This window comes from Corylus avellana, chromosome ca4, assembly GCF_901000735.1.
Source record: "Corylus avellana chromosome ca4, CavTom2PMs-1.0".
Classification (NCBI taxonomy): domain Eukaryota; kingdom Viridiplantae; phylum Streptophyta; class Magnoliopsida; order Fagales; family Betulaceae; genus Corylus; species Corylus avellana.
The window spans coordinates 20,105,947-20,177,504 of NC_081544.1; the positions used below are offsets into that span (position 1 = coordinate 20,105,947).

Genomic DNA, 71,558 nt, shown 5'->3' on the forward strand with positions numbered 1-71,558 from the left:
TTACAGAACGTTGCCTTCTTCAACAGCTTTCTTTGGCGGTATCAATTATTTTGATGAGCCGGGTCATTTATTTGATTCATTCCCGATTGTTCTAAGAAAGGCTTGTCACCTTTGTTGTTTTTATTTTCATGTAATTCTCTTTCCCTCCCTCCCCACATTGAATAAAAAAGAAAATGCTATTTCATTCAACATTCTTTTATTTTTCAATAAAAACTATTATTTTCTTAATAAAAAATTATTTTGCGTACCAAACGTAACCTAATATAACAGTACTCGTTTAAAACATTGCTACCATACTGGCTAAACTATGACTATTTTTGCTACATCGGAGCTATTTTTATTGGAACTTTACTGACATTTTTAAAACGTTGCTATTTTTTTTTTTTTTTGTTTGACATGTCCACACAATAGGAGATAAAATGGAAATGATGATTCGATCTAGTGACTTCTGCTTCATAAAACATAGTTTCTAACCGATTGAGCTACCCATTGAAAATAAAATACTACTATTTTGAACATAATAGCGACAAAGCAAAATGCCACTGGAAACTTTTTTAGCGGACGCTGAAAAATAAATAAATAAATCTGTATTTTGGTAGTTACTACCATCAATCATTATCCACCGTCTTATGGGCCGGGAGAAAATTTATATGGATGTTGGGGCCCGGCTGAGTCAGCTTAATGAAATTGACTAGACCCTTGAGATGCAGTCCATTGTTTTCCTCTCAAATGAGGGAACCGGAGGTTTCTTCTCATATAACGGGCCTAGAGTGGGCTTAGCACGAATTAATAAAGGCAGGACACTAGGCTTGATAAAAGAAACAAACAAACATTACTATAAAGGGCTCTGGAGCCACATTGAACGAATCCAACTCTAGCCTCAAGTCCTGGCCCATATTACGCTTCGGGACAACTATGTGGGTATGTGTCGCAGCCCATCTCTGCCGAAAAGCATAAAGAGACGAATAGTTATAATTGATTTCTCTCGTCTGCCTTAAAAAAAAAAAAAAAAAAAAGGTCGATAATTTTTTATTTTTGAAAAGAGAAATGATAGAAAGGAAATGGTCACTTGTATTGGGATCTCTTGCACTTGAGAGTTTGAGTTGCTAATAAACCAGATAGTCCTATAAAAAAGATAAATGTAAGTTTCACCTATCCAAAACGGATAAGTGAATTGTTTGTACAACACCTCTATCTTAAATTACTAACATTTCGGACTTGAAGGGTGATTCTAATTCATGGTCACATAGGGCTCTTAGGCATTCCATAGTGGTATGTAACTGTAGCAAGATTTAATTAATGTAAGAAAAAAGTAAGAATGTTTTGTATAGAAAATTGAAAAAAAATAATAATAAATTTACTTTGTAGTGATTTTTTTATTTGAATAATAGTAAAAAGTGATTGATGTGATGTAAAAAATAAAAATGTTGGGAGTTAATTTTTTTTGCCTTTGGCAAACAGTCCCCTATTCACATCATATGTCTACCCATGCACCTATAAAAAGGTATAATTAAAGGAAAAACCTATTATGCCGTCGGGCTACAAAACCCCACTTTTGCAGCACCCAAGCAACTACTGCCACCTAAGCTAAGTGTACAAACTTAACTTACAACCAAATAGACCACATAAAATTAAAAATTAAAAAAGTTAAAAATAAAAAATAAAGAGAGAGAAAGAAGAAATGGCTGTGGGTCTAGCAAAGATAGAAGAAATAGCGTTAGGTCTTCTGAAACGGCACTAGGGGTGTCTAGGTCACCCTCTCCGACGCCGAGAGTCATCTTCTTTGGTCTTTAGGATGATAAAATTCTTAAAGGGTTAAACTTCTCCCTCTAAGATTTAGTATTGAATCAAAAACAAAGTTTTGAGGCAATAAAATTGAGTTTTGAGACATTAGAATCCGATTTTGAGGCTAGGTTTCGCAGAAAAATTGGCCGGAGATGGTTGGGTTTGGCCGGCGATGAAGAAGGATTTGAGGCGAGACCCATGGCATCGTGGGGTGGGTTTGAGGCGGGTTTGATGTGAGACCCACGCCGTGGTTCTCACCGACCTAGGTCTCGAGGGTCTGGCATTGCCACTAGCTACAATTTTTTTTTTTTTTTTTTGATCTTTCTCATTTTGATTTGGTGTAGATGTTCTCATTTTTATTTTTTGCATTCTTCTTAAACGGATGATGTGTCACAAGGAAATTGGATGCTGCAAAACACCACTTTTAAGGTCTGATGCATAGTAGGGACTCTCATAATTAAACAAATTATGTATTTATTAAATAATACATTATATTTAAAAGGCAACCGACAATTAATGACCCCCGTAGGTGATCATCACACAAAATTTGTCTAATTCTCTTATTGGGACCAAACGTTTACAAATATAGGTGTGGACGTAATTTTTAGCAAGAGAATATGAGGTGGAAGTGGAAAGTGAGAAATTAGGAAAAAATGGGGAGGGTTGAGAGCAGGAAACAAAGGAGGTTGAATTCGGGTTAGCCACGGCGTCTATTGGATGGGATGGGAGCAGGAATATGCGCTCATTCTATGTGGAAGATTCGTGACTCATGCGCATCTTCCTCTCTCTTATTCTCTTTTCTCTTCTCTTTCTTGTCCGAATATGACTTCCGCCTTCCATATAACTGAACAACCACCACCACCTTCTTCTTCTCTTATACAATAACCCAAACTCCTCTTCTCTGCTCCGACGCTCCGCCACATCTTCCCAGGTTCTCTCTCTCTCTCTCTCTCTCTCTCTCGTGGATGGTATAAATGAATATGTATGAGTGCGTGGCAGTTGATACTTTAATATAATATTGGTGCTTTTATATTCCCTCCTACTCGTCTTTTGATTCGTTGGCGTCTTCGTGAGATAGACGAGTTTAAGGATTGACTGGGTTTTAAGAAGAACCAGATTAATGGGTTTGGTCTTGAATCCGGGTTTATGATACACATGGGGATGGGGTGGGATATGGTAATGCTGACAACATGTTCGGCAAAATGCGGCTTTATAATCTGGACTGGTTCTGGTTTGTCAAATCACGTGGCAAGAAATAGTTGGGTTTTCTTGAGCACCTGGGAATTGTTGAAATTTCTGTTTGGGCATGTAGGTGTTCAAAAAAGTCGAATTTTGAATTAATATTTGCAGATTGACTGGATAGGCTGAAGGTTAAGGCTACCTCTTTCCTGTCAATATCTTGTTCTCTGCTTTATTCCCTTACAAACATGGCATGCTAATCGAAGCATGCACTTCCTCGGAATGTAAAGGCCCGTTTCAAGGGTCACACATTCAGATTTGAGCTCAAAAGTCAATCTGATCAGTTATTTGCTTTAGTAAAATTTTTAATTTTTTCTCTGCCTTGAATGATTTTGCCTCCTTTGAATAGTATATTGTTAATTACGATAGTATGCTTGTGTCATATATTGTTAGTTAGGCCTTAAATGTAAATGCTAACGTTACACATTGAAGTCAAGAAAACAAATGGTTTGACGTTCACAAAATCACAAACGTCACAAACGTTCACAATACGCCCCTGCAATCTCAATGTCGGTGACCAGACATTGAGATTGGACCGAAGATGAACAAACCGATGAGAAACCAATGGTTTGGTCATCGCTTTCACAATCTGATCTTTACTCAACAAAAACCTCACAATAAGAGATTTGGAGGCTATAAGATCACGAACAAAATGATAGTCAATATCGATGTGCTTTGTGTGAGCATGAAAAGCAGGACTATATTGTCACAATAAAGAATAGGAGCTGTAGAGAGAAAGACACCAAGTTCCTTAAATAAAGATTGAATCCAAATAAACTCAGCAGCAGCATTATCAACAACCTTATATACTCAGCTTCTGTAGAGGAACGTGACATTGTTGGTTGGAACCCAAAAACACACAATAGCCAGAAGTTGATTTGTGGTCATCACTACACCCAGCCTAATCAGCATCAGAATAGGCATATAATTGAGTTGAAGAGCAATGCTTGATGAGTAAACCATGATTAATGGTAGATTTAAGATACTGCAAAATTCTTTTAACCGCATACCAATGGGTATCTTGTGGATCATGAATAAATCACATTAAAGTAATGTGAACATTTACACCTTTGTAGTAAATTCTAACGATACACATTGAAGTCAAGAAAACAAATGGTTTGACATTAGCAAAATCACAAACGTCACAAAAGTTTAGATGTCTTTTGAGGATCCACAATAGACCCCATACAACTCGGTGGTGCTTGTGGCTCTTTAGTCATGCTATAAGAGGGCCAAAGAATACGCGAACCATGGCTAGCTTTTCCAATGGTCTTACTATTAGAGTTGAAATTTTGAACACTAAAGCAACTGTATCGTACTTGTTCTTCCAATAGCAAAACAATTGAAACCATGTTACAATTTATTACAATTATGTAATATTGCAACTACAGTACTTTTTCCTTGCACTGTTTGGTTGAAGCTTCTCTAGTGCTGATTTCTTCATTTTCCTTGTGTTCATACCTGAAGTAATATCACCTGCTGCTTTGCTGTTACAGAATCAAGCAACATATTCAGTTGCTGAGGGCACGCTCATTTCAATTAATGCCAGCAAATTCATGCTGGCAATCAACTTGATTGAATTTATTTCTGAAAAGCTTATGAGTCCCCAGACTATATTGAACCGAAGCAGAACCCTCGAGGGTGTCCATGGGGTGCATGTGGTGCCTCATTCACCATTTGCATTGGAGGCAACTACCGAAAATGGGGACTTTCCTCAGTCATTCAGTAGAAGCTCAGCTATTGAAGCAAATCAGCGTTTATTGATGCAGTGAGTGAAAAATATTGGTCAAAAATTGCTCATTGACATATGCTTTTAGTTATTCAGAGATTGTTAAGTAATTAGCATAATTTATCAAAGACAAGAAAAGTAATTAGTATATATTTATGTAATTCTTGTTATATTAACTCATTACTCCATCTTTGAAGTCTAATTACTATCTACATTTGCCTGTACATAGTAGAATAGAAGCAAATGATATTTAGCACAAGCCACAATAACTTTTTGTTTACATTTTCTCCAGATGGGTATGGCACCATAGACCAGCCTGTTTGAGGCCCATCCAAGGGTGTTGTATTCAAGGTATTAACAAAGAGATACCTTTTACTTTTCTCTTATTTTCCTGTCATGCAACCCATTCTCTTGCAAAACAATTAATGTATTTGGCACCCTTTTGCCAGGTGATCAGAATCTTGCAGAAACGGTGGCTAATGTGCTTACTTCACTTCCTTTTATAGCTCTTGGAATCCAGGCCCCAAGGTGATATTTTGCTGTAATTTACTCTGTATTCATAGAAAAAAAAAAGAAGAAAAACCCTTAATATATTTGTTATATCTGTTTATTTGCTTTACTGGGAATGTAGGAAGAACCTCCATACTAAGCTGTATGCTAATTCGTTAATTGGAGTTGGAATTGTCTCAAGTTTGTACCACTCTTCAAGAGGAAAACTGAGGCACTTTTTGAGATGGACGGATTATACAATGATAGCCACAGCAACAGTAGTAAGTTAGAGCTAATTTATTATTTCAAAGACAAATATAGTTGGCTAATCAATCTGGATTTATTGCCATGCATAAACATGTTGCTCATTGATGCCATCGCATGATTCTATAACTATCTGCTAGGTGGAAATTTTCGACAGGACTGCTATGCAGAAACAGTATTGTGCATGACCTCTAATATATCAGGATTAGCAGACCTGATGTGCATATCAGCTAGCATATGCTCAAATATTCGGTCTTGATATAGTATATTCCATTGACTGATCCAGTTTAGTTTTTGCTAATCCACGTACAAGATTCTTGTGTGGGGTTTCAAACTACTGAGAAACATTATCTATATGCTAATCATGGTGTCATATCAGCTTATTTAAATTACTCACTGAAACTCAGCTTTACCCTGGAATAGTTCAAGTTAACTTGGATTATGCCTTGATCATTTTCTGTATCTTAATCCTATGCTCATAATGTTCATAAAAAAGATGACTTGCATGATTAACTGCTCCTAAAATTATTCATTATGATAAACAAGCAAATGGCTTAACTTGTCAATGTAGATAATTTTTTTGTTCTTTTAATAATTGATAAGTGACACAACGAACCATTGGATCTTGAACCATGACTCACCCTTCAATCCATTCTCAATTTGTCTCATATTTATATATCAATATAAGAGAATAGATATGTTATCAGCTTTTCTTTTCTTTGCAAACAATGGTTCCATCTACTTAGATTTTTCTTCAAGTTTTTTCAGCTGCTCACTTAGTTATAAAACTGAAAAATTAAAAAACTTTTGTCAGTGTCTATCAAGAGCTCTCAGAGATGACAACCCAAAGTTACTGATGGCTGCATCCGCATTTCTTCTACCTGTCCAACCTCTAATGGTTTCTGCAGTTCATACTGGGATGATGGAGGTAACTCGCTTTTCTGGACCTCTGGCTTTCATTGATTTATTACATGTTTCTTTTACTTTTCCCATTACAAATTGTTTGTTGCTTTAGAAAATCATGTTTAGTGGGATGTAAATATAACTCCATGTGTTCCTTTGTTAAATATTTTAGTGTTTGTTACTGGATTCATCCTTCATTGCTTTCATATATGAGACCATATATATTTTTTATTTCTGTGGTGTACTTGATAAATAAAACTACAGAAGAGTTTGTTAGTCCTCTCAATAGATAAAGCATCTTGGATTTGAACATACTGTACTGCTGGCAAAGTGATTCTTTGGAGGGTTACTTATCAAAAAGTAAAAGATGATTACTCTCGGTGAATTTCTTCTTTCTTTTTCATTTATTTTTTGAGCTTATTCTCGTTTGTATTCAAGTAAAAACTATATTTTATGACGGTCAAAATCCATCTATAATTTTAGTATTTAGAGCTTGTTTGAAATTGCATTGGGAAATTGAGTTTTTGTCTGTAAAAAATAAAAAATAAAAGCATAATTTTCAAGTTTTCCCCAAAACGCAGTTTTAGGCTTTTTTTGAGCAAAAAAGTGTTTTGTAAGTTTTTCACCAAACATATCCATTTTTGCTTGGCACAACTTTTATATACTAACAGCACTTTTTAAGCTCCTTAACACCATCTCAAACTGGCTCTTAAAGCCGCAATCTACTATTTCGGAACCAAATTTTATATTGAGTTAAATTTCTATATATACATTGACTTCCTATGACCTTACCAGTTATAAATTATTATTGCAGTCTACAGTCAATGATAGGCTTGTATTGCTACGGCTGAGCATGATTAATATTTGGGAACAACATCAAATGTCACACTGTCCGCTAATGATCATTTGGCCAGTTTATGACTCCTTGTTGTAAACTACATTGCATGCTAGGCTAGTCTAGTCATTACTAGACTTAAGATTATTAAAATTTCAGGGAAAATTACATATTTAGTCTAGAGGTTTACAGTTGAACCAAAGTGATCTCTGGGTCTGGGGTATCAAAAGTACCCTGAAGATCCCTCGGGTAAGCTATTTATACCTTAAGCTGAGTCATCAACCATGCGACATGTTAATTGGCGATAATCAACGTGTACATCTAATGGTTTTTTTAAGTATATTTAGTATTGGTGTTGAAAATAACCCCCTTATGCTTTTTTGGGTTCATACAACTAGAATAATTTTCCATTTCCATGGCCAGGTAGTATTCGCTAAAAGAGCATCAAAAGATCCAGATCTGAGGATGGCACACAACGTGCATAAGATGTCATCATTGTTGAGTGGTGTACTCTTTGTTGCAGATGATGTTTTTCCTAGGACTCCATTCATTCATGCTGCCTGGCATCTCGCCGCAGCTGTTGGTGTTGGCACCTGTAATAAGCTTCTTGAGTAGTAGTATATATATGTATATATATTTGGAATCAATTCCTTGTAATCAATTCACCCAGCGATTAAAGCTAGATCACATAGATCTTCAAACTTCACATATCATTGGAGGGATTTGTTCTCTTGGATCGGGTGGGTGGCTGCAGTTCATGGGTTCAACCTGCATTGGTCCTGAAACTTTCTATGTACTTTCTCCAACTGTCCTTTTTGTTCTCTAGAATAGCTATGTAATTTTACTGGGGATGGAATATTTCCTGCAGAACACTGGCAACTATTGTACATTTGGGATCAATAGTGAGCACTGTCAAAGAGAAGAAATATTTCATGTACTTCTAAATTCTATTATTTCTTGCAAATGGGATGATCATTATAAGTGCTAAATGGAGGCACGCTTATAAATCTTTCAAGGATTTACATTGAACTCTCTATATTTGGTTTTTAACATTTAACAAGCTCTTTAGCCAATGTTAAATATAACTTTTTCTCATAATTCCTCTCCAAATGTAAAGAGCTCAAAAAGTGAGTTTTTATTTTTTTTAATATTATTTCCTTCATTGGTAGTATTACGTTTGCCAAAAGGCCCAAAACGGTTGGTTAATTGCGTTCAATATGCAAGGCTAGACAATGGCGTGGGCTTCAGTTGACAACGATGGAAGAGTGGAAGAAGAAGGTGGGTACGTAAGACCTGAGAGTGTATTCTGTCTGTGACTGCAGAAACTGAACTATGAACGGCAAGAGACTATTGAGTATGCGAGTGGTTTTCTTTTTGGTCTTAGGCTTTAGAGATTTTTTTTAATTATATATATATATATACACAAAGGAAGATCATTGTCATTCTTGATCCGAAAGAAAGAGAGAATGAGAGATCTCAAGAAAAAACAAATATAAACTGAAAAAGGGGTAGGCTCTCCAACTATAGATCCAAAACGAACAATACAGTACGAAAATAAAAACAAATAGTAAGAAATGGGGCAAACAAGTGTCACGGTCCTCTCAAATTGGCCGCATAAAGCGGTAACATAAGCTAAACATAAATAGATTAAGGTGAATTTATCTAAACCCCAACTTGAAAACTGCAACAACCACTAAAAGGAGGCTGAAGCGATAAAAGCATTGTTAAAGTCTGATGCAAGAATTGTAGAATAGAGAGACACCAACACAGATCCGGCTACAATTTATGCAGGTCACCCCATGACTTAAGCAGATTGACCCAACATTTACTCAATTATTAATCAACATTTACCCAACATTTTACCTGTATTTAATTATACTAAACAGTAATTTGCTAATTTTGTATTAATATTAAGTTTGTATTGAATTTTCATGTGGATTGCAAACATGTTGAATGAGTGGATCGGTTGTTGGTAATGAATGAATAGGATCAAATTCCTCCATTATCAGGTTTGTAAACAAATGTAGGCTACCCAGCTGGCTAGCTGGACTGTCTATTCCATTAATGTAACCTTCACGTCCACACGCCCGCAGAATTATAATGGTTTTCATCATTTATTTCCCATCTCCCATCTCTTTATGCCTTGAGGCCGGCTAGCTAGAGCCCAATTAAGCTAGCCTTCAGTGAACCTTTTGACCAACCCTTGCCATGCACTAATTCAAAGTAAAAATATTATACGAAAATACAATATTTTTAATTCAAATCAATTGTTTTAATCCAATAGCCACCACTGAACACTTTATTCACTTTCGAGCCTTCAATATCGGAGTTTTTAAAACTAACCAAGGTAGTAGTTCCGGTGGTTTTATTAATGGATATTTTGTCTATAAGGTATTTTGTCAAGATAAGAAATATTATTTGGTGTAAATGGTTATATTATTTTCTGGTGTTTCAATTGATGTATCTGCTTCCTATTCGATGGTGCAAAATACCCAATTTACACAACGACCTAATTGAAGTTATTCTCCTGATAAGTATGATGAGAAATGTTATTTAGTATTTTCAAGTGTTCATCTTATTTTATTTTTTTTTTTAATTTTTTTTTTTAAAGAAGTGAATATAAATGTGTTATATAGACAAAAATACCAACAAATAAAGACTTAAAAATGCGGAGCAACATTTCCTGATAATTTGTTTTGTGTGCGACGCCGATCTCCTTCGCGCCCGCTCTGCCGCCCACCGTCCGCTGTCGGGTCTTTCCTCGTGTCCCCCCATGATGAGCTCCAATGCCACCTTCCGCGTCGGTTTCCAGCCAGCACGCGATCAGCTTCCTTCCGGCTGCGGTTTCCCGCTTAGTGTGATTCTCCGGTTTTTTCCTTGTTCTGTTGGTTTCCATTTGTTGTTTGTCCGATTTTTTCTATTCTGTTTGTATTTTTGTTTTAGCCCCTTTATCTCCCTGTACACTTTTATTTCATTTTTGTGCTTGTAATAAGGCTCTTTTCCCTCTTAATTTGCATGCGTGATGCCCTCTAGGTTATTTGCTATAGTCCAGACCTTTGAGTTGTGAATGTGAATGTTATCTTAATTTTTGGGTCGAAAAGGAAGAGTTTCGGTTGGGGGTTTGTCTACCCTCAGTTCCGAGGAATAAGCACTACCTATGCATTAGTTTGAGTCTGTTTAACACATATCAATTTTTTAATATGTAGCTTAGTCATGGGTTAGTGGATTGGTTTTAGGTTTGGAATGTAATACATCATCTATGACACTTGTAACCTCGTAGCTTTGGCTATGGTTGCTTGTAAGAACTTTATGCTCATGATGATTTCTATGAATAAGACTGATATGGATTCCCTTTCAAATATATATATATATATATCATCTCCAGTCTATTTTAGACTGAAGAACATCCAGTTAACGGCTAAGATGTCTATAAAGAGATTCTAGGGCCATAAATAGGACATCTGTCCAGTCTGGGGTGGCTTTATGGCCCAATGAGGATGGTCCGGCCAACCTCAAGGGCCAAACGAAAAAAAAAAAATCGTTTGACCATTGGGAGTGGCCGGACCACCCCATGGGCCATGGGTGGTCCGGCCACCCCTGGCCGGCCATTGGGGTGGCTTGAGAGCCACCCCCAGCTAAAATGGGGTGGTCAAGCCACCCCCTATGCCAAGATGGGTGACAAGTCACCCTTTATTTTTTTTTTATTATTTTTTGTTAGTAGGACATGTGTTCTATTTGTGACTTTAAGATTTTCTGAAAAGAAATTTCAATTATAAACTGATATACCCTCCGGTCCATTATCCTATTCCATTATTATTGAAGTAAGTACTAATAGTAATAATTCAACAATTATGACAAAGCCAACTTTTTACAGTTCTGGCATCAGAGATGGTCGATGGAGACCAAGACACATGCAAAATCATTTTGCCATATTTATGAGTTGAAACCTAAGTTGGTGTTGGTGTTGGGAAATAGATAAATGCGAAATGAATATATTTGCACGGATTACAGGGAATAATGGAAAGCCCCGAAATGGACTTAAGACACGACATCCTTGTCTGATGAGTAGGGCCCCCTCGATATACTTTTGAGGCTTTTTAACCTGAAAAGTTTGAGTGAACTTTTTTTAAAAAAATAATATTTATTTTAATATTAATTAAATAATATATATTTTAATATTAATATTATATTTTTATTTAAAAATCATTATTTTCACATTTTAAGATGCAAAATTCATTATTGGAGAATATCTATCGATTCACAGCCTTCAAGAGTGGAACGTTTAAAATTAGATTTTTTTTAATAATATCATTATTATTATCTGATATATTATCTTATTTATAGCTATCCAATTTTTAAGCATTATTTATTTTCTAATGTTATAGATGCCTTTTTTTTTTTGGGCCTAAACTAAAGCATATATATTGACGGAAAGTAGGTCTTTAATTTCTTTATTTATTTTATGGAAATTGTTTTATTATGATCCATTAATTGAGGCTTTTTTAAAATTGCATATTTAGCATAAGTAGGGGGTCTTAATTAAATAATATAGACAATAATAAGGGCTTTAATTATTTTTTTTTTATTAATTTGAAACCTTTTATTAAATAGAGGATGGTAGGCGGCCGCCTAATTAATAGGCCTATGGGTTGAGTCGGAACTGCTGATGAGCACCCAGCCTCCCATTAATTACCAGTACGTTATTATTGCATGCATGGTTGTAAAAGTTGGATTTATAATATGATTTATTAATTACCCCTTCCCAGAAATCCTCCATGGACACAAAGATACCTTCATCGAGGTTCCTTTTAGACAACCCTACGTATAACTTCAGATATATGGCATAAACATCACATTTCCTGCATATATAGATATAAAAGTTAAGAAATTTATATATTTTTTTTTTGTTTATCATTAAATATGTAGAACTCACATATAATCAGTCTCTTATATTCAACGGTGAATTTACGTATCTCTCACATGAAAATTGACAAGAGATGCGTGTATAAGAGAATGAAAACAAACATTTCTCAAAAATTAATAATAATAATAATAATAATAATAATGGAAGTTTGTCATAATGATGATATTGAAGTATGGCATGAAATAGTAGTAGCTCACATTTTTTAATGGCTCTCTAAATTTAGTCTATATTTAATTAACTAAAAAAATGCATTTCCTTATTTTAACTACTTTTACTCTTTCAATTTAAATATTAATTTTTAAGAATTATTTATGTCAAATTTTTAGTGGAACTTTGAAAGAAATTTCTTTCATAACAATGATACTAAAGTAGGGCAATACTAGTCATGAGTAAGAGTACTAGTAGTAGACTGTCTAAACCCACATAAAAAATATAAGAAAAGCCCCCAAAAAACTCATGTGCAGCAAATTCTCACTCTCTTCCCTAAACTAACGAAAAAATACAGCATACCCAAAATTTAGAGAAGCACTTTAGCTTTCTATATCTTTATTTATTTTTTTTAATTTTTTTTTAAAAACAAAAATTAAAAAAGTTATCATAGAGTATATTTGAATAAAGACGGAAAAAGATATATAGTAATTGGTTCCAAAAATTAAGCTGTTGGGAAAGAAAAATAGGTCCAAAAATTATAACATGTGTTGTGAGTGTATTTGTTAGTGTTGAGTTCCACATTGAGAAAATATAAAAGAAAATAGTAGTTAATATACCTAAGTGAACCTTAACCCATTAGCTTAGGCTTTTGGGTTAGAGTTATGTTCAACTATATATATTAATGTATTCTTGATAAAAACTTCATAACTGCTTTATCGCCCAAAAAGTGCTATCTCAAAGCCATGGTTAGCTTTTTGGGATGGGTGTTTGGGGAGGCGTCGAGTTTAGAATTGTGTCCGCTTTCACAACTCTTAACGCGAGACATTCTTGAAAATGTAAAAAGACTCACAAGTGATGATGAGTTTAATGGAAAGATTGTTATAACTGTTGAGTTCCACAATGAGAAAATATATATAAAAAAAAAATAGTAGTTAATATATACCTAAGTGGACCTTAACCTATTAACTTAGACTTTTGAGCTAAAACAATGTTCAATTATGTATATTAATGTTGTTCGTAAAATCTTCATACCCGTATAACCTCCCAAGGTCCCATCAACATCAAATTATTCAGGGCTAGAATCCAACATTTTGTTGTTTGGTCCATGGACGTATATAGGCCCATGACGACATTGTAATTAATGGAACAATAATGAGGTGAGTCGTGTCTTCCCCTTTATATACTTTGCCTCCCACAATTAATCCACGATTCAGTTTTTGAATCTCATTTGAGAGCTAACGTGGTCTTCAAGCTATACCTTTGATCTTTCTCCCCCAATTATGCGCATATATATATAGGGTTTTTGCTACTTCATCATTTGTATAATGGCTTGTGCTGATGATCATCATGAAGTCTCACACTCATCTCTCACTTCCACAAAGACTCTCATCTCTCCAACATTCACCCCTCATTACACAAATCTTTTCCCACCCAATCACAACCCTGCAGGTATATACATATAAACATATACATGCCACTTTTTTAAAAAATTAAAAATTAAACATATATATATGTATATATATGTTTGATGTCCTTAGCTGTACGTATTTCATAATTAATTCACGTGATATATATAAATTATATCCTGCAGGTAATGTAAGGCATGAAGAAAGAAGGAGAATTTTGAAAAAGAAACCATTAATGGGAAGTAGTTCACGGTGGAATCCAACGACGGAGCAGCTGCTAGCCCTTGAGGAGTTGTATCGTCGTGGAACACGAACTCCAACGGCAGAGCAAATCCAGCAGATTGCAGCATATCTTCGACGCTTCGGTAGGATTGAAGAGAAGAATGTTTTCTACTGGTTTCAAAATCACAAAGCTAGAGAGCGCCAGAAACGCCGCCGTACTGAAATGGCATCACTACACTTCCCAGATCAGCAACAACATCATAGCATTAATAAAAGTCTACATAAACAAGAATCAGGTACCAAATTAATATTACATGGTCCTATCTAGCTAATATTTTCACCCTTGTGTTTTTTCTTTTTTTTTTAAAAAAAAAAAAATTGTTTTATTTCATGATCCATCCGAGCCATGCACCTTTAATTTTTTGTTGTTTAATTTGTTTTTTGGGATGCAAAAACTATTAATGAATTTGCTTTGTTTTGGATTTTGTCGACAGTGATGATCAGGAGGACAGGTTCAGAAGTTAAACACATGACAAAGAAGTGGGCACCTCTTTTAGACTGCTGTATTCTTATGGAGGTCTGCATATAATTTTGTCTTTCTACTTTGTGTAATACTCTTCAGCTTATCGAAGTATGCCCTAACCAAAAATTAGATGCAAGAAGACAAAAACTAAAGGGATAAATGTATTATTTGTTTCCGTGTTTGGAGTTTTGACAAATAGTTTCTTTGAGTTTTAAAACGTGATTAATCATTGCTTGGGGTAAGTGAAAAACAAAAAATTAATCATTGTTGGTAAAAAAGTTAACATAATCTATTAATATGTTAAATGGGGGTTTGTTCCGAGCACCCCTTCAGTCTCCGGTCCCTTTGAGTATATATATATCTAGGGGTGGCCAAACTACTGACAATGGCCATTAATAAGGATGGTTGGGCCACCTCCAAATAGCCAAAAAAATAAAAATTAAGGGAGTGATTGAACCACCCTAAATAGTTATGGTCTGATCGGCCTGATTCATGTTAATGTGTTATATATATTAATATATTCTGTCAACTTTTTCTCAAAACCCCAAACCACGTTCACCAAACATGCATTTATCTTATAAAAAAGTGCCATAAAGACCAAAAAAAAAAAAATGAAATGAAGAAAGCAACAAGACCTTTTGAATGTTTGGGAAAATTTAGGAGCTCCAAAGAAAAGCTGCATTCCTTACTTTCAGTAGGGGTACTTGTGCAAGATTTAAGAAACTTTTGGAGGTGTAAACTTAATTAATTCCATTGATTACTTGCTCAACATTTTATATATGTTCTTTGTAAATTTCAGGAATCTGCTAATTCGATGCATAGAGCAGCAATAACAGAAAGAGAGACAAAGAGCACAGTTGGAAGGCATCATGGTACGTGGCAAAGCATACAGATGCCTTGTCCTCGGCCTCCTCCTTCCATCCAGACATTGACCTCAACCTTATCAGACACAAAGCTCTCAAACACTTGTCATTATGGTATGTTATTCACACCCACTAAAGAGGATCAAATTAGAAGAGAATCTATAACTCTTAACCTCTTTCCGGCGCCCCATGGTTATGATTCTGATGGCAATTGTATCACCGGAGAGGACACAAAAGAGCTGCCTATCCCAATCACTAGGGACCAATTTTTTGAGTTTCTTCCTCTCAAGAACTGAAGAAAACAGCCAACCATATATATATATATATATATATATATATATATAAACGTTGCAAATAACACTACTGTAATGTATTAACCAGAAAAAAGAAAAAGTTTAATGTATTACCATCGAACTTGATTCTTTTATAGTGAGTTGATCATTAAAGTAAACATGCTCTTATGCGCAAGAGAGAATAGACAAGGGAAAACTCAGAGCGTTTTTGTTTGCTGTTTTGAAAATAGAAAAGCTATTTTCAAAACAGCAAACATGTTTCATTACTATTCATATGTATTTTATTTTATTTTTTATGTACTATTCATATGCATTTGGTTTCATGTTTTTAAAACAAAAACGGGGAGAGACCAAAAAAAAAAAAAAAAAAAAAAAAACGTGAAATTTAGAAACATCTTCATTCTCCCAATGGGCAAATAAATGAGCATCGCCCACATTTATTCGAATGAAGTTATGCACGACACAACAAGTTGTAACAATTGTTAGTTTCCTATAAAACATTCTCCAAGATATGCATCTTCATTCTCTAAGATATGGTCTTATAAAACATTTGGCCTTCGAATAGCCCAAATCCATCAAATAGTAATAACATGCACGATGGTTAATATATAAGATACAAGTGTTTTAGACCATCTATGTATGTAGAGAAATTAATTCAATGGGTATAGCAGTCAATTAAATTAGGTAAGGATAAATATACAATTACCTTGAACCACTAGTAATACTTACTCGAGTTCCAAACAAATGGATGCACTCTGATAGTCTGGGTTGGCCGTATGGTATGTTTTCCCAGGTTTAGAGCAAAGAAACAATGCATATAAGAAGACAAAGCAAGACTATATTAAACATTTACACATAAAACAAAAACTATCAATTGAATGCCAACAGTTACTTTAACTAAAAAGCTTCAATGGGGAATCCTACCATTTAACTGAAAAGCTTCAATTGTTTTCGTTCAACAAAGGACTTCATTTATATTAGTGTTTGTGATTTACAAACTTTTGCTAAACAGTTCACTATATGATAACATGTACACCATGTGTATTATTACTAACTAATTCGTCAACTTCCACTTGTATTTTTTCCACTTGTAAAACATGTGTTGTTTTATAGCTGAACTATCTTTAGATGTCAGATTCAAGAAGAACCTCAGCTTGAGGCAATTGTAGTCGTTTGACGTAGTGATATTGATTTGATTTATGCTTAAGGACTCATTACAAGAATTCAGAGGCTGCTTATGGTAATTAATATTTCTTGGTGATGTTTTAGACTAAGTTTTGAGGCTTGTTGTGTATTAAGGTTTAGTTTGAAATCGAGAGTATCTATTAATTAGTGCATTTAAGAGGACAAATTTGTCCAAAAAATTTGCTCCTAAGAAAATAAGGACAATATTACCCTCCTAAATGCACTAAATGGATATTGTCCATTTCAAATGAAATGGAGAGCATCATTTTTCATGAAAATCATGAAATATTAAAGTAGAAGCACTTACTGGAAATATGGAACACCCAAAAAGAAAAAATAAATGGGTAATTACTTTTTTTCCCCATCAACTACAAAGCATTGTCAATTTCCCCCCATGAATGCCAACATTGCTGCCCGACCCTATCAGACTACCATTTTCTTCCCAAAACCCACATTTTGTCAGTCAAACTTGTTAAAAACTTTGAAATCACCTTGGGGGTGGCCGAAAGCCATCACATAAGGCCCTAGGGGGTAGTTTGGCCCTAGGGGGTGACTTCGGGCTCAACTGGGGTGGCCGGCTACCCCATGGCAAAAATGGATTGGATATATTTTTATTAGTTTATTTTATTTTATTTTAATTTTTTAATTATTTTATTTTATATTTTCTTTTTAAAATTTAAATAATATTTTATTATTAGCGGGACACGTGGTGACTTGTAGACCCTAGAATGACATTGAAGAGATAAGAGAAATTTTTTTCTGAACAATTTTTTGCCCATTGCCAAGGATCCCAGTCCAACAAACTGCACTCTGTGTACTACTAGTCTGTTACTGTATATTGTGTGAGAGAGAGAGAGATTTACGACATCTAAAAGCTTTTCATTGCTGACTCTCTGCTGCGTTAATGGTGAAATAGCAGGTGAGAGAGAGAGAGGACCGACCGGGAGGTAAATGAAAATCTTAAGCATTGCATCGTCATAAAAGGCTGCCCACAAGTAGGGAGGCTGGGCTGTTTCCTCTATTTAACGCATTGTCGTGCCCTGTCTCAATCCGACAAACAAATTTCACACATACAAATTTCTGACGACAGTTTCACTTGCTCACGTACAAAAATCACACTGTTCACACGTTCACTTCTCTGTTAGACTGTTTCAAATCTCACTCCATGCAACCTGTTTTCTGTTTTCCTTGCTCAATTATTTAACCATTTCTCTTGCCCCTAAAAGATCCACATATACAATAATCATTTTTCAACTTCTTTTTTTCTTTTTTGTCTCTTTTTGGTGACAGACAAATCCATCAAGGATGATAATTTTTGTAATTTGTTAGTGTTTTTTAAAAAAAAAACAAAAAAAAAAAAACAAAACATGCAAATAAGAGTAATAACACTTTTCACACTCATTTCACACTAGCTGACGTGACATGTTTTAAGTCACTTTCATGTCAGCTATTTTAAGAGCAAAAAAAAAAAAAAAACTTCAAATATATCACGTAACCCGATGTAAAATAAGTGTGAATAGTAATATTACTATTTTTTTTTTTTTTTGACATGTCCGCACAAGAAGGAGAGAGAAATTCGAACTAATGACCTTCGCTTTATTAGGTGTGATCCCAGCCGATTGAGCTAGCTCTTGGGGACAAGAGTAAATGCCCTATACACTCATCTCATTAATTTTTGAGCTCTAGAAAACTACCCTAAAATATCAAAGGAATCTACCAGTTAGAATATGCTGACCATATAGAATAGATGGCCTAGCGTATTATGTATTGACGACCACTTTTCTAATCTAGCTATCCTCGTGGATCTTGAGTTCGGCTTAGTTCTTGTCTTCTCTCACTCTCTTAACAAGTAAAACTACTAACACCAATATAATTAAAAACGATCAGCAAATAAAGATCAGCACAAGACAACCAAAATACTGCAGGGTTCAACTTAAAAGGTTGGTCCACAAATCTCAAGACCAGATAGCATTAATAGAGACAAAAGGTACTTCTTTGGGAAGGAAATACTTATTTGAATAATACATTGCATGATAGTAAGTGGCAAGCTATGCAGGACAAATTTATTCTGACTACATCTTCAGGCAGATACAGTATCTCTTTTAAAAGGGAAACATAAATAAAAGACGAAACAGTTGTCTATGGCCACCAAAGGCAAAAGCATAAATCCTAATAGTAAGTACCACATACCCATTACAAAGTTATATACAACGGACTGAACGGAGGGTAAATAATTCAGCATGAGATGCAAAAGTCCACCATTTGTAGAAAAGACCGTTGATGGATTGGACAGATATATTAAGGTACATAGAGGGGCTCAGGCTCCACTTTTCTTCTGATCCTGACAGAAATTTAAGATAAACAACAATCAGTATTTAGAATAAAGAAGTTGTAGATAGGGGAGAGCGGAAGCGGAAGTGGAGAATTCAGAATCCATCTTGATAAACAGGTCCGTTGAGGAGAAAAAGGAAAAAAGAGGGATTGGGGGGCATAACTGACATCTTTTCTCTTTGGACAGTTTGAGGAAAGCATATCAGTAACAAAGCCATAATTTTCTCCATCATCATTCCATAAAATGAATAGTGAGCTCTGTGTACAAAGGTTTCTACCTCCACTAACTCTGAGGTGGTAAGGACTACCCACCAATAGAATATCTGTCACAAGGTGACAAACCAATAGTCCTTTAACCTAATACCAGGCCATGACGCTGTTTAAAGATTCTTCGTGAGTGTCATATTAAAAGAAATCAAACTGAAGGCAGGAAAATTAGCAACTGTTAAAGTGTTGATTAAATGAATAAATTTATATCTTCCTATCAATTTAAGCTTTTAGGACGAGTGGTTTAACATAATAGTATCAGAGCCTTAGAGTTTAAATCCTTTGTCTAACCGTTTTATTTGTAGTTTTGTGTTTTCTTCCTTTAGTTAAACTTTTACTGCTAAGTGTTGGTGAGTGACCCTCTGGTGGCAGCACTGCCCGTGTGGGCACTAAGCCCATTTAGTGCCCCTCGGTTCCTTGTGAGATTCCAGTGAAAAAAAAAAAAAGTTTTGTCTTAGATGTGCTGTGGTTGTGTTGTTGGGTGTGCCAGGTTCGTTCGAGTTGGTTGTCCTTATTGTCATTGTGCCGTGCGCAGTGGTACTTGGTCACTAATCCAGTAAAATCTGGTGATTCTGGTGGTTTTCATGGCTACTCCGGCAGCTTTTGTGGTGTTTCCTAGTGGTTTTTTGTGCTCTCCGGTGATTTTTGAGGTGTTCTAAGGTGTACAAAGGTCAGCGTTGATGTTGCTGGCCTGTTCTAACCGGTTTTGGTTGTCGCTGGCAAGTTTTTGGAGAAGACGATCCCTGTTTGGTTTTTGGTGATTGCAATTCTTCTCAGGAATAAGGATTACCTTGGTTTAATGTTTCTAATCCGGTTCACACCCGTTTTCTAGTTGTTTTCAAGTTCAGGCCAATTTCCCTTGATTATTGTCCAGTTCAGTCCGGTTTGTGTTGTTTTACCAGCGGTTCAGCAGCCTTCTAGACCGGTTCAGTGGTTCTCTGTCTGGTTCAGTTTGATTTATAACCGGTTCAGTAGTTTTCTTCCCAGTTCAAAGGGTTCAAAGACCAGTTCGAACTGGTTCAATGGGATTTAATCAGGTTCAATGCAATTCAGGTCCAGTTCAATGTGTTTTCTGACCTGTTCAGTGGTATTCTGACGGGTTCAGTATGTTTTCAGACCAGTTCAGCAATGTTTTGTCGAATTTCATGCACTTCCTTGCTGGTTCAGTGGTGTTTTAGCTCGGTTCATGTTGGTTTGGGCTACATGGAGCCACCATCGGGCTTGTTGCTGAGGGGTAGTAGTTCTCATTCAAGTTGCCATTGTTGTTGATTGATCACGGTCCACATGATTGTTGTTGGTTGTCGAGATCCGACCGGCCTTGGAGTTTTGTGGTGGGATCCAACCAACCTTGGTATTTTGCGGAGAGATCCGACCGGCCTTAGTGTTTTGCAGTGGGTTCCAACCGGTCCTTAGTGTTTTCCGGCGAGATCCTACCAACCTTGGTGTTCTGTAGCGAGATTCAACCGTCCATTGCAGTTTCTAGCGAGTTTTTGACCGGCGTTGAAGCTTTTAACGAATTTTCTTGTTATTTTTATTTCTATTAGTCTTTGTATTATGTACTCCAAGTTGTTCTAGCTTGAGGGAGAGTGTTAGAGTATATTTTTCTATGTGTTTTTCCTTTGCATGTTCCTTACAAGCTGGATTTATATGATATATATGCTCCAGCTTGAGAGGAAGTGTTAGAAGAGTTATTAGAGTTTGTGAGTCATTAGGGTTTGAGGATATTTTGATCATTGTGATATTTCCCTAAACCTATATAATAAGATGTGTGTGGTAGGCTACAAAACAAGTTGAATAGCCTCCACCTTTTGTGTCTAAACCGTTCATGTAAACTACAACATGGTATCAGAACCAAAGGTCCTGAATTCAAACATTAACTTTGTCTTCACCCCCATTTAAATTAAAATATTCTACTTGTTGGGTTTCACTTATTAAAAAGGAATTTGAACCCACACATGAGAAGTAGTATTAAAGTGTTGATTAAATAATTAAATTTACATCTTCCTATCAACTTAAACTTTTAAAACATGTAGTGATTTAACAGCAATAAAGGTTGCTACTATAGTAGAACAATTCTAAAATCCTACAATAAAAGATACCAAGAAAAACTGGATACTCACTCAACACCATGGACACTTGCTACTTTAGTAGAACAATAGGAACAATACCAAAATCCTACAACAAAGACGTCAAGAGAAACTTGATACTCGCTTAGCATCATGTAAACTTGCTACTTCTACAAAGTAATAATTTGATACTCTTTAAACTAAATATCTTCCCAAAAGAATAACGGGAGAGAGAGAGAGAGAGAAGAAATACGATAAAATTTGTTTAGTAATTACAGGCTATTAAATCCTCCCCTCCCCTCTTAAGCATAAAAGAAAGAACGAACTCAAAAATCCCAATACAGCTTTGAGAGTAATAAAATCAGTTCTTTTTCTAATCAACAGAGCAAATGGAAGTTATACACAATAATATATTCTTCAGATAACTACGCTTAAAAGGGAAAACTCATAAGTATATTTTGTACAGTCAAATCTAGATTATATATACTCTAGCAATTGGTGATGTGTGGATTGGAAAAGCTACTGATTAATAAGGCATACCGTGTAGAAATTCTCATGTGCTTACCAATTATCAGGGGCCCATTTGCAGCCATCAGTATCCACCACATGCCAGCTGTAGGCATGCCTTGATTTTGAGGACTGGTTCTCAAAACTGTAGTGCAAGCAAATGAAAAGAAAGAAGGAAAAAGAGAGTTTTGAGACTATCCTGCTATGGAGAAAAATATTCTTTATTACAGAGGAGAATTATTTGAACCAACCTTTGATGAATAAGATCACCATGAATCATAACCAAAGACCCAGCTTTCACTTCAATAGGCAAAAAATCTTTTTGGTCATATGTTGGGGAAGGCCGGTCAAAGGAAACCCCCCCCTCTTCCCCTCTAATCATCCTTCTAACAAGCCCATCTGGAAACAAGATGAAGTACAAGAACATTAGATCACACCAAACATTTTCCAGATTTTTATGTTCAAAAGGAGGGGGAAAAGGCTAAATGAAGCAAGCATTTACTTTTTTGAGATCCAGGAAAGGCCCAAAGGCAACCATTGGTTATTGTGGCATCTTCAAGAGCGAGCCACAGCCCCGTACAAGTTGGTGGTTCAGTATAAAGAAATGAGTTATCCTGGTGTGGCACTACTTCACCTCCGATACCAGGTTGCTGCCAATAAAATACCAAAGTACTTTTCACATGAAAATTTTGAGCAAGAAGAATGTTTGAACAAAAGTAACCAGGTTGAGCATAGTAGATACAGTATCAGAATGATGAATAATACTCTCTGCACCTATTTGCTATAAATCAGTATAGTAAAGTATAGAGAACTAGAAAAAATAGCCTCAGTTTATTGTGGTGTTAGTCTTCAAAAAGACATCCTAATAAACATATCCGGCTAAGTTTACATGCCATAGTCAAACACATTTATTTATTATTTTTGATAACGTGGGACCCCTTCAAGGCAGGGCCACTTCATATATCCACCATTGTCAAGTAAACCTCAAACCAATATAAAGCGCCCCCCCATGGATCAGGTGATACTCCAGCTTCACCGGTAGGTTGGCCCCAAAGAATTGTTTGCACCAAAGGGGATTTGAACCTTAGACTTGATGGAAATGCCACCAAGACCAAGGCCCTTACCACTTGAGTTAACCCCTTGAAGTTAGTCAAACACATTTATTAAAAGGTAATGAAGCCTAAAAATATCAATTAGGCTACCCAATGAAAAAAGAATCTAAAAGTGAAAGGGAACCTATCCTTCACATCTTATAATCTCGCGGCAGGTAATCGAGGCAGCTCATCTATGCATGTCCTTTGTACACCAGTCTACAAGATTAGCAAAATTGTAGAACCAGAAATATAATGACCTGGCAAAAATAGATTTATTACCTTTTTGAAATAAAGGAAAATCCCAAGAAATCGAGCAATTAGTTCAAAGTGGACGCTCAGTGAAATGATATGTTTTTCTTTTTTTTTTTGGGGGTGTTTTCTAGATCAGATAATCAATGTAATCAGTCCTTTCTTTCCTGGGATGATAACACGTTATAGTTTATAAGAATTGGGCTTTCCCGTTTTGAAATGTTTGAGCTATATTGCCGTTGCCTTCTAGGAATAAAATGACAATTCAGTGGGAAAAAATGTGGAACCAAAAACCAGCCCACTCTAATTGCAATTATGGAAATTACAAGGAACAAGGTAACCAACACATACATATTTAGAATTCATATCATATAGATTGAGGGAGGAATAGAAAGTGTCATTGCATACACGCACAGTTTATGGTTAAGACAGTGAAACAAAGGCTAACTACGATAAACCCATCCCTGCTATAAGCACTCCATGATCTAAAAGGGTTTGTTATATAAACTTGAAATACTGAAACTAGATAAGAAAGAATGGCCAAGGATTAAACATTTATATACAAGGAATGAGCAATGAGAATATCAATACCTATCAAATTTTGGTCACTGAGAGTGTTTTCATAAAAAAAGGTCAGTAGGCAGGGGTGAGGGAGCGTGGGCGGCGTGTGTGGTGGTTATGTAGGCAGGGGTGGTGGTATTATGGCGGGAGGGAGAACTTGGTCAATATAGGCGAAGGAGTTTGAACTGGTGGTGAAGATAGGGGCTTCAGGGGTAAGGCTTTTCGAGAGGAGCAAAGGGAAACAAAGGTCCATCTTCATCAAGAAAGACGAGTTAGAGTGGTTGATTCGAAACGTGGAGGTGCTGGTGGCAGTGGAAACTTCAGAGGTATTCTGGGATCAGTCCAGAGCAGGTTATCCACGGTTTATTGCGCAACAACGATCAAATAGGCATGGGTACTTTCTGACGTTGGAGGAATTTGAAGGGAGGTGGAGAAGCGGTTCGGTCCTCATTCCAAAAGGGCATTACGGGCAAGGCTGGAAACGTTTTATTTCGGAGCTTCATATAGCAAGATCGTCCCTTCGAGATACCAAGGAAGAAAAGAAAGATTATGAGGGGAAGGAAAGGAGGAGTTACGCAGAGGTCTTAGGTCTGTCAGGAAACATGGCGGAGGAGTGCTTTGGTTCTTTTCCAGAGCCAGTGGCGAGAGTGCCCAATTGGTTGAAGGATTCCTCATTAGCAAAGGAAAAGCTTGTTTTAGGCTCGGTGAAATCAGGTATGCTACAAAGGTCGCCTGTGACGAAGAGAACCCAGATTCCAGCGAGGTCTCTGAAGCCGGCGAGGCACCCAAGCGAAGATAGAAGTCAGCTGGAGGGGAAGAACAGTAAGGAGAAAGAAGAGCAAGCAGTCAAGGCACCGGCGAGTGGTATTCAAGCGCGGAAGAGGTCGCCTATGACGAAGGAATGTATTGTGCAAGCGCTGACGGGACGGGGAGTGGTTGAGTGTCAGAATCAGTCCCACACCGGTATAAGCCTTGAGCTCCGTAACTGCAGGGAGACGTTGGAATGGCTGAAAAAAGAAGTTGACATGGGATTGCAACGTCTGGAGATGGCTCTTTTAAGGGCAGAGGCAAGTGGGCTAAGGCAGATGGCAGAGGATAGGGGAGACCCGGTCCTTGCGGTCAAGCATAGGGAGAAGTTGGTGGGGAATGGCCCAAGGCCCGAGAGTGGCCCTCTTTTGGTTCCATTGGGTAGTTTAGGAATGGGGAAGGGATGGGCCATTAAAGTAGGCTCACGGCCCATGAGACTCTTCAAGTCTAAAAAGGTCTCGGTGATTAAGTCTAAACAGTGTGTGGATTCGGGCACGGGTCAGAATGGCCGAGGGGAGGCGGGTTCAAAGGGGAAAAAGAAGCTTGTTGTCCACACGGTGTCCACGAGCGGGTCGTCAATGGTCCGGAAGGGGGGTCATACCGGAGATCCAGGGGCGTCGTCATCGGTGTCTTTGGTGGCGAGGTCGCCGATAGCCGTGATTGGTCCGGTCGATGACTCTGTTAAGTGGGTGGAGTCCCGGAGAACATTCTAATAGGGAGGTCGTGTTGGGTACCACCAGTGAATCACAGAATACTTCGGTGAAGACTCTGTTGGCCCTGGGTCCGACAGGTTTGTCCCAATCGCTAAAAGTAAAGGCATCGCCGGTGGCTCACATTGCTGGGACAGTGGGGACAGGGTCGATTCTAGGTTCTGGAGGGGCGGGGACGCGAGTTTTGGCCGGTGTACCTATGCTCCCGCCGGCGTTATCGCCGGTAGCCCCGAGTGGCCCTGTCGACGTCTTTGATAACCGCGTGGAGCGTTCCGGAGACCATTCTAACGGGGAGAAGTCTCAGAACACGCCGGTGATCCCCAGAGTTCGCCGGTGAAGGGTATGTTGGTCCAAGGATCGGCAAGCCCGGTCCAGTCTTTGAAGGAGAAGTCTTCGCCGATGGTTCAGATCGCAGATTCAATGGGGGCAGTGTCGGGATTGGGTTCTAGCGGTGTGGGGATGCGTGTTTTGCCAAGTGAGTCCCTTATTCAGCTAGAGAATGTGTCGCAGGTCAATGGGGAGGAAGCTCTGGTATCTTCACTGATTGAGGTTAATGATTTGGTGCCATGGTCGCATGGAGATGGGTATCAGTTAGGTTTGGAGGCTTGTGAGGGGCTGGGCATTTTGCAGGACACTAGAGACATAGTTGGTCAATCTGCTGGGAAGATGGGCAGGGAGGTTAAGGCTCAAGATGCAGTCCTGGGTTCTTGTGAGGTCAGTATGCCTTCTTCCCTAAATCCGTATGGGCCTAATGCTGGGGGTGTGAAGGGTTACTCGGATTGGGTAATCCAATGTGCTAATGAGATTTATCTGATTGTGGGGATCTCGTATATGGGTCACAAGTTACAATTGTTAGCGCTTTTGACTTTCTTGGAAGAGGAACGTAGGAATAATGAGATGATCTTGAATACAAGCAGTGGCACTAAGGGTAAGAGGGAGATTAGGAATTTGGAGTGTTCAGTGAACTATGACACTAAAGGGGCGAGCTCAAGCCGCGGCAGTAGAAAGGGGAGGGGGCAAGTGGTGACATTATGAAGTTAAATATTCTTTCTTGGAATGTGAGAGGGCTAAACAGGAAGGATAAACGTTTGAGGGTGAGTAATATGCTCGGGGATTGGAAGGTTGATATTGTCTGTCTCCAAGAAACCAAGATTCAGGAGATGTCTCACAGTATAGTCCATAGTTTATGGGGGAGGAGTCATGTGGATTGGTGTTGTTTGAATTCTAGTGGGTTTTCGGGTCATATTTTAATTATGTGGGATAATAGGGTGGCGAACAAGGTCGATGTTTGCGTGGGGTCTTACACTCTGGCGGTATCTTTCAGAAACAGTGGGGACCATTCTGTTTGGGCTTTTGCTGGGGTTTATGGTTCAAATCTCAATAGGGACAAGAGGCTTCTATGGGAGGAGTTAGCAGGTGTTATTAGCTGGTGGGACATGCCTTGGTGTATTGGGGGTGATTTCAATGTCACTTGCTTTCCCAGCAAAAGATCAAGTGAAGCTCATTTGGACTCGCCCATGATGGAATTCTCAGATTTCATTTCAGATCAAGGGCTCATGGATCTTCCCCTGACTGGGGGTTTGTTTACATGGTCAATTTCTAATGACCCCCCCTGTGGTCAAGGATTGATCGGTTTCTTATATCCCCGGAGTTAGAGGCCTGATTTCCAGGGGTTAAGCAGAAGAGGCTCTCCCGCCTGTGCTCGGATCATTTCCCAATCATCCTTGAGATGGGGGAGGTGTCAAGAGGGAAGAGGCCGTTTAAGTTCGAGAATATGTGCCTTAAAGCAAATGGTTTTGTGGCCCAAGTGAAACAATGGTGGGATTCATCTGTGTTTCATGGTTCGCCAAGTTTTGTTTTTGCTTGCAAGCTAAAGGCCTTGAAGCTGAATTTGAAGACTTGGAATGAGGAGGTATTTGGTAACCTAGATAGGAATAAGAGGATGCTTCTTGAAGAGCTTCGGTTGTTGGACGTGCATGAAGAAAGCAGGGCTTTGGAGGAAGGGGAGGTTAGGAGGAAGGCGGAAGTGGTTCGAGAGCTAGAGAATTGCACGCTTATGGAGGAGGTGAGTTGGAGGCAGAAATCTAGGGTGCTGTGGTTGAAGGAAGGAGATAAATGTACTAAATTTTTTCACTCCAGAGCCAATTCTAATAGAAGACACAATTCTATGGATTCTCTCATGATTGGGGATAGCATCTCTTCAAATCCGACCAAGATTAGTGAGTATGTGGTTGAGTTTTATCAAAAACTTTTCTCGGAGCAATGTCCCTGGAGGCCTATGGTAGATGGTATTTTCTTTGATTCCATTTCGGAGGTGGAGGCTAGTTGGTTGGAGAGAGACTTCGAAGAGGAAGAGGTTAGAAAGGTAGTGTTTAAAATGAATGGCAATAAGGCGTTGGGCCCTGATGGGTTTTCTATGGCATTCTTCCAAGTTTGTTGGGAGGTGGTGAGAGAGGATGTCATGAAGGTGTTCAGTGCTTTTCATGCTGGGGGGAGGTTTGAGAAGAGCCTCAATGCCTCTTTCATTTCACTAATTCCGAAGGTTCCCGGAGCTACCAATCTCAAAGATTTTCAGCCTATTAGCCTTGTGGGAGGAATCTACAAAATTATAGCAAAGGTGCTAGCTAATAGATTGAAGACAGTTCTGGATAAGATTATTTCTCAATCCCAAAGTGCCTTTATTAAAGGTAGGCAGATTCTTGATCCTGTCTTGATTTCTAACGAATGCTTAGACAGTCGGCTGCGATCTGGGGAGCCAGGTGTTATTTGCAAAATGAATCTAGAAAAAGCTTATGACCATGTGAATTGGGGTTTCTTGTTATACATGCTTAAGAGATGTGGTTTTGGGGATTTGGTGCTCTTGGATTGAACATTGCATTTTGTCAGTGCGGTTCTCGATACTGATTAATGGTTCGCCTAATGGATTCTTTAGTAGCTCCAGGGGCTTGAGACAAGGGAACCATCTGTCCCCTCTGTTGTTCGTTTTTGTTATGGAAGCTCTAAGCAGAATGATTTCAGTGGCAGTGAATGGGGGACTAATAGAGGGGTTCCAGGTCGATAATATTACTATCTCCCATCTTTTGTTTGCGGACGATACTTTGATTTTTTGCAATGCTATGCCCACCCAGCTTCGGTATTTGCGGAGTGTGTTTCTGCTGTTTGAAGCTATATCCGGTTTGAAAGTTAACTTGGCCAAGTCGGAGATAATTCCAATGGGGAATGTGGTACAAGTGGACAGGATAGCTGGTATTCTGGGGTGTGGGGTTGCTTCATTGCCTGTAAGGTACCTTGGTTTGCAGCTGGGGCCTCTTGCAAGGCTAAACATATTTGGGATGGAGTTATCGAGAAGATAGAACGTCAGTTGGCCGGGTGGAAAAGATCTTATCTATCAAAGGGGGGGAGAGTCACGCTTATTAAGAGTACTCTCGTCAACTTGCCTACGTACTATTTGTCTCTTTTCCCCATTCCGGGTAGTGTTGCCAAGAGGATTGAGAAATTGCAGCGGGATTTTTTATTGGGGGGTCTAGGCGATGAGTTCAAGTACCACCTGGTGGAGTGGGTGAAGGTTTGCACTCCGATTAAGGAGGGAGGATTGGGTATCAGGAACCTTAGGGTCTTCAATCGTGCCCTGTTAGGGAAGTGGTTGTGGCGCTATGGAATAGAGAGAGATAATTGGCGGAGGGCTATGGTGGATGCGAAATTTGGAAGTCTTTGGGGAGGGTGGTGTTCTTTGGAGCCGGGTGGTCCTATGGGGGTGGGGTTATGGAAGAACATTAGGAAAGGGCGGGACACTTTCCAAAGGTTTCACTCGATTTGAGGTAGGGGAGGGGTCTAAGGTGCACTTTTGGCACGATTTGTGGTGTGGTGATACGGCTCTCAAGAATGCTTTTTTAGGTTTATTCAGCATTGCCTGTGCTAAGGATACTTCAGTGGCGGAGCATTTTTTTTTTTTTTTTTTGATAAGTAAAGATATATAGATTATGAGCGCAGAGGGGCGCAACCCTAGTACCCCGGGAGTATACAAGAGAGCGACTAAGAGGAAGAGAAAGAAAAAGAGAACATAAAAAGAAAATCTTGGAAGCTGATCACTATAGGCGCTAGCCAACCAACAGTCCAAGAGAAAAGGGTGTACACGAAAAAATTAATAAGGTCCTCTATATTCCTAGAAGAGTCATCAAAACATCTAGCATTTCTCTCGTTCCAAATGCACCACATAAGGCATAGAGAAACCATCTTCCACACAACGGCGCTGCTAGTTTTACCACCCGTCCACCAAGAAGCAAACAACTCCTTAACGTTACCCGGCATTTGGAGGTGCTGGGTGGCACTAACCAGTGGAATGTGAGCTTTTTTAGAGGAGCTCATGATTGGGAGGTGGAGGTGTTGGCCTCGTTTTTTCAGGTGTTACTTTCTGCTCAAGTGAGGCGAGGGTGTGAAGATAGGTTGTGGTGGAATTCTTTCAAAAGAGGCCGTTTCAAGGTTAAGCTCCTTTACGCTTCCTTGGTGAGTCCTGTTGGGGGAGGATTTCCGTGGAAGAGTGTGTGGCATACCCAAGCTCCTCCAAGGGTGAGTTTTTTCGTGTGGTCGGCGGCTTTGGGCAAAATTTTGACCTTGGACAACCTCAGAAAGAGACGGGTGATTGTGACGAACAGGTGTTGTATGTGCAAGAAGACCGAGGAGACGGTGGACCATCTTCTCATTCATTGCGAGGTAGCTTATGCTTTGTGGAGTACCTTTTTTGGTCGGCTTGGGTTGTCTTGGGTGATGCCGAATCGGGTCTCGGATTTGCTCGCTTGTTGGTGGTCTTCGGGGAGGAGGGGAGTGCCGCGGTATGGAAAATGGTGCCTACGTGCTTTTTTGGTGTCTGTGGAGGGAAAGGAATAATAGGTGCTTTGAGGATTTGGAGGGGACTTGGGAAGACATACTAGCCTCTTGCTTTCATACTCTGTATCTTTGGACCGTTGTGCATGTCTTTCCAGTATCGATTAGCTATGATGATTTTCTTCTTCGTTTTTCTCCTTCAAATTAGGTGATCCTGTTGTATACGCCCAGTGTACCTTAGGGCGCCTTTATGCTTTTTAATAAAACATTTTATTACTTATCAAAAAAAAAAAAAAGAATATCAATACCTAAAGCCATCTAGGTATTAAATCCCAAATCCAATTGATGAAACCCAAATCATGGAAATGAAAAGAGTAGGTTACTCCATCAACCCTGGATGCTCCATCTATAGCATATTTAGAACTGAACATCCTCTGAAGCCTAAGAATAAGGCAAAACGAAGAAAGTAACAATATTGGTCCGAGAACAAGTGCTTACGGTAGTCAAGTAGGTCCTTTTACTTCATGACTCATTTAATTTTTCTAATGTCAACAGTATTTACACAATTCTGTATCTGTTGGTTATGGGCCATAGTTATGCAAGGAATTAGTGACTTGTATTTAGTTTGCATGTTTTACTGTGGGCTTTGCTCCAATCCATTGTTTACTGGTAAAAGTAGGAATTTTAGTCTATTTGGAGAAGTTAAGATCAAGAGTATATATGTCCCCATGGGGTAGCTCAATCGGCTGGGGACTACGCCTCGTGAAGCGGAAGTCACTAGTTCGAATCTCCCTCCCCCTGCTTGTGCGGGCATGTTAAAAAAAAAAAAAAAAAAAAAAAAAAGGAAAAGAAAAAGATCAAGAGTATATATAAGTTTGCCTGTGTGCTAAACAAATTAAAGATGAACAACAAAAATCTCACCACTTTGTTTTATGAAAGGCTTGTCTGCCTCAGTTGTTTTAGTTTTCTTCTAATTCTTTGTATGTTCACTTCACTATTCACAAGTACTGTTCATTCCCTGGACAGATTCAAGTTACAGGCCTGTTTTCAACTCTTTGCAACTTCAAATCAAATCCTTTTCTTTACCATATCAATAATCCTAAAAGCCTATAATGTTCTAGAGCCTTTAGCCACCAAATAGACCGTTGAAACAAACTTAGAAATACCAACTCTTACTGCTGACAGAAAGTTCCTGCAACCTATTTGCTTCAAGATACAGCCCATCTTGGCCCTTTATCATGAATTTTGAACTTAAATTCAAAACCCTAAATGCACAAATTCTCCTAATCCTAAGTCCACCACAAGCATGCATAGAAAGATTAACCAAATTTTTCCTACATGAAACCACTCACCCCTTCTTTCCCAAGGCATAAAGAGACACATATACAAGTACATATGTACATGTATAGATATGTATATCAATGTATATTTCCAATTTGGCCCATGCTAATTAATAGCATAACATGATTCATGTATTGAATATCTTATTTTCAACAGGCAGAGAAAAAATTTGTTTGTGCAAAGAGGGCACATCTACTTTTTCCTAAAAAGGGAAATGGAATCAACTATCCAGAGAGCACATCTCTCCTCTCCCCGCTCCTCTGTGAGTTTCTCCATTTTCTTCCCTTGATTTTCACCTCAGTTAAAAGAAGCCCAGAGAGGAGAGAGGAGCTCTGCTCCTCCCTCTTTCCTCCTCTCTTTCCTTTTTTTCATTTTGTTTCGCCTAAGATTTTTCTTTCTCTGTCTTTTTTTTTTTTCTGCAATTTGGGAGTCAGACGTACCGCGTTCCGCTCCATTCCTCCATGCATGTGCCTCACTGCCCTCTTCTTTAGCCTACTCCACCCCTCCACAGTGTCTCTGCCTTCACTCATGTTTCACCGCGCGCCGCTCCGAAGCGCATGTCGAACACACCACCTCCCCTGCGTATTTGTGGTCCATGCACTCGATCTTTGGCTTCCTGCTCTCTCCCACACCAGATCTCCATAATTGGGCTACTATTTTTCCTATGGTGAACTCATTTCCAGTTGCAGATGGTTTTGAAGTGTCCTCCGGACACCGGGCTGGTGTCTTTCACCGATGGTTTTGTTCAAACCTCTATCAATGTTATTCCTACTGTGGCGATTCACTTTCAAGTATGTTGCAGCAGTGGTTTCACAGAGAAAATTCGAGACAAGTTGAGGGATCATTTGTGGTTTGTGCCTCTTGGAAGTGTTGAGGAATCTTCTGAGATTCGAGCCCCTTCTCTTGCCCAATTTTCTTGGTGTTTGTGGTTGTGTCATTCATTTGGCACAATCCCTTTTATTTTATGCTTATTCGCACCAATATGGTTGTATTAGGGCTTATTGTTGGGTTGCCCAACCCTTTTGCGTTTGCTAAGTTGTATTTTCCCCTCCCCTTTTTCCCTGATGTTTGCTTGGAAAACAAAAAGGGGGAGGGGGGGTGGGGGGGGCACATTTTTCTCATGCTCAATTTAAGCGCATTTCTTTTTAGACATCACATAAATTCAAAAGAACATATAAAGAAAATAGAACTAAATTTTTTTCATCTAATTTTCATATACACATAAACCATTGCAAGAGTTAATAGTGGACTTTAATATGGAAATATCTTTCTACAAAACGTTTTCAATATCTCACCTAAGAAGAAAGAGAGCTGTCATTATGACATTATGTCAAAGAAACTCCAAAACATTTAATAAGAAATGGGATACCTTAAAAATGTACATGGACTGAATGATCACTGGCCTTTTGTAACCCAAAGAGAACATCATATTTGAAACTTTCTCAGAGCAGGAGAATTTTTTAAATACTGGGTCAATCTCATGTAACGCTGCACACATATACCTCATTTGTTACAAGATAGTTTTGATGAAAACGTGTAGGCAACTAAATATAGAAAATATGTCTAAAATCCATCCCAGAAAGCAATTCATAATATTGGAAACTAATGGCAGTTATGAAGTCTTCACAACTTACCATGGCCAACTTTGTTGATGGAAAGTTGTTTTGGTTGCTTTAACTTTCCATCAGCCCCAAAAGCTTTCTCTGCCAAAAGTAACAAGTATCAATCAGCACAGAAATGTAACAATGCCCATCCCTAAGCACCAAAAGTTACCAAAAGCTCTTACATAATTAAAATAGTAAAACGGACTAATTTTGTGAATAAAACAAAAATTAGTTTAGGAATAAAAAAAGGTCTCTAATTTTGCCAACATCAGGACCTACTCTTTGATGGGAAACTCTACCCTTCACGATTTTATGGTGGATACATCTATACTAGAAAAAGTACCCAAAAATAAAAATTGATTCACAATTCCACAAAAAGGAATGTGAAAGGCTTTCACCATGGCAGGACACCATACATCCACAAACCGCACTAGCAAACTTTTATTGCAATATTCTTACATAAACAAAAGCAAATCAATAAAAGGAAGTTGGAAAAACACCTATTTGGTCCCTAATCCTTAAAAAAACACAATCATACACCTCTGAATTATTGAAAGTGTTGCAACTAAGTCCTTTATGCCCCACCAACGCCAATAGATAATCCATTGAATTAAATAGTTGATATGGCACGACTTAATGATAATTTTTTAAGTCCGCATTAAAGGACATGAAGAGGAGCAAGAGAGGTAGAAAGAGGAAGAGGAGGAGCAGGCAAAGGCAATCTTTCTCAAAGAAACATCACTAAGTTGTGTCATGTCAGCTAATCAATATGATAATGTCAGCAGTTAACAAGGCAAACAGAAGGACTTAATTGCAACAATTTAAATAATTCAAGAGTTGATTGCAACTTTTAACTGCTAAGGACCAAATTAGAACTTCTTTTGAACTTCAAGGACCCACAGAGGAAGTATCAAAATGGTCTTTACAGATTAATAACAAAGGCAAGAAAAAGAGAATTGTAATAAATAGCTAAAGATTCACAAATCAATACATACCCTCGAAGAAAAAGGAGATTTTCTCGGCGCTTTCGTAGAAGTAATTGTCGCTCAACTCTTGCTGAAAGACCCAAAAGAAAGGGTTTGATTTAGATTTCATACCAAGTTGAAACTCTGAATTTGATTCACTTTTGAATAAAAACCTGATTCTTGCTAGAGAAAACTGAGGAGGTGGAGCAGTCAAACTCATCCAGCAACTGGCCCATTCTCTTCATCATAGCGTCAATTTCTTCGGTGCTCGCAAACGATTCAATCACAATAAAACCTGCACGATGAAGGCATCATAAGTTGTAAAGCAAAATGAAAGCAGAAAGCAGAAAAGATTGAAGAAAACAGATGTTAGGGTTTGAGGAAGTGGTTTCGGTTACCTTGAGAGTCGAAGGAATGGAGCTGGTCGGGACTGAGATTTCCGACGATTCCCATGGTGGGTGTCCCGTGTCTGTCTCTAAGGTCAAACTGTGTATATGAATTTCTACTTCTATCGCATGTGCTTATCCAATTCCAAAGAAGAAAACGGATATCCAAATATACCTTTATGATTTGTCAGCTTTGTCAAACACAAAGCCTGACTAGTCATCGTGTTGTAATTGTTATTTTGTAGCATGTATTGAGGTCAAACGCGTAAATATCATGTTTGGATGCTCAGAAAATGTGAGGGAAAGAAACGAATTTATAACACGTACTATTAGAAAGGGTAAATTCCGATGAAATTTTTTTTTTTTCTAAAATAAATGGTAGTATTTTGGAAAAAATTAATGGATGAGTGAGATTACAAACAATGAAAGATAGATACACTAAATTGAGAAAAATTTAACTTTAGGAATACATTGTAAAAATGATGACAATCCAAGAGTAAAGTGAAGTTTTCCCTAATACTTAAGTTCTGTTTAGTTTGTGGAATAGACCACCAGAATGAAATGGTTATTCTTATCAATTAAATAATAGAATACATTTTCCACAACCACCTATATATATATATATATATATCATTTTAAACTTTTAAACTTTAAAAAAATAAAATAAAATAAAATAAATAAATGAAAATTAAAGTGGCAAGTCAACCACCCACAGAAGAGGCAGGGGAGAGGCGGGGGGTGGTGCGACCACCCCGATGGCATCTCAGGGTGGTCGTAGCCACTCCCAGATTTACTCCAAGGGTGGCCATTGATTTTCGGGGGTAGCCGCGCCCACCCTTAATGGCACTACACCACCCCCAGCCGCATCTGTGGGTGGCCGACCACCCCATCATTTTTAGGTTTTTTAATATTTTTTATTTTCTAATATGAGTTGAAAAATAATAATAATAATAATGTGAGTTTTTTAGTAATTTTAATTCAATTCCAGTTAGAGCATGTGTTGTTACCAAACTAAAAGAATGTGAATAACTATAACATTCCACTTTTCTCTATTCCTAGTAATAACTATCCCATTTTCTAACAGAATAAGCATTCCGCAAACCAAACGTGGCATTACTATTAGAAGGGTAAATTACACTTTTAAGGATAAAGTATAACCCTATTTACACTTGCTCTCAGCTACTATCCTTAGACAATAAATAAATAAAAATTTACAATTAAAAGATGTTATTGAAGAAGAAATAAGTTGCACCTTCGTCCTCAAGGGGTAGCTCAAACGGCTGTGAACCACGCCTAATGAAGCGAAGGTTACTAGTTCAAATCCTCCCTCCCCCTTTCCTTGTGTGGACATGTCAAAAAAAAAAAGTTGCACTTCTGAACACATTGAAAAATTAAAAAAGAAACAAGAAACAAATAAAGAAGAAGTATATAAATTATCAAAGTTTAAAATTTTGAAAGAAAAAGTTTTTGAACAATGCAGTGGAAACACCACAGTAAAATTATCAAGTGAAGGTAAGATAGATCTCACCTTATTTGATAAAACCAAAGTAGCTAGATAGGAAAAGAAATAACCTGAAATTAGATATATCCATAACAATGGTCTTAGACAAAAGGCTTAATGACCCCACCTCTTAAAGCAATTATTGGTGAATTTCATCATAATCTTGTTAATGGAGTAGTTTGGTTTAATACTAAGCCAAATTATTTTATTTCAATTAATGATCCTAATATAGAAGACACTATTAGGATAAGAATAAAAACCAAGGGTACGTATAGACATGAAAGAAAACTCTCATGATCTATCAATTCATTGGAAAACAATCTAATGAATTAACAAAACTACCCAAACATCTATAAAATATTTAGACAAAATTTTTGTAGAAATCTTTGAACATAGACCCTTTAATACATAAATTAGCTCTAGACTAATATCTTGGAAGGACTTAGAAGGCGTTAAGCAATGGCTTCTAAGAGCATCTCCACCAGATGCTCTAAATGACCATTTATAGTTAAATATAGTTATTATGGAGTATTTTTCTTCTCCAACTGACACTTCAAAAATAAAATTTTTGCTAAAATTTGCTACACTGAACTTTCATTAATATGAAAATTCTTGTAGGCCCTTTTTTTTTTCAACTTTTTCTCTCATTTCTCTCTCTCTCTCTCTCTCTCAAAGTTAGGATAAAAAATAATAAAAACAATATTTAAAAAAAGTAGAGAGTTTAATAGGTGTTTCTATTGGAGATTGTAGTAAAAAACTAGTAACTAAAATACAAAAAAGTTGTATTTTGAATAGCTAAATTGAATATCATTGCTAAAGATGCTCTTATGATCTAGCTAACTAAAGCTGCAAGTTAGATATCCCTTCAAGCTTTAGAAAAAACCCTTTATTTCCTAGATAATAGAATTCATAAGTGGATCAAAGATTTTTCTCGTCAAGAAAACGATGATTGGGATAAATTTACAAAAATAAACTTAATACTCCTAGAAAAGTTGAAGCAGCTAAACCATAAAGCATAGTTCTAACAAAGAACCTATTGCAATGAAAATGTTCAAATTCCAATTATGCCAGAAACGAAATCACCTCAAAAATAAACAAGAAGAGGTAAAAAAAAAGCTAAAATCTATGATTTTCAAACACGAAATGAAGAAATTATTTTCTCTCATAGTCAATGAAAGAAAAGATAAATGCATGTATGTCTTAGGAAACTTTAACTTCTTTAGAGCATATTTGAGATTGCGTTGGAAAGTGAGCTTTTAAAGTCAAAAAGAGATTTAGAAAGATTTTAAAAATAAAAAATAAATAAATAACTTTAATTTTAAGCTTTTTTCAAAAGTGCGTTTTAACTATTTTTATAATAAAAAAATCAGAGAAGTACTTTTGTAATTTTTACCAAACATGCCAGCTTTTTGTTTGGCACAACTTTTTAGGTATTAAAAGTACTTTTTACCCTGAATAACGCAATCTCAACTTTTTGAGATTGTGTTTTAAAAATAGAGTTTTTAAGCCACTGTTTGGTTTGCAAAATAGACCATTGGAATGGACTAGCTAATCATAGGTATAAATATTCCTTTGTTTGGTAACATATTATTCTTAGGAATAGTTTATTCCCATGGAATTACTAATCTCATACACACAGGATTAGGTAAGCCACTCAAAAGTGAGTGGCTTATCTAATTCTTAAATAATGAAATACATTTTTCAAAAATACTCATATAATTTTTTTGTTATTTTAAACTTTAAACAACCATTGGGGTAATCAGCCACCATAGAAGAGGTTAGGGGTGGTGTGACTACCCCCTCGCATTAGCCACCCCAGATTTGCTTCAGGGGTGGCCGCGACCACACCGCGGGTTGTTGAGGGTGGCAGCAGCCACCCCAAGGGTTGTAAGTGGTGGTCGCAGCCACCCCTGGCCACTTCTGCCATTTTATTTTAGGTTTTTTTTTTTTTTTTTTTTTTGAAAAAAAAAATGAGGTTTTTCGTAATTTTGATTCAATTCCAATTTTTGCAGGTGTGCTATTACCAAGCTAAGGAAAATGAATAGCTATTCTATTCCACACTATTCTATTCCTAGTAATAGCTATTACTTTTTCAATAGACTAGACATTCCGCAAACCAAACGAAGCCAATTCAAAGTATTTTTTGGAAAAAGCTTAAAAATGAAATTTTTGCCAAAAATGAGTTTTTGTCATTTTTAGAGTTAAAAAAGTACTTTTATAATTTTTTATCAAACATGCCATATTTTGGTTTGACACAATTTTTTAGGTATTAAAAGTACTTTTTATCCTTCATAATGTAACCACAAACATGTTCTTAGTGTATTTATAGATACTGGAGCTATAAAGCAAAAAAAGTGTTGCAATTTGGATGAGCAATAATAAATTTGTTACTCCAAACATAATCTATTTTCCAAATATGCATGGCCATTTTTTGCTAGGTAATAATTTCATTAATAATTATTTGCCTATGCAAATTCATCATAAATTTGTTGCATTAACACTATAAAAAAATGTTGGTTAATATTCCAACACTTGAACAACACAACTATAAATGCATGTAAAACTTCACGCCAACAAAGCGCGGTAAGTCTCATATTTAAACAATCAATACTTTAGATTCATCACATTATGTGATGTCCCACATTGCCTAGGTGTAAGAGGGGTGATATGCTTATATAAAGTATGTTATCTTTAAATGGTATGATGCATTTTACATCGCCTGAGTGTGAGAAATAGGTTGTACTTATATAGAGCATGCTCTCTCTAAATGGTATGAAGCCTTTTGAGGTATACCAAATAACAAATCAATGTGAGTTAAAGCCCAAAGCGGATAATATCATACCACTTCAAGCAGGGTATTACACATTGAATCTATAAAAATTTTGAAGAAAATTTTAGTGAAGACCCTTTAAAACTATAGTCGAAGAACCCTTGATTCTGTAGTTTAAAATTAGAAGATCATAATGTCATAATTAAAGTCAAACCCATGATCTATACTAAACAAGAAATGTTTTTACTTCGTCTCATCTCATATGCTTCAGGAGATTGACATGGCTTCCTTTTGATCCACCAATTAGCCCTAGACTAATAAATTTGAAGGATTTGCGTATGTCTTGCTTATTTTGAAATTATTAATTTATTATTAATGTGAAATTGCATAGTTTTAGGGAGAAAAACTAATGCAAAATAGCACATAAAGGATGGTCAGACAGCCATCCCCTCTATTATAAGAGGGGAAGAGAATGGCCACGTGGTTAACCCTGTTTGTTGTGGGAATGGGTGGTCATGGAATCAACTTCATTCGTTTTAACTAAAGTTGTAAATGAACAAAGCTATTGGTGAGCTCTCCCAAGCTCGGCTCGTGCGCGACTCGGTTATTAAAGAAGTTATTCGTAAACATAAAACTATACTTAATTTTTAAACGATACATACCTGTATAAAGCTTGGCTTGCTTATTTAAAGTTCGTGAACATACTTGTATAAGAGATTGGCTCTTTTATTAGAACGACTCCTATATATATATATATATATATATATATATATATATAAAAGTATGAATGTTCTGAATGAATACCTCCAAAAGAATAGCAGACCTTTATACAATAACAACCCAACTACTAACAACTACCTGTTTATTTAGCCCACTTGGTTACAATTGAGCCCCAAGTAGTTACACTAATTTGCATAAGCCCAATGAGAAAAGATCGACTGTAGTCGTTGATCTTGAGTGATTGAGTTACTGCCCACGTAGCCCTCTCTCTCATTTTCAATCATATTGTAGCATTCCTCATTAATTAATACATTGAGCAATGGGTGATCGTTTCATTTAGTTCAACTTTGATTTAAAAACCGAAATGGAACTACATAAAACCAATAGGGTTCTGTTGGGCTCCAATTTCAGTAAAAAGTAGAAAAGTAAAAAACCCTTATCTAATGGGAAATATTAATATATTTCTCAAAGAAATTAATACCTTAAAGTAGGAAATTCGTGTCCAATACAAAACAAGGATACTGTGTCAGCGTTGCCTTTTTCATATCCATTTTTCCAGTAAAGTCGCAGGTCCCCCTGTTTTTATAAAACAATAGAGAATTCTTAAAGGCAATCAAACCCACTATCGGACATGCAGAAATTAGTAGAGTATGAACAAATCACAGAAAACTAAGATTTGATACATTTGTGTTGTGATCTTACACAAAAAAGAATGGAGATCTGATCAAATGGAAGAATCCCCGAAATAGAGGGGCCCCAAAGATGAGCTACAATTTCCGTAACAAAAAGACAAATGTACAGAAAGTTTAACCTGTGTCTAAAGGTCTTACACATGCAGATCAAACTCCAAATAATGTACAAAACACCCCCACAAAACCAGGGTGTGAAGGAATGTGATACGTCAAATTTGCAGCTTGTTAGATACAGCAGCTGCAACTTTAGATATCAAACAGATATGAACCAATGCTCAGTCCATATGCCCGGGAAGCAACTGTCATGGGATAACTCCAGTAATTGAAAGAATCTCCTTTCTATGTTCTCCTCCTCTGGTATCATATACAAAAAGATGCAGTCACCCACAAAGCAATCCCGGGAAATTATCGGATCAATGTGACCAATCCAAAATTGAAGTGTATGCCCTCTTGCCGTACGGAAAGGGGAAAAAAATGAAAGAATTGCAACACAGGAAAAGGGGGGTCAGCAGCAAGATGTGCTGAGAAAGTTACAGGTATGAGAAACACTCATCAAAAAAGTCTATATCCAAGCGGATCACGTGGCTGATGATGATCTTGAACCTTCTGATTTGTTCGTATGGCACATGCAATCTGGGCATGGAAAAGTATATATCGAGTCATTGGGCCTTTTAAGCTCAAACCCCTTCGAATCACTATGAGACCGCATATTCAACATTTGGCGCTTGAAACTTTTCCATCTGGGAATAAAACAAAGGAAGATACACATCAGATAGTGTCACTTCTGTCTATGGCAGGCTAAGCACTTTACGCAAGAAACAGCCATATAAAATCACTCCACACTAATCAAGCCTGTTTGATCTTCAATCTTGGCTTTAATCAACAATCAATTTATTATGTACTTGAGTGCAACAAAGAAGGAAAGAAAAAGAAAAAAGACACTCAGATTTTAGTACAGTGGAGGCTAGGAGTCCTTTTGTATTTAAGATACCTCCAATAGTATAGAGCTCCATAGAAATGGCAAATTAAAAAACTTATAAAAAGTTCAGCTTGGCCGTCTTTAGAAGCGTATATACGTACAGACCAGATTGTTGAAATTGGAAGGCATATGAGTTGCCCAAAATATTTCCTAATCCATAATGATTCTTTCGAGTTTGGTCCTTGAATACACATTCCAGCTAAATCCTAACTAAGAAAAGCCTTCATCTTTTCCAGAGTGAATTTTAGCAATTCCTTTATCCTTTCAGCCATCTCAATTTATATGAAATGCATTGACCATTTGAAACTAAAAAAGATATAAAATGAGGTAGTAAATAAATACCCAATATTGGGATTATCAAACAGTAATGCTAGCTTTCGCTTGTCAGGCCTGATTGTCTTTGAGTGTCCACCATACAAGTATCTCCGGTGGCCCATCAGAAAATGAGGAAAGTTTCCACCTTGAGTTGTCACAAAAGCCTCACTATGAAGACAAACAGTATAGTCTATAGCAGCCATCCTGGAGGAATAATTCTAGAAGAAACAAACTCGAGTCAAAACAGTGACTTTAAATTAAACTCAAAGATGGAAGAAAAGACAAACAACCACAAATCAGTCAAACCTTAAATGGAGAAAGTTCCTCATTTGAGGCAAGCATCTGTTTCGTTTGCAAATTGGGGAACATCTCCAATAGCGGGGCCATATTTCTTTCAGCATCGTAAATCTTTCCAGATGCCAAATAGATATATGTGCTTCCATCAAATCCCATTCCCCTAAGCATCAAGCCTACCTGATGAGATACAAGAAAACAGGAAATGAGCTATTTACAAACAAGCATACATACCTGCACATATCTCACAGTTAAATTAATAGAAAAGCTCCTCGTAGCATTCAATGAATTAACCTATGTGCTTATCATCTGTAGCATAAAGAACTTCACAAATATCACACTACTGAATGGCATATCCAGTCAGTTTATAAGACAACCTTCAGCATTCTTCAATCCATCTATTCAGCAAGATATTCATTTTAACTATGCTTTTGGCTAGTACCGTAAAATTTGACTAGAGAAAAGAAAAATCCACACATACTGTCAACATCCATTCAATTTAAAGCTCCAAAATGGCAGAATAAGAAAGCATAACAGGTGGCAATGCTATTACTGTAGAACTTGTTTTGAGAAAAGTAAAATCCATAATGTACTACCCAAAGTCTAACAGGTTCGTAAGCTTTATGAAAGCATGAGTTTTGCACCTTTAAGGGTCAAATAAAATCTAGGACATCAACCTTATATCTGTCAGATGTTAACTACAAAAGAAGGCACTTTACAAGACAGAACCAAAGTCTTCGCTTTTCCTAGTACACTGTTCAATTCTTTCTTAAACCATCTATAAATTCACCTATCAAAAAAAATTTAAACCATCTACAAATTTAAAGAAAACAGAGTTTTCAAGATTCTTGCAACGCTTTACTGCACACATTTTCAATAGAAAAAAATTATGAACATTTTCAGCATCATTTTTACCTATGTAGTTTTCAAATAGCAAAATGATCCAATATATGAATTTATCTAGATTTATGAGTACCGTTATAAAAAATTATCAACATTTGATCCATATAGGTTATCTCCTGATATAAGCAAATGATGATAAAATAAACAAACATATAAAACAATAGGTTTTTTTTTTTATTCGACCCACGGCAAATACAATGCATTGATAATGAAACATTAAGAGGGTTTCAGCTGGTTAACACGATATAAGGCCCAAATTTATGCATCATTAAATGTAACGGAACTATAGCAAGAGATATTACCTCTAAAGGAGTAAGGGGACATTTGCCATTGATCCTGATTGCTCCAGGACGTATAACTCGACCAGGTTTTGTAAATTTTCCTTTCCAACCTCTTTCTCTTGCTGCTACCATGTCTGCCTTTTCTTGATCTCCACCATCATATATGCAGCAAGAGAAAGCAACCATATCCTGCATGTGAGAATATAATTAAAACTTGCAGAAGTATTGAGATGATAATCTCAATGGTGAAGTTCATAACCAAAAACATTCAAGCCACCATAATTCTTATTTAATTGAATCTAACCTCCTCAAAGCGAAGATGCACAGAAATGTATTTGCCACCATTATTTGCACTCCGCTCTTTCATTCTTGCAACCAAAGTTTCTCCTAATGTTAATATAGGACTTGAAAACCTTAAAGCTTCATAGTTTGCCAAGCATCTAAGCCGTTGGACAGCTGGAGGAGCATCAAATGACAATCGATTCGCGAAAGGAGAAATCCTTATGACCCTGTTTTACTCCAAAAAAAATATGCTTCAAATTTGTGCAACATTAAACGTCATTTTGTATCCATGAATCACAAATGATAAGTATTGCATGAATTATGTATGTGCCTGCCATGACAATGACTTGATTATGTATAGCTCTGAACTTGAGATGTCAAAGAAGGAAATAAGAAAGCTAACACTTCAGTATGAGAGATATACCAAATGTTAGTTTATGATGCTTGTCCAGCAACAATAATCATGATAATAAGTAGTGGATCTCTTTAAACACAAATAAAATTCTAACCTAAAGGAATAAAAAAATCAATTATTAATGATTTACCCCGCACCAGATTGTATTCAGGTGAAGAGTTTAGAAAGTCTAACCAAAACATAACCCATTTATATAGTTATAATTTGGGAAAAGGAAACCTGTTAAAACAAAGCACCTCTCTTATATATGGAGAGCCAAGTACACAAAAAAATGCTCATTTTTTGCCTTGACAAAAATGACCCTAAAAATTTTTCATTAAGACAAAAATACCCCTATAAATTCATGAAAAAAAAGAAACAAATTAAAAACTAAAAATTAAATAAGAAGAAGACGAAGGAGTGGTTCGAAAACCACCCCCGAAAGGGGGTGTTCAGCCACCCCAAGGTTTTTTTTTTTTGTTTTGTTTAGAATTAAAAAATAATAATAATAAAAAATAAATAAATTATTAAGGTTATTATTGGGGACATGATTTTTTGTAGTTTAGTGGGGATATTGATGCAATTAATAGGGGGGGTGGGTGGTGTGCACCGTAGTTTGAGAGGGGTATGTGTATTTTTTCCTTATAATTTGGATTGACCATGGCATACAACTTCCAACACCTAGACAGCTGAGGCCTAAGTCACATGTTTGGTAGCTCATTTCGCTAGGATGATTACAATATATTTAGCTCTTCCCAGTAGGTTCCTTCTCAGTTGATGATTAATTAACTAAGAAAGAAATTGTTCCCTAATCATTTTGCAGTAGAAATATTAGATACCAGTAGATCGGGTACTTAATTGTGTAATCACCACCTAACACTGCCTGGAAAGCATACACCTAAAAAAAAAGTAAGCACCTATTAAATATACAACTTAGAAAATCAGATTCTTTTAATGCCAAAATACGAAGAGCTTATTCAACAATAAAATTCTATTGCGTACCACAAACCTTACAATAATAAGAAGCGAAGAAAGTGAGAATGTGGAAATAGAGAAACAATAGAGGAAGGATTGACATTCTAACTTACTTTTCTTCAAGTAGCCTTGGGAGGACTGCATCCCTATAATATTGAACGGGTGACCATGCTTTTATTCTGAAGTTGTAAACATTGCTCATGTTCTTGTCAAATCGTTCCATAATGTAGTCAGGTATCTTGTTAACCACTCGTACATCATTTTCCAAGGAACTGATGAAATAATCTTCATCATAAATGTCTCTGAATTTACTGTGCAAGTAATAATTAAAATCAGAAATCTAGCCTAGGTTAGAATATTAAACAGCAAGTAAAATGGAACTACAGAAGTCCTGACGAAAAGTGTACATTTGAATGGATGATGCAACTGTATAATGAGCATGCTAGTCACAAGCTGTTCAATACCAACTATTTAATGAGCATGTTTGTCCACAGACTCTTCAAACCCAAGAAAAAAAAAAAACTGATGATAACCAACCCATTAGATAAGGAACCTAGAAAATAGGTAGTTAAAAAAAAATCAACTCTTTGAGTTCATTAATGTAAAGGTAATACAAGGACAAAATCATCTATGGATTCATAAAGCATGTCATGAAAGAAAGTATCAGCCACGAGAGTCATTTAATCAGCCTAAAATTTTCCTCTCTCAGTAAGAATCAACAAGACAAAAGGAACTGAGAAATCCACACTACATCCCACCACATAGTTAACAGTAATGATCTACTATTACACTCATGAAGTAGTTTGGATTACAGAAAACAACACTAACTAAAATATACCAACACTTTATCATGACTGATATCCAATTAGCATACCCTTGCCATTTATTAAAAGGACTATTTTTTCAAGTTAAACCCTCTCTTTTACTTATAACCACAAGTGAGACCAGATGAGACTGCAAACATCAATCCATATAGTGATTACAAGTGAAGTTTCTAAAATATCTATTTCCATTCAAGGGTTACATTTTTTTTTTTTTTTTAAGTAATCGAAATATCATTAAAAGCAATAGGTATACATGGAGTATACAAGAAAAGCCACCTAGTTAGTAGGAACAAAAAGAACAGGAAAATCATAATAACTAAGCACTAAAAGAGAAAATAAAAACAGATGTCCTCAAAACTTTTATAATTCATTTCTCTCCATAGACACCACAAAAGGCACAAAGGCACCATCTTCCACATAGCAATACTCCAAGTGCTGCTAGCAGTCCACCAACAAGTATACAAGTCAACAACTTGTCTAGGCATAACCCAAGACAGTCCAAATCAACTAAAAAACACATTCCAAATGGCACAAGCAACCTCATAATGAAGAAAAAGATGGTCCACATACTCCCCATTCGGTTTACACATAGAACACCTATCAACCACAATAATGCGCCACTTCCGGAGATTGTCCACGAAAATGATCTTTCCTAGGGCCGCTGATTAAGCGAAAATGGCCACCATCAATGGAACCTTTGTCCGCCAAACACTCTTCCAAGGAATGCAGGAACCACCATTACAACCCATGACATTGTAAAAGGATTTAACACCAAACAACCCTCTTTCGGATGAGGCACAACATAGCTTGTCCTTACCTTCCCGTCTCACTCTCACTGAATACAATACCTTGAAGAACGAGACAAAGACATCCACCTCCCAATCAGCCACTCTAGCAAAGCTCAGGTTCCACTGAATGTAACCTCCATCAAGTTCCATGTGAGCTGCAACAGAAGCATCCTTTGCACAAGCAATATCAAATAGAACTAGAAAGGCTTCCTTAATGGCCATATCCCCACATCAAAGATCATGCCAAAATCAAACCTTGGAGCCATCTCCCACCTCAAAACTTATATGACTTGAAAACTTCCCCCAAACCCTCATAATATTCTTCCATAACCTCACCCCATATGCCCCAGCAAACTCACTAGAACGCTACCCTCCCCCGCATCCCCCCATCAATTTACTATGAAGAGAAGAATCAAAAGGATTGAACTACCAACTCATTATTTGGAGGTGAGCTTCTATATTTAATGTCCACCACCACTCTCCACCAAGCCTCTCTCTCAAGCCCAAAGCGCCAAACCATTTACCTAAAAGAGTATGATTGAACCTCAACAAATTCCTAATCCCCAATCCTCCCTCAAAGATCGACGTACAAAGCTTGGGCCAACTAACTAGATGATATTTAAACTATTCGCCTAGCTCACCCCATAAGAAATCAAGTTAAAGCTTCGGTTTGCAACACCTGTAGAGAGAGGAGAGAGGGACATGAAGTACATAGGTAAATTGGAAATAATGCTCTTGATAAGGGTAACCCTATCACCCTTGAACAAGTATAACATTTACCAACAAGCCAACGGATGTTCTATCTTTTCAAAAACAGCATCCCATATATGCTTGGCCTTATAATAGGAGGCCTCCAACAAAAGACCAAGATACTTCAAGGGCAAAGACACAACTCCACAACCCAAAATCTCAACCAACCCATCCACATTATCAACATTTCCCACAGGAACCAATTCCAACTTGGCTAAGTTCATCTTCAAACCCGAAACAGCTCCAAAACATAAGAATAAGCTTTGTAGATTACGTAAATGATTTGGGTCAGCCCCACTGAAAATCAAAGTATCATCAGCAAACAAAAGTTAAGAGATATTAGGCCATGTCCCCACACAAGGGTTACATCTACATATATACTCTTCATTTCCTGACACTGCACATCAGACACTCTGGACCCACAAACAAAATTTCAAAGAAAATAATTGCTGACAAACCTAGGATCTCTCCAAATGCTATGAAAATGAAAATTGGGGATTACAAGGGTTGCATTAAGGTAGCCCGCCACAGCAACAGCATTGCATATCTACAAAAAAAATATATATATAACAAACATGTAGAGACGTGTCACAACAGTTATTAAATAAGCAGTCTATATAGAAAGGCCATAATCAAGTGTAAAGATATATAAATAAGAAATGAATGAAAAACAAGGTAAAAAACCAACCGATGTCCTCTGCTGATTCAGACCACCATTTGCCTCAACATATATGTAACCATTTGTATCAGGTAAACCTATGATAACGTACACAACAACCAGGTTTCAAATTTGAAGAACATATCCAGCTGATAGGGACTACCATGTGCATGCATGTATACTTGTATGCAAAGATACATAAAACATGTAAGAAAATAACAGTTATTGGAAAGGAAGGGTATGCATGCCATATTTTAATTGCTTCAAATTTATACATGTAAACAGGTTAGTAGAGATAATCTGGATTTACAGCATATATATATCAGCAAAATGATACATAATAAGAAATTCAAGTATTATGGAGCAGAAAGTGTTTTATGACCAATAAAAATTCTACAATAAATGATAGTTTGCTCAAGGTGGAAGCCGTGATGAAAATAGTCATATTAGTAAATGTTAATGATAGTAAAGGACTGCTCTGCTAGTAGTCAGGGCATTCACAAGAAGAGATCAAAACAATGGCAGAGTTAGAAGTAGAGGTGATAGCAAATAGCAGAACCGGAGCTCAAGGTGGTGGTGAAGACTGCAATAATAGAAGGTTGCACCTACCATCATTTGCTGGTCTATGGAGATGGTATTTATGACTGCACATTAACATTTATAGGCAGTGTGAAGGTGGGTGGGAATCATATGAAGAGAAGACAAATTATGGATCCACAAGCAGTAGCATTCTGATGGACAATGGATTCTCTTGAATTTCTTCCTATATCAGGTTTCGAATATTCACGTCAATTAGGATCATGTGAAAGTAGATAATATAGGCAATATAAGAACTGGCAACTTCATTGACACTTCCCCCACAATTAAGAGATGGTGAGCTGAACTTATTGCCAAAAGCAACATTAAAACCCAGAACTGGTAAACCCTGAATATTATATAAAGTAGCTATAGAAGTATACTGCTTTTCAATCAATGTAGCCAACAAGAAAACTCTGTATGAATAGATATAGAGACAAGGAAACAAAATCATGAACTCTCCAGAGTAAGATTATAGTACATGTTTCATACCTCCTGAAGACTTGTTGGTGCATGGTCTCCACTCACCACTTTTATAAGAGTGTTGCCATATAGTTGATATCTAATGGGATTTGATAGCTTATGTCAGCACTAAGTAGCAAATGAGAAAAACATTTTGAAAATTGAGAACAGAATCTATAGACTACAAAGATATCTAATAATAACCTAGCGACAAGCCAAAAGAGAGACTGAAAACATGTACATTAGGAATGACAAGCCAGTTGAAATACAGAACATCCTGAACCACACAGTAATCCAACAAAAATCATGATACATATCAACATCTGGATGCAAACCCCTCAGTGAAGTAACTAATTGTATTACAATCCAAATGATCTTAAACATAACCAGAACCTAAAGCTCGTACACAAATTCCACAGATGCTTTCCCTTCAAAAGATAAATATATAGTCAAGGTATATCTGACTAGATGAAAAATGAATAAATGAATGAACATTAATAATAAGATCACACCAGAAGACACACTGGAAGCATAGCAAATTGTTATTACTAAGGAACAAACTATCTACAAGATTGATAGTTACAATAAGTAAAACATTCTGATAACTTCCCACCTTCTCTGGAAAATGCAAGACCTCTCACTAGATCAACCCGTCCATGCAATCCTTCTCAAGCTAAGCCTCTAAATCATTTCAATTCGCTCATTCCTACTTCCTCCAAGCCAATACAATTGAACTTAAGCCACCTAAACCATCCCTACCCTTTTACATAGAGATCATATTGTTAGTAAGATTCTTAGTGTTAGTTGCATCAGATTTCAATAAGCGTCTATCCAATGCATTCCATTAATCAAAAGACCTCAATATAAACAGCCAGTCACCCACAGAGCAGGCAAGACTTCCCCTAGTTCAGATCCATATTCTAATCCTAGCAGTAACAGTTTGAAGTGCAGCAAATAAAATAAAACTTAGGGATTTCAATTTATACCAAATGTTTTCCATCTTTCTCCGAAACAACGATGGAGTTAAAGCTAATAAATGATTCCCTAAATTACACAGTTACATCCGTGCATGTAATAACTGGAACGAAGCTATCTCAATTCCAAGCAATGAGAATAAACACACACATCCAAATGCCAAATCTGAACAGAAAAGCAGGAAATCCAACAGACCCACCTCCCAAATCCCAATGATTCACCAGAACTCACCAACAAAATCCGCATACAAACCCGACCCACATCCCCATTCCTCACAACTCACCAACAAATTTAACAAAACAACTCGTACCCACATCCAGAAACCCAACAAACGCATCGAATTCAGATTAAATCACAGCAGTAATATCAAAAACGCACCGCACCAGCGGAGGAGTTGTCGGAGTCCATATCGGGTCGGAGCTTTTCGTAGAGCTGGGGGCTCCGGTAGACGGAGCCGGGGGCGGGGCGGTGGGAGATAACCGGAACGACGTCGAAGGAGACGGAGCCCATGTAGAGAAGCATGCCGGAGATGTAGATGAGAGGGGCGAAGAGGAAGATGCCCTGTCGCCGGAGGAGCACAGACAGTAGCAGCCACGCCAAGCGCTGTGCCAGTGTCCGACCCGGCTGCAACTGTGCCGGCCCGAATCGCCCCGCCTTACCCCGGCGGTACCGCGGAGACCGGAGCGGCGACGCTGGTGGCGACGGCGTGCTGTGCCCGCTGCTCGGTATCCTGTTGTACGCGTGCATCTCTCTCAGTGTTTCTCTCTCTCTCTCTCTCTCTCTCTCTCTCTACGGCGCCGTCATATGAGCTGGCTTGGCTTTCCCCCTCTCTTTCTCTGTGCCTTTGTTTTCGATTTTTAGAGAGAAAAAATGGCGGAGAGAGAGAGGAGGGGGCAGAGAGAGATTGTATGCGTTTGAAAAGAGACAGTGGGCGAGCACGTGCTGGGAAGATCGATGGGGATTGATGGTGGTGGTGTTTGTTTGGAAGGAAAGTATTTTTCTTTTTCTTTTTGCAGCGAATGCCTCGCATTTCTATTTCGGATGGTTTTCAATCAATTTTTGTTGTATTTTTAATTAATTTCGTGTCTTAATTTGTAAAAGTTTAAAGAATAAAACTTGTGGTTTAAAAAGTCTTAATTGAATTCCTTGAATATTTGTCGTTTGATCTTTTTTCCTCAATAATAATTCTTATTCAAAGGAATGTTCGTAGGTCGATGTTATTTTGACATGTTCACACAGGAGGAAGGGATCGAGAGAATTCGAACTAGCAATTTCCGCTTTATGAGGCTTGATTCACAGCCGATTAAGCAATCCCTTAAAGTATTCATGTTTACTTATGATTAAACTTAAAGATACAAACTTTCTTTTTTATTGCTCAATAATTACCTCATCTATCCAATGGGATCTAAACCACCAATTTCATAACCATCTCCTTTTTGTTGTAGCATATTCGTAATTACACCCTCATTCATATTGTCAACTAATATTAATAGATTATTCTTACTTACATGGTTAAGATTCTATTTTGTTTTATTTAAGAAAAATGTTTATTTGTATTCTAACACCTATCTCGTCGTTTATATCTTGGTTGAATTGGCATGCTCCATTAATAGTTGATACAACATGCTAACTCAGCAAAAATGTACCTGAGATGAATGTCACAATGCAAATTAGCATTTTTCTTTATTTAACCATATGCATGATATTTTATATAATAAATATGCATTTTTAAATGACCAGGCATATAAAACACGACCATTTTCTCATAATTCTTCTAACATACTCAGCTGGCATGACATGCTTAATTAAGATTGATCTAAAGATAAATTGAGCATGCCACATCATATGAGTCTGCTGGGAGAATGGAAAATATTTTTTTTTATTTTTTTATATCATAATAACAAAACTTTCTCCACATATACAATATCATTAATAAAAGTTGAATATTATTCTATCTAAATTTGCTCCAAACATTACTAAATTAATGCCTTTGCTAGTATGTAAGTTGCCACATTTGCTAGCCAATTTGAACTCCACTACACAGACTCCCACTTCTTTACACCAATTTCGTTACGTCTATATACGACTTTTAAAACTACTATTAAATTTATGATGTATTTTTTATTGAATTTTAATCCAATTGTAGTTTTAAAAGTTACTTATGTGTGTGGAGAAATGAGTGTGCAGAAGTGAGAGTATGTGTAACATTACCCTGAAAATTATGCTCCAAAACACTAACCACTTTATCATTGACCAAAATTTCCAATCCCTATCTAAAGGGTAATTTTGAAAGCTTCAATGGTGCTTTGAAATAGGAATCTCACAAACAAAATAAAATAGAAAGTATATCTTCAAGTATGTCTCTGCTCTCTCTATTGAGCCATAGCCATGGAGTTCCAATGTCTGTTGTCATGACTCAAACTCTATAGCCATGAGCTTGAAAGCTGGTAATGGAGAAGGGAGAGAAATTTAAAGGGTATAACTAAAAAAATGATTTAAAATAGTGATTGAAGACATTATTTAAAAGAAAGAAAAAAGTAAAATCAGTCATTTTTATTTCATTAATTTGCAATAAGCTACTATGGTTTAAAAATGTTCTAACAGCTGCATGTAGTATGCAAAAATAAAATAATTTTTACTATCAAATTTTGTTAACATGTAACGTCAAATCCAATGAAATTAATATGCGTGTCTTATTTAATTACTAACGTTAAAAATATATATGTATAAGATTTTTTATGTCATTTTTTTTTTTTGACACGTTCACACAAGAGAACGGAGATGGGGATTCGAACTAGTAACATTTGCTTTATGAAATGTGGTCCATAGCCGATTAAGCTAACCCTTTGATCATTTATCTAAGCCATGGATCAATTGCACGTCATCTAGATAAATTAAAGGAGAAAAAACATAAGTAACGTTTCAGATTTTAGCACTTCTTCACTCAAATCACGATTCTTCGCCCATAATTCATCAACCCAAATGAGCAGAGGTGGTAACTTGTCCATGAAGCAAAATTAGAGAAGCAATTGGTGTCTTAAGAGTAAAACAACTAAAACATAAAAAATTAATACTCTATTAAATAAAGTAATATATATCGTGCATAAGACACAATCTCTACGGCTAATACGATATGCTTTGTTTTTTATCTCGTACTGCAAAAGGCAACTCACGACTTTGTACAGCTAGGATAGGATAGTGATGTTGATGATTTTTCATTGGGGGGGGGGGCACGTGGCCTACTTTCAGTGGATGGAGTGGCGTGTATGCCGTGTGTTGGTAATGCAAATGCGTTGACTGTCACTGTCTCCCCTCAAGGCTCCAGCCGTGGATTCGTGATTGGAATGTCTAACTAACCATTCTGGGGAAAATGTTTTCTTGGGGGATGGGATTTAAAACCAAATTGGACATTGTGATTAGTGCTCCTTAAAATTAGTGCGCAAATCCGGATAAATATTTGACTTGGAGGACGGCAATTTTAATTTCAGAGCAATCCGGATAAAATTAGTGTTATTTCCATGTTTGGAAAGGATTCGTCAAACATAATTAAGTTTTTAATTTATAAAAACATTTATTGCATGAGAAACTACACATTATTCTTGAAATTGTGCACTTTTTTTTTTTTATTTATTTTTTTTATTTTACCTTTAATGTTTAAAAATTAACAATTTATTCTTATGAAGTTTATTCTTTTTGCAATGTAGTGGTCATGTTTATAGATTTTGGATGGTTTACAGCACACGTGCATTTCATGTGAGTTTTTAAGATTATAAAAGTCTAAAATGTCCTTATTTTTGTGAAAAAAAAAAAAAAAAAAGGTTGGCCATTTCCATTTGGGCCAAAGGGGTGGCCGAGCCACCCCCAACTGGCCGAAATGGAGGGGGTGAGCCACCCCCATGGCCTACTGAGGTGGCTAACCACCACCAAAGACCTTGTCAACCAGTTGTGATGCAGAAGGAAAAATAAATAAGTGGTCTTTAATTTTATTTGGGTCTTATTCGTTAACTAGGTTATTTGTATTTAGACATGTGTTCTATTTATATTTTAAGAATTATTATAATGGGCTTGACCCAAAATCAGTTAAATTAGGATTATTGTTATTTAATAATTTAATGAGAGTCTAAGTTAGTAAATTGCTATTAATGACGTTAAGAATTTAATATGCCTTTTAAATGTTTATAGACACTTGCCACTATTTTAAATAGGTTGGAAGATATTTCCTCCCAACCAGTTTCTGTCTATTTAATAATGAGCTTGACCCAACGATCAGTCAAATTAGACTCTACCAAAATTTCATTGTTGATTAGTGGGCTTTGATCAATGTGCTTTTATTTATCTTTTTATGTTATTCTCCTTCCGTTTTGTGTCAAGTTGACCATATTTTTCCACAAACAAAATTTGGAAAAACATGGCGTCGTTTTAATCCAGCATAGTTCAAAGAACATTCTAATTGATTGGAATACAACAATTCAAAAGATTTTTTATATTGCTTATATTGTTATCACTTAAAACCAAACACTGTAAATCAAGCAAAAGTAAACTCGTTTGTTACTGAATGGTTTAAAAAATAAAAAAGAAAAAAAAATAGAGAGAGAGAGAAGTTGCAAAGAAATGTGGTGGCTCATAATAGAACACATAATCAAGCTCGACGAAGATGTGAAGCTTTGTTAAACCATAACATATCATCATAACATTTTTTGACAAGTAATTAGATAAGTAGAAAAGATAATATAGAACTCGTTTGAATGCATCAGTTAATTATATTAGCATTTTACATCAATATGTTAGGATTAACATTTTGTGGACATGATGAATCTAAAGACTAAAGTTATCAAGAAAATTTTTGTGAATTGTTGCTTTTCTTGTGAAACATAATGAAGAAATTGATAGAGTAGCCTTAGAAAATGCTCATGAAAATCATTGAATGATTGCACCAAGCATTAAAAAAGAAATAGCAAATGCTATAGCAAGTGAAACTGTAGATGCTATTCTTAAAGATCTTGGAGACTCTTTATTTGCTATCTTAGTTGATAAATCCCGTGATACATCTATTAAAGAACAATCGACAATCGTTAGCAATACCACAACTACAATTTTGAAGATGGCAATTGAGTTTGTACTTAGCAAGTATCATTTAAGTATGAGCAGATTGTGAGGACAATGATATGATGGAGCTAGCAATATGCGATGTGAGTTGAATGGACTTAAAACACTTATTTTGAACGATAACTCATCTACTTATTATGTTCACTGCATTGGACATTAGCTTCAATTGACTTTAGTTGCTGTTACTAAAAGTCACAACCAAATTGCGACTTTTTTTTTTTTTTAGCTTGGTTAAGTGTTTTTAATGTTATTGGAGCACCATGCAAACGTCGTGACGCATTTTGTAAAAAACGAAGAGTTAATAACTTTTTTGGTACCTGAGTTTCCACTTTTTTATTTTTTCCCCCTTGAGTTTTAAAACATGACAAATCTAGTACACAACCTATGCGAAAAGACGGAATCACTACCTCCGTTAGTTCCGTTAGTCCCAATTAACAGGAATTCCACGTGTCACTCCCATAATACGCTACGTGTCCTAAAAATTAAAAATAATAAAATATAATTTTTTAAAAAAACTAAACCTTAAAAAAAAAAATTAAAAAAAAATGAAAGCTTTATGAGTTCGCCGGGAAGCCCTCTTGAGAATTTCGCAGGCTAAACCTCTCGCCGCCCTGTTCAAATCGAAGAACATGTTGACAAGAGCCGCGATGCCTTCGCAAAATGCGAACTACACTTGGAAATCCCATGTCGATTGATTTATCTTCGTAGCATCGGAAATCCAAGCCTTGAGACGTGACAACCGGTTCGAGTTTTCCGGCTTGGTTGATGAGCCCCCGAAATCCTTTCTTCCAGATAGGCTGCGTATTTTCTCAGGAAAGAATTCTTGGAAATCTATGGGGTACCAAAAAAGTCATCAAAAATACTTCTTTTTTGGCACAAATTAAACTAGTCTTAAGAAATAGACGAATTCACATTTTTTTTTTTACACAAATTAGGATGAAGGGGGTTCACCTTGTTTTCTGAACAATTAGCGGTACGTCGAAAACTTTTCACCTCCATCACTTGAAAATCCAGGTTTTCCTCGCCAGACAGTGCTGACCAGACATATGGGACAGAAATTTCGATCAAAAAAGGATTGCGATTGCACTCTCCGGTAGCCTCTCTGTCTTAGAAATCTTGCCGAAAATTTTTGCTAGCGGAAAATTGTGACCCACCCAGAAAAAGATAATGCCGGTCAAGGTATTGGGCCTGGAAGTAACTCCTGCTATGAAGTCTTGCTTCTAGAAAACGCTGTGGCCAATGTTTCGAAGTTGACGGAGACGAAGATCACCAAGAGTTTCTGTGTAACTTCTTTTTTATTTTTTTTTTTTAAAAAATTATTATTTTATTATGTTTTATTTTTAATTATTTTTAAATTTTTATGACACGTGGCGTAGTATGAGAGTGACACGTGAAAATTCTGTTAATTGGAACTAACAGAACTAACAGAGGTATTGATTCCGTCTTTTCGCATAGGTTGTGGGTACTAGATTTATCATGTTTTAAAATTCAGGGGAAAAAAAATAAAAAAGTGAAAACTCAGGTACCAAAAAAGTTATTAACCCAAAAACGAACTACTAAAGTTGTGGAAGCTTAAAGCATGAAAAATAATTGTCACAAATATGAATGATCTGTTCCAACCTTGATCATGACAAAAAGCTTAAAGCATAAAAAATTTACATCATTACCGTTTGAAGCTTTTTTATACTATTATAGACATGTAAGTTCAAGAACTTGACAGTCACTTTAATGAGTCTACTTCTGAATTATTACTTTGTGTTACGTACTTGAGTCTAGATGACTTGTTTGCTATTTTTAACAAAGAGAAAATAGTTTATCTTGCTTAATTTTATCCGAATAATTTTTTAGCAATTATATAATGCTCCACACTAACGACACAATATTATTTGACTTTTGGCTCCCCCTAACCAGACTTCTCAAGATGTCACCCATCATGATACTAATCTTGCATAAGCACATTTAACTGTAAAGTTCTGATAGGGTCATGGCAATCGCGGCTTTAAAACGCGTTGTGTCAAGAAAGATGAGTATATATATATATATATATATATATATATATATATAAGCACATCACATTCCCAGGTGATGTGGGATGACACAAGTTCAGCTTATCATCTTGGACAACCAACTTTAAACAGATATTATTGACATTTGTTCTAATGATGAATTTGTAACACTTAAAGGGATTGGACATTTTGCTGAGAATATGGTAGATATGAAAAAGGATATCGTTTATTCATTGGTTGAAAGAGCATTTTGAGTAATTAATATTGTTAAAAATTGTTTATGTAACCGCATGAGAGATCAATGGATGAATGATTGTCTGGTTATATATATTGAAAATAATATATTCAAGACTATCAACAATGAAAAAACCATGCAATAATTTCAAGGTATAAAGATTCGTCGAGGACAACTAAATAAATTAACGTAAGGTGTGACAGAATAAGTTGTAAGTTACAGTTATATATTTTAAAAATGGGTAACTTCATTAAAGACCTCTGAACTTTCACCTGATTTGACAAATTCCCTAAACTTCAAAATCTATCAATTTGGTCCCTTGAACTTTCAATTACTCTCAATGTAAACCCATTCGTCATATTTTAAACGTTACATGACGCTTATACCCTTGACTTTTGTATAAAATTCCAACTTTACCCTTAATTCCAAAATGTTTTTTTATATTTAAAAAAAAAAAAAATGAAAATCAGGGATATTTTGGTTTTTTTTTTTAACGGCTAAAATTGATGGAGTAGTCCACATTGAGAGCAATTAAAAGTTCAGGGATCCAAATTGAGAGATTTTGAAATTTGGAGGATTTGTCGAATTGGGTGAATGTTCAGGGGTCTTTAGTGAAATTACCCATTTTAAAAAAATAATTAAATTACGTAGAATTATTTATTTATTGTGTTAATTATATTTTTTTAATTAATTTTCTTCAACTTTAGCTTACCAATGGAGCTCATGATTCATGAACTTACGGCAAGGGATCATCAGAATTTGAAAATGCCCCTATCAATATCATCATCTCACTCACAAAGACCCACCACTTGATCAAACTCCATTTTTAAGAAGAATTTTTGATCGAAAATGACCATTTGAATTGACAACAAAATATCGGTGTAATGTATTGGTCCCCAAAATATTGCGGTTGAAAAGGACTCTTTTGTCTTGTTAATCTCTTCAACCAAAGGTCAGGCAATATACAAGTGAGATGGGCAAATCTTTTTTATTCCAATTCAAATAAAGACAAGGAAGAAAATGGCTCATTAGAGGTTGAATCTCACACCCCTAGCCACAGCTTGTGGAGTCTCTCACCACAAAGAAACAAAACAAAAAAACAAAAAAGAAAAAAAGAAAAAAAAAAAAGTCACGCCTTAAAAGCGCTTTTAATTTTTTTTACCAAACAAGTATTTTTTTTTTCAAACGGACTTTTTGAGTGTTAAAAATACTTTTAAATCCCTCAAACGTAATGGCAAACAGACTCTAAATCATAACCCTAATTTGAGTGACTTTAGCTAAATAGACTAATGACTAAAATCCTAATCATAATCTAATTGACTTTGAACAAAATTCATTTATTGAATTACAAAAACAATAGCCTCCACTAAAATAACAAACTCAGTGGCGGAGCCAGCCAATTTATATTGGGGGTGCCGCTAAATTTTTTTTTGCGTCCTATAAAATATATGCATCCTAAATTTTTTTTTTGGCGTTCTATAAAATATATGCATCCTAAAAAGTTTTTTTTTTTTTTTTTTTGGCATCCTACGAGGCATCCAAAAAATTTGGTAATTCACACAATATATGCATCACAAAAAAATATCTATAAAAACTCATAAATATTAAACAAGTTAATTTTTCAAGAAACAATCAAAGTTTATAAACATTAAACAACAACAAAATAAACTGTTATACGGATATTAAAGTTTATTCAATCATTCAAATTAATAGTGAATTTATTAACGAAACTGTTATGCACCCTAATGGACAGAAAAGCAACTGCAAGGCTAATAATAATGTTGTCTAAATATGTGAACTGTGTAGAAGAGGCAACTGTAAGCCACAGCTGAAATATTCTTATTTTTTATGTTCTTGTAGGATAATGTTATCTCCACACTTGCTATAAATATCGTATTCTTGTAGAATAATATATAATGCTACTTATTCCTTACTACTGTGATTTCATGAAAGATAAAAGTAAGAGAAAATAATTTTTTTTTTTAGGGTGCCGTGTCAACGTGGAACTAGTTTGGAAAAAAACAAATTTTTTTTTTTTTAAAAAAAATCTCCCAAAGCATAACGTGGCTCCGCCACTGAACAAACTTATCTCATCCCACGTGATCAAGTGACAGAATGTCCAATACGCTGTGCAAATTATTACCAAAAACGCATAAAATCAACAGATGGTTATGGCATATGGATTATTAGAATTTTATACAGTGTGTAAGAGCTTGTTATGGATTGTATTTGAAAAATATAACTTTTAAGAAAAAAAATATATAATAGCTTCTCAAATTATTAGTCGTTTGCAATATAGCATCCCAATATTTAAAAGATACTAAAGTAACCCACAAACTACCAAATTGTATAAAAAAGGCCACTTACTTTTTTTATATTCCTATAACACCCCTATTCTTTTAACAAATAAAATAATAAAATGATTGTAAAAAAATAAAAAAATAAAAAACATTTTTTTTTTTTTTAAAAAAAAAAGAAAAACCAATGGACGAAAAAATACAAAAAAAAAAAAAAGTTTTTGAAATAAATAAATAATTAGTCACTGTAATTGGCCTAAATTACAAATTGCTTCATGTCGTATTAAGGTAAAATCAATTTTGTAGTTTGATAAGCTATTTTAATACCTTTTTTTGGGGACTATCTTAAGAACCATACCTTTGATTTTACTTTAATATTATATGAAACAATTTGTAATTTATGCCAACAACAGTGACTAATTATTTATTTATTCCAAAAAACTTTTTTTTGGTATTTATTCGTACATTGGTTTTTTTTTTTTTTAATTTAAATTTGTTTGTTTATTATTATTATTATTATTTGTTAAGTGAACGCGGTATTATAAGAATTAAAAAATAAGTGGCATTTTTAATACAATTTGGTAGTTTGAGAGTTATTTTAATACCTTTTGATAATTGTGTGGCTATATTCTGAACGACTGATAGTTCATGTGACTTTTTTATATTTTTCCTTAATTTTAAGTCAACAAAAAAAAAACTATTAGCAAACAAACCATAAAAATCATATGCCTTGTAATCTGGGCCGCCTAGAAGTCAATATCGTGTAGAATTGGCTTCCAGTCTATGGTACTTTAAATCCTTTTGATAAAGCCTACAAGGTATGAAATGAAGATGATCCAAAGTTAAAAGGAGTGGCAATTCGGTGTAGAAACATGGATACACAAATTATGTATCAAGACCCATTTACTAATCCGTATTACTTTCACTTAAATTCTAAATGTCACGTGTTATGTTCAAATTATATTGAAACATGAATATAAATTTATATAAATCAATCATAACCCAATTCATTTAATTAAACGGGCCAACCATCTTAATTATAACCTGTTAATTTCGTATTGAATTCGAGTCATAGTTCACCAACCCCCAAAAGTCCCCAAAATCAAGATGGAATTGAGGGTAACAATGGATAAATGAAAATTATGCTTCAATCCAAACACAACTCAGAGCAAAATTTAATATTTGCTGCAAATAGAATTTCAAATAATCCAGCAACTAAATGATGTCACCCCTTAAAAGGAATTGACCACGCCACTTCCATCTACCCAGTTAACAGTAATGAGATTAGAAAAAAAATAAAAAAACAATTCGAGGCCCATATGAGAAAGTTAAAAGATTTTGATGAATGATTATGACAGTTTAACATTGATTTACATCGCATCATTAAGTTGTAAAGCAATCGTGTAAAAGCTAAGCGTCCATTTAAATTTGCAATTTTAAAAAATGCAATTTAAAAATGTATGATTTGAAAACGTGAATTTTAAAAAACGTAATTAAACGTCTAACAAAATCGTACCTTTAAAATTACAATTTAACCTTTAAAATTATGCGTTTTCAAAACAGCGCCCCCTTGCTGGCAATTTAAAAACGCAAATTTTTTATGTAATGCCAAACACATCCTAAATAACATTTCTCTTTCAAGAACCGATAGGTTCCCAACTCTTCCAAATGCATTCCATTACTTGCATAAGCAATCGGATTCGGGCAGAGAATTCAAACCAAAGTAACCGTTAAAGGCAACAAACAAGTTCCAAACTCGAAAACCTCCGAAAGGCACCCATCATAGAATGATATAAAACAAGTTACAACCATGCTTGCTCATCAGCTTTCACAATATTTCTCAACAACCAGAAACTTGCATATTCTTAGGCTTTTAATCAATCAGACTTAACAATGAGTTAAAAAACCAATGCAAATGTGATACAACAAACTCACACCACTGCATTCTAATTGCTCTCTTCAGTTGTCTCACCAATGTCTTCTGCAATAATTCATATAATATACCCAAAACACAATATATATATATATGGTATCCGGAGTGAAGCTCCGACTAATCCCGGGGTGCACAAGCTCTTGACAAGGAGTTTCCCGCAATTACACTTCGGTTGGGGCAAACTCCCAATCCGATGGCACTAAGAAGCGGTTTGCATTCGGTGGGTTTCGAATCTAAGGCCATGAGGAGCATATTCAACTACTTAGCCAACCCCTTGGGGTTTAACATATACTACATTATGGGAGCTTCCTTGAGTAAAGCTAATGTTTTGTAATCTTGAGGTTCACCTTCTCTAATAACTTTCTTTAAGGAAAAGCATTTCCATGTCAAATACTCATAGACAAGAGAGTTGCATGTGTGAGATTTCTTGTTTTCTTAACTTCTGCCATGTTCTGTTTCAATCAGAAAAAACAAAGTTTCCTTATTTATCATGCTGTCTCAGGATCCTATTACTCTAAAATTGTAACTTGTTTAATGCAAATAACAAAGCCAAACAAAGAAATGGAGACAAAGAAAAATGTTTCCAAACCAAACTAACATCAATGAGATAACTCCAGTCACTGATCAGTTACATTCAAGAAAACCAAACACCTCCCAGACCCACCTTCCAAAGAAAAACCCCATTGGATGGCAAAAATCAGTCAGTCATGAAGAGTGCCCAAGATATCCTCATCCCTGAACAAATGGAATCTGCCAAAAACCCAAAATCCCCCCAAAAAGGAGAAAAACCAGGATAAATATATAAACATAGAAAACAACAAACGAACAGACATTCTTAACAAAAAGAGAGCCAAAAACAGAGGCACAGTAGATAGAAGAACATACTCTTTTTCACCAAGCTTAACTTGGGTACCCCCAAACTCAGGCAAAAGAACAGTCTCACCCTCCTTCACAGACACAGGTATCAAATTCCCGGCTCTATCGCGTGCTCCCGGACCCACAGCAACCACTTTCCCCGAGTTCAACTACACACCAACCGGACCAATCAGAACCCTTAGATCCACCAAAAAGAGAAACAAAGGTTCACACATTGTGTAAAAAAGATGGAAATTACCTTGGAGGCTTTCTCCGGGAGAAGAATACCGGCGGTGGTTTTGGTGGGCGGGAGGATTTTCTCGACCAGGACACGGTTGAGGGTTGGAATTAGACGCTTAGCCATTCTTATTTTTCTTTCTTTCTAATTTCAGAATAGAGGCCAAGAGAGGTTGGATGTGCTTTAAAAGATGGTGTCAATGGGATTGAGAAGTTCCAGACGGCAGTGGAAGCTTCTAGCCTTCTAGCTTCTAGGGCTTCTTTTCTTTTATTTATTTATTTTTTTTTTCTGAAAATAACATTAGGGTTTTAGGGTTTATGAGGGGTATATTCGTTCCTCAGCAATAGATGGGGGTGTGCCGGTACTAATGGGCTTAAAATGTGTGTAAGGATAGCCCATTGGAGAGGGTTGGTTGGTTTCTGAATTTAGAACTCTCTTTCTAATGGGTCTTCGTAACTGCTGGCCCACAACCAATGCTGCTTTGGTGTTTGATTATGGACCGTAGCGGATCCTAAAAAAAACAAAGAGACAAAGAAAGAAAGCAAAAGAGAAATGCTTCACGTCATCTTGGTATCTATCTCCTGGTAAAAGATTTGGTACTTCTAATATTTTTCAAAGCAAAAAAAGGATAATGGATTGCGGTGGATGACGGGTAAAAGAGAGTTGTCACACATCTTTCTTCAGTTTATTTGTTGTCCATCCCTTTTGCAAATTCAATGGCCGATGAAAAAGAGAATGATTTTTATTATTTTTCATACCAAAAAACAAAAAATTTAGAAAAAATTTATGTGTATTGAAAGAGTAATGAGCATATGCATGTATTTATTTGTCTTTAAAGCTGAAAATGAAATATTTCTTTTAGAATAATGTATATCCTACCCAAAGTATCGGTAATGTCCTTTACATCCAATCAGTTTTGTAAAGATCCAAGGAGTTTTCAACTCTTTGTTCTTTCCTTATTTATTATTTAATTTTTTTTCAACTAATTAAAGTCATTGTCCATTGAACCACTAGCTCTTGTCTTTCTTATTACTTTAAGGGAGTTAAAGCATCTCCAAAAGAGTATTTAAAAGACCAAACTCGTTCAAATTTATCAACTAAAAGACACATAAACCTCACTTCAAAAGGTTCTCTTCCAACTCTTTGTACCAACATGAATGTTACACCGGTTATTTTCTAGAAAATTAAAGAACCATGGTTGCATCTTAATTTGTTTTTCTAACATTGTTGGGGCACTTTTTTTATGTTGTCTAGGTGGTTCTGCTGGATGGACAACTCCATTTTTTGGTATGTGTTCATCAAAAAATCGAGTCTAAGCTTGAAACTCTCACCAATAATTAGGATAGTTGGTAGCTATCAGGGCCACGAAACAAGAAAGCCCATGTGAACTGATCAATTAATAATCGTTGTGTCTAGTTCCAGCAGAAACAACAATTACAACTTAAATATAATGACAACTTTAGCGGTAACAATAGTGACAACTTTGGTAGTAACAATAACGACAACTTTTGTAGTAACAGACTAACAGGTGGGACTGGTGTTCAAAAATTCTAATTAGTTAGATGGTACTTTGATTATAATTGAATAATATTGTTTATTCTCCGATTTTATAGTTGATGTTTTACATGTATATATATGCGATTGTATATTGTTCTATCATCAACATGTAAGGTCCCTAAGTTACATTGTATTTGTCTAGTGTGAGTAAATGAATTATCACACAGAATATCATAGTTATAGCTCATTGTAACTTATAAAATGATTGTTTATAGTCTTAAATGGAACTGAGAAATCCATCTAAACTATAACATGTAACTTTAACAATTTGTCTTGATTAGGAGAAGCAAGAGTGGGCTTTGGGTTGACATGCTGATCTAGGAGCAAAGTAGTATCATGCACCGAACAACCACGTAAGTCATCAATAATTCTTTTAACACTATCATAAAATGATGTACGTGCATGATGGCTTATAACAGTTACTCTAAATTCTGAGAAGATCATGAATTCATATGTAAGTGTGGGTGATGCATCAATGAGAAAGACATTCTTACGGTCAACATTTTGGTGCACTGGGTGATCATATGTAGCATTATGAAAACATCCTCTTCAAAAAGAAATCTAAGTCTTTTGTCAAAAACAAAGTGATATAGAATATTCCCATTGATGTAGATCTAATGGGAATGATTACATATGTTAAAGCTCGGCCGGAGTGTTCTAGTAGAATATATAGAAACATTTTGCGTACGTAGTGAAATGGAGTCTCACAGAGTACAAATAATAATAAAAAAAAATCATGTAATTAAATTGGGCATTCAAAGATAAGAGGTAATAAATAAAGTGGCAATATATTGACTTCAATTCAACTACAAACATTTGAATTAATGTTTTTGGTGCTTGTTTCGCCCCTACCTGCGCTTTGTGGTGTTTTTGGTGCTTGTTTTTGTTGTAATTTTGCTTCTTTTCTTCAGTAATTTATGTTTTCTTTTGTGGTTTGTCTTGCTTTTTGTGGGTTTTTATTTCCCTGTCATGACGTGGTTTGATCTTGAGGAGGAGATTGATGTTGGTGGTCGTCCTTCAACAACTCCTATTTGGTTCTCTGTAGTGCCTACTCTGCAACAACTATTTAACAGTGATGGTTGCTTTTACCGCAATAGACTCTTCACGGAGTTTCTTTGCAAATTGTACCGCTCTATGCGGCCCTGGAATAGGCCCGGCTTGCTTATAGGTCTTCCAGGACCATTGTCAATCACTATTGCCTGCAGTTTGGTCCTTTTGGATTGAATCCAAAATTTATTCCTGTATTTATACTGTATTTTACCTTTTGGGCATTGTTGTTGGGGTGCCCTCTCCTTTTCTGTCTGTTTCATCATGTAACCCTCTTTCCCTTACTTGATTAAAAAAAAAAAAAAAACAAAAACAAAAACTACAATCATTTTACCTAACTGCAATCATACTCTAGTGTTAGACATATATAGCACTAGAAATTATAATAGGCTTACACATAGAAGAACCCTAATCACGTGACACAGTCCCTAACCATACATTTAAAAAGACTATATTAACAACTCACCAAGATCCAGAACCTAAAATGAGGTTTCTGGAATTGGTGTCCGGATAGGAGTTCCACGTGTCCGGACATGGGCTGCGATCTTGGAGTTTCGGGAAATCCCGTTCAGACATGGCCCCTAACTTTCCGGAGAGGGCTGTGACCAGCTTTATTATAAAAATCATAACTCGAATTTCGGACATCGGATTGGAGCGATCTTGGTGCCATTGGAAAGATAATTCAAAGATCTACAAAATCATGTTTCACAAGATTTGGCTAATTCCGATGTCAAAACGGGCTGCAAATGGACAACTGAAAAGCTGGACGAAAATAAAGGCAAGAATCCAATAAGGAAATACTTGATTGCTTTATTGGGGACTTTAATGAAGATTTTATGCCAGCAATCATATATATTTTATTATTTACGTTATTTAAATTAAGATTTTATTTAATTGTAATTTCCTTTATTATTCTAGAACTTTTCCATAATAGGTTTAGGTTTACTTTTGCTCCAAATTTGCTTAGTGTTATAAATACAGCAGACCTAATATGTAAGAGGTAGATTTGGATTATTATTGAGTTTGTTGAATAAGAATACTTAGAGTTGAGTTTTTGTGTTTTTTTCCTTAAACCTTAAATAGCATATATTGTTTTAAGAAGATTTTGTTGATTATTTGATAGTCTCAATATCTAGAAATATATATCCGTTGCTTATTGATGTTCTTCGCTGCAGCCCACTAAATCACGCTGCATCATTTTACCTTTTGGGCGTTGTTGTTGTGGTGCCCTCCCTTTTTCTGTTTGTTTCATCATATAACCCCATTTCCCTTGCTTGATTAGAGAAAAAAAGAAAAAAGAAAAAAAAGGTACAAACATTTTACGTAACTGCAATCATACTCTAGTGTTAGACATATATACCGCGCTAGAAATTATAATAGGCTTACACATAGAAGAACCCTAATCATGTGACACAGCTCCTAACCATACATTTAAAAAGACTATATCAACAACTCAAACGGGTGACTTTTTTTTGAATATACCACTCAATCTTTCTGCACTCTTATATACGTCATACGTGTATACTCAAAAATACCCTTTTCTCAATCACATCAATCAGCTTCGTTAACAAAGTTTAAACAAAAAGTAATACATTCAAATATCTTGTGAAAACCATAATACGAGCAGCCGCCTTAAAGCACCCCAACTAGCTAGATCAACACTATCATGGTATTCGTCTTTTATATATATATATATATATATATATATATATATATATATCAGACCACACTTCATGGCACCAACTGGTTGGAGCTGAAGAAAGACGTGTATCAAATGTTCGACGTTATCTGATCGACCTATTGTTGGTTTTGCACCAGAAAAAAAGAAAAAAAAAAAAAGAAGAAAAAAAGAAAGAAAGAAAGAAAGAAAGAAAAAAAAGGATATTTGATGAACATATTCATATACTTTTGAAGTAGGGTTGACATCTGCAGGACCCCATTTTCTGAGACCCATTCATCACTTTGTATCCCAATAGCATATTTACTTTGTGGTGTAATTTGCTTTAGGACCATCATATTCTTGCTGAAAGAATGTTGGACAGTGGCTTGTTATCTTTTAATAAATAAAGACACCACCTTTTTTTCCATTATGCGGCGTTTACTTTTCATGCAGCTTCTTGCTTCAAAAAGAATCCTGATGAAGATAACCAGCATTTATTTTTTTTTTTTCATCTGTTCATAGAGATATGTTAGGACCAATTAGATTTGCTTTAAAACAAATCAACTAGAGCCAATCCCATCATTACAAGAGAGACATGGCATGCTAATGATTTGACGATGAACCACTCAATTATATATAATCCAAATCTCCTCAAATTCATTTTGATACTCACAATTACACATAGTCATAAGTTTAATTATTATCCTCTTTTGTCTTATTAATTTGGTTAATTGCTTCTTGGAGTTTAATTCTGATATGACATTGTTTTTATGCACATGATGAAAACGTACGTAATTAGACTTTAGTGGGAGGTCAACTTTGTATATATTCCCCCCATTCCCTCTCCCAATAATAATAATAATAATTACATGGTATATATTCTCATAGCATGCAACTGTTTTAGCTCTCTCTCTCTCTTAGAGCAGACAACAATTATTTATTTATTTTTCTAAGCAAAGAAAGATAATATTAATTACAAAGGTGGCCTTTAATTTTTTTTTTTAATTGGAAAGAAAGAAAATATGAAAGACTGGTTAGAAATGCTTCCGAACGCAAGATTAGAAGCGAGCCTCCTAACTAAAATAAGTGCACTCTTAAAAACTTTCAAGCCAACCAGGCAGCAATTATTTGACATGGCAGTCCTCTTGTTGTATATTTCAATAATTTCACAATAAATAAAAATAGAGAGATATCACACGTAAAACCAAAAAAAAAAAAGCACCAGCCTTTATACAAATCTATAAACATATCACGTGCTGGCTCAAATGTTCTTTCATTTCCTTTTTGCAGTCAAAATGTGACAATAAACAAATCAAGTAGCATATTAAGAAGACAAAACCCATTTGATCTGCAACTTTTCTTTTTAATTTTGGTTTTTTATCATTTTAGGAGAAACTTTACAAAACTTCATCTGAACTTTTACATGTTTTGACATTACCTTTTCAATGTTCAAAAACTATCAGTTTAAGGTATCGAGCTTTCAATTTTTTGTAATATCTCCTTCCGTTAGGAATTTTTATTAAATCTTGTCAAAATTTTCAAAATACTCATATTTTTTATTATAAAAGAATAAAATAAAAATTGCAAAGATTTAGACATTGGTTAGGAATATTTAACTAAATTTGCAAAAATGCCTACGTATGAATCTTTGCAAAATTTTTAATAAAAAATTGATATTTTGAAAATTTTGACAGTATTTAATAGAATATTCTAACGGAGAAGAAAATTGCAAACAAATTGAAAGTTTGATGCCCTCATCGAGAGTTTTTGAACATGAAAAAAATAATTTCAAAATGCGCAGAAGTTTAGGGGGGTTTTGTAAAGTTAGTTCATCTTTATTGTTGAAATAATTATGATGCGGAATAAGAACGGAAGCAATATGGAAAATAAACACAAAAAATTTACGAGTAGTTAGGTTATATTTTCCGTATATTCAAACATTTATAATATTTCACCACTTTCTTTTTTATTTTATTTATTATTATTATTATTATTATTATTATTTTTTTTTTTTTTTATGATACTTCTTTTGATGAATTTTTTAATAGATCAAAGACTAAGAAACAACCCTTTTCTACTTTGAAAACTGGAGTTTTTGCATTCTAATTAATTCCTTCAAATCTTATCTTGTAACTTTATCAGCCTCCGTGATTAATTGTACGATATTGACTGTTTCCTGAAATGGGCTTTTATAGTTATTTTATATAATTTTTTTCTTGACTCTTAATGACTTGTTGGATTTATTAATCTTGTTCTTTTGGATTCATAGCCTCCACCTTTTGGAAAGTTTCTTCTTTTTTCTCTCTCTCTTTTTTTTTTTTCCTAAGCTTTTGTAAAAGCTTGTTCGCCAAATGGAATGTCGCTATTGTGCACATCTCTTGCTTGCACTTTAATTTGAGAGATACCAGAACCAGATGATTCCTTTTGGAAATTCCAATATCTCTTTTAACTGGTCCAATTTTTGATTTCACTATCATTCATTTATAAGCAACTTTATTTCTAGTCTGGTTTTGACGGAAGCTTTAACAATCATACTTGTATAATAAAAACCCAATCTATTTCAACAAAGTGGCCGTGCCGGAGTGGTTATCGGGCATGACTAGAAATCATGTGGGCTTTGCCCGCGCAGGTTCGAATCCTGCCGGCCACGATTTTTTTTTTTTGTCCTTTTTGAAAAATGACAATTCAAGCCTATCAATACCAACAAGTGAATTGCTATTTTTTATTCTCCTGTCGAGCTATATATACTCGAGTAGTGATAATGGGGACGCTGGCATGAGTGGGTTTATTATAATATAAAATATTTTTAAGAAAATTTATGAACAGTAATAAAAAAAAAATTATATTATAAAATAAATCAGCGTGAGTGAATAGTCACTCACGTCAGTGTCTCCATTATCACTACTCATATATACCCTATCCCTCTTATGGATGAAAGCTATTGCCTCTATCGGGAGAGGTTTGGTCCTTATATAGGCGGCCAAATATAACAGGTAGTAAAACAGAAAATTACATAAGAAATATAACAGTAAAAGTAGATTCGCAACCGTGATCAATAATTCATTCAGGAGCAATGATGCATATTCGTAGCAATGGTTGTTGTAGATCAATAGTGAAAACAGATTTGCAATAGTGGTTTATATATTTTCAAATCAACCATTAAATCTGTAAGACCCATTCAAAAAATTGGACAAAAATTTTAGAAATAGCATGTGTAAAGAAATAAATAAATGATTATGAGTTCTTCATATCCATCCACCGAAAGGTGACAAAGGAAAGGAAGTATAGTATGGGGATTTTTGTGTTATATTAGAGTCGGTTCTTATTCTCCATAATTAATTTATGGAATGTTAAAGAAATCATCATCATCATTTCCACATATCACGGACAGACTAAAACCAACAATATGCTGCCCGGATTTTCTTTCGACATTTGACCGAAGCCATAGAGTCATCTAAGTCATGCATGATGCATGCAAGTGCAGCCACCACAATCTAATTTTGCTATTGGTTCTCAACCACTACGGGCAGAGGCCCATTTTATAAAACTTGAGTGGCTTAAATGGCGTAACTCCACATTCTATTTTATTATAAAATAATAGGAAACTTCACTTTAAATCTCATAAATTATTGCGTGTTTTGACAAGCTCCTCCCAAATTTTAAAACCTCTCAATTTGAACTCTTGAACTTTCAATTGCAGTCAATTTGAACTCCTCTGTTAAATGACGTTTATACCCCTGAATTTTTTATAAAATTCTAAATTTACCTTTAATTCCAAAACTTTTTGTTTTTTTTTAATAAAAAAAAACAAAAATTATGGATATTTTGGTCTTTTTTGGTATTTCTAATTGCTAAATCTGATGGAGTGGTTCAAATTGACTGCAATTGAAAGTTTAAGGTTCAAATTGAGAGGTTTTGAAGTTGGGGGCTTGTCAAAACGCGCGATAATTCAGGGGTCTAAAGTGAAGTTTTTCCAAAACAATATCATGTTTTTCTTTCCCAATTTTTGCTTGAGTAATGCTATAAATATTTTTTGTGCCCTCTTAAATATGATGTGACTTTGAAAATTATCAATAGATCATCTCAAATTTACTGTTAATTTTAAAAGTCACGTCACATTTAAAAAAAAAAAAAAAAAAAACTCTAACGTTACTCTTTCTGTCTCTCATCTTTCTTGAATTCTATATAAAACAAAGAAAAAGAAAAAGAAAAAAAAGAAGCTTTATACGATACCTTTAAAGGTTGGACAATTGAAAGGCCCGCTTATCTTGTAATGCGGGATGGAATCTTGGCCAAATTCTAGCGGGATCGGAGAAGTATGTCATACCTTTAAACCTTCCAGATTTGAAAGGCCCGCCACTTATCTTCTAATGACGTACATAAATGTAATTTCCTACGTAGTCCACCTAGTGTTACTATTTTTTTTTTTTTAATTAACAACTTATAAATGATTGAATTCCATAGACGTGATGCAATTATAACAAGAGAATTAAGAAGTCTCTAGCTATAAATGAAAGGTTTACCATAAGTTTGAGAATCAACTTGTATTTCAAATGAATTTGATAAGCAAAAGAGAGATAAATTTTAAAGTAAATATCACATCACACACACAATATTGGTTGGGTGGTTTTGCTTTCTAAGCAGTAGATTCACCATTTTTTTCTTGTAAAATTGCTTGATTTTATAGTTTTTGCAGCAAAGGGCAAGGAGGAGCCCTACAGTCACTTGGATTACTACCCCTAAGGTTTGGGGGATGGTCCATCTTTTGAGATCCAAGGTTGTTTCTATGGAGGAGCGATTAGGTTCAAGCCTTTTGTATGTATAGAGTTTTAATGATGTACATTTTAGGGATTATGATGATATGTATATGTTTCTAGAACATGTGCAAAGTGTCTCTCCATACGAATTGGGTAAGATTTTAAGTTAGAACAGAGAACTATATCAATTTCTCAAAAGGTAATAGTAA

The 71,558-nt window shown here is 35.8% G+C and overlaps 5 protein-coding genes and 1 non-coding gene across 6 annotated transcripts; 3 read left to right on the plus strand and 3 right to left on the minus strand.

Annotated features, from left to right (window-relative positions):
- Positions 1-2,397: 2,397 nt before the first annotated feature.
- On the plus strand, positions 2,398-8,273 carry LOC132177756 (uncharacterized). The gene is made up of 7 exons (XM_059590201.1): positions 2,398-2,716; positions 4,521-4,792; positions 5,046-5,104; positions 5,203-5,281; positions 5,385-5,523; positions 6,321-6,434; positions 7,668-8,273. The coding sequence occupies exons 2-7, from the start codon at positions 4,581-4,583 to the stop codon at positions 7,857-7,859; spliced, it is 795 nt and encodes a 264-aa protein (XP_059446184.1). The 5' UTR covers positions 2,398-2,716; positions 4,521-4,580; the 3' UTR covers positions 7,860-8,273.
- A 5,286-nt stretch (positions 8,274-13,559) lies between these two features.
- On the plus strand, positions 13,560-15,635 carry LOC132179881 (WUSCHEL-related homeobox 6). Its single transcript, XM_059592672.1, has 4 exons — positions 13,560-13,767; positions 13,910-14,242; positions 14,441-14,523; positions 15,269-15,635. The coding sequence occupies exons 1-4, from the start codon at positions 13,644-13,646 to the stop codon at positions 15,626-15,628; spliced, it is 900 nt and encodes a 299-aa protein (XP_059448655.1). The 5' UTR covers positions 13,560-13,643; the 3' UTR covers positions 15,629-15,635.
- Positions 15,636-18,727: 3,092 nt separating this feature from the next.
- LOC132177572 (phytanoyl-CoA dioxygenase) lies at positions 18,728-34,740 on the minus strand. Its single transcript, XM_059589946.1, has 9 exons — positions 34,532-34,740; positions 34,307-34,428; positions 34,164-34,224; positions 33,199-33,267; positions 32,934-33,052; positions 22,484-22,631; positions 22,233-22,380; positions 22,040-22,126; positions 18,728-19,151 (listed from the first exon to the last, which is right to left on the minus strand). The coding sequence occupies exons 1-9, from the start codon at positions 34,584-34,586 to the stop codon at positions 19,109-19,111; spliced, it is 852 nt and encodes a 283-aa protein (XP_059445929.1). The 5' UTR covers positions 34,587-34,740; the 3' UTR covers positions 18,728-19,108.
- Positions 34,741-40,161: 5,421 nt separating this feature from the next.
- On the minus strand, positions 40,162-50,628 carry LOC132177833 (protein ESMERALDA 1). The gene is made up of 10 exons (XM_059590302.1): positions 50,037-50,628; positions 48,714-48,783; positions 47,676-47,743; positions 47,446-47,534; positions 44,739-44,936; positions 43,279-43,483; positions 42,996-43,163; positions 41,803-41,970; positions 41,524-41,714; positions 40,162-40,942 (listed from the first exon to the last, which is right to left on the minus strand). Exons 1-10 carry the CDS (start codon positions 50,403-50,405, stop codon positions 40,780-40,782), a joined length of 1,689 nt encoding a protein of 562 aa, XP_059446285.1. The 5' UTR covers positions 50,406-50,628; the 3' UTR covers positions 40,162-40,779.
- Positions 50,629-61,813: 11,185 nt separating this feature from the next.
- LOC132179060 (10 kDa chaperonin-like) lies at positions 61,814-62,595 on the minus strand. Its single transcript, XM_059591686.1, has 3 exons — positions 62,350-62,595; positions 62,121-62,260; positions 61,814-61,985 (listed from the first exon to the last, which is right to left on the minus strand). Exons 1-3 carry the CDS (start codon positions 62,452-62,454, stop codon positions 61,937-61,939), a joined length of 294 nt encoding a protein of 97 aa, XP_059447669.1. The 5' UTR covers positions 62,455-62,595; the 3' UTR covers positions 61,814-61,936.
- Positions 62,596-69,160: 6,565 nt separating this feature from the next.
- TRNAS-AGA (transfer RNA serine (anticodon AGA)) lies at positions 69,161-69,242 on the plus strand. The gene has a single exon. It is a non-coding gene; the product is annotated as a tRNA-Ser (tRNA).
- Positions 69,243-71,558: the final 2,316 nt, after the last annotated feature.

What these genes read in the sequence shown, in the direction of transcription:
- LOC132177572 (XM_059589946.1), bottom strand. Translation starts at nt 34,586, where the DNA reads ATGGGAATCGTCGGAAATCTCAGTCCCGACCAGCTCCATTCCTTCGAC. An exon ending in CATCAACAAAGTTGGCCATG is followed by an intron (nt 33,053 to 33,198) that starts GTAAGTTGTGAA and finishes ATATGTGTGCAG; the next exon opens with CGTTACATGAGATTGACCCA. An exon ending in AGTCCATGTACATTTTTAAG is followed by an intron (nt 22,632 to 32,933) that starts GTATCCCATTTC and finishes TTTTATTGGCAG; the next exon opens with CAACCTGGTATCGGAGGTGA.
- LOC132177756 (XM_059590201.1), top strand. Translation starts at nt 4,581, where the DNA reads ATGCTGGCAATCAACTTGATTGAATTTATTTCTGAAAAGCTTATGAGT. An exon ending in AATCAGCGTTTATTGATGCA is followed by an intron (nt 4,793 to 5,045) that starts GTGAGTGAAAAA and finishes CATTTTCTCCAG; the next exon opens with ATGGGTATGGCACCATAGAC. An exon ending in CTTGGAATCCAGGCCCCAAG is followed by an intron (nt 5,282 to 5,384) that starts GTGATATTTTGC and finishes CTGGGAATGTAG; the next exon opens with GAAGAACCTCCATACTAAGC.
- LOC132179060 (XM_059591686.1), bottom strand. Translation starts at nt 62,454, where the DNA reads ATGGCTAAGCGTCTAATTCCAACCCTCAACCGTGTCCTGGTCGAGAAA. An exon ending in TCCCGGAGAAAGCCTCCAAG is followed by an intron (nt 62,261 to 62,349) that starts GTAATTTCCATC and finishes GTTGGTGTGTAG; the next exon opens with TTGAACTCGGGGAAAGTGGT. An exon ending in GTTAAGCTTGGTGAAAAAGA is followed by an intron (nt 61,986 to 62,120) that starts GTATGTTCTTCT and finishes GGTTTTTGGCAG; the next exon opens with ATTCCATTTGTTCAGGGATG.
- LOC132177833 (XM_059590302.1), bottom strand. Translation starts at nt 50,405, where the DNA reads ATGCACGCGTACAACAGGATACCGAGCAGCGGGCACAGCACGCCGTCG. An exon ending in GTCCCCTTACTCCTTTAGAG is followed by an intron (nt 41,971 to 42,995) that starts GTAATATCTCTT and finishes GTATCTCATCAG; the next exon opens with GTAGGCTTGATGCTTAGGGG. An exon ending in TTTGATAATCCCAATATTGG is followed by an intron (nt 40,943 to 41,523) that starts GTATTTATTTAC and finishes TTTTATTCCCAG; the next exon opens with ATGGAAAAGTTTCAAGCGCC.
- LOC132179881 (XM_059592672.1), top strand. Translation starts at nt 13,644, where the DNA reads ATGGCTTGTGCTGATGATCATCATGAAGTCTCACACTCATCTCTCACT. An exon ending in ACCCAATCACAACCCTGCAG is followed by an intron (nt 13,768 to 13,909) that starts GTATATACATAT and finishes TATATCCTGCAG; the next exon opens with GTAATGTAAGGCATGAAGAA. An exon ending in ACTGCTGTATTCTTATGGAG is followed by an intron (nt 14,524 to 15,268) that starts GTCTGCATATAA and finishes TGTAAATTTCAG; the next exon opens with GAATCTGCTAATTCGATGCA.